This window comes from Falco peregrinus, chromosome 1 (assembly GCF_023634155.1).
Source record: "Falco peregrinus isolate bFalPer1 chromosome 1, bFalPer1.pri, whole genome shotgun sequence".
NCBI classification, from domain to species: domain Eukaryota; kingdom Metazoa; phylum Chordata; class Aves; order Falconiformes; family Falconidae; genus Falco; species Falco peregrinus.
Window position 1 is genome coordinate 57,619,573 of NC_073721.1, and position 72,089 is coordinate 57,691,661.

Below are 72,089 nucleotides of genomic sequence, written 5' to 3' on the forward strand. Positions count from 1 at the left end.
GGGCTGTGGGCAGCCTGTGTTCCTTTGCCCCTGCTAGCTTTGGGACTCCTTCAGTACATTGTTTGTTACTAGACTTGGCTAAAGGCAAAGCAAGATCCCTCATGATGGTGCTTTGACATGTTTCATTAAAGAAAATCCAGTAAGAAACGGTTAATCTGTTTAAGTCAGTGGTCCAGAGCAGTTTCCAAGTACAATTCATAAGTTTGCTTTTCTGGGTTTTATAATCACAGTGATCTTCTTCCCTACATTCAACACATTATCTGTGATATCTGGCAATGCAGAGGATCAAACTATTTTACTTTTACAATGAAACAGTTGTTTGTTGCAAATTGACTTGACTTTAAACAGCTTTTATTTCTCACTCTCATGTTAAATAATGGTAGAAAGTTACTGCAGCTGAGCATGTCTCGACTGGAATAAAGGTTATTTCACTGTATTTAACTGTCAAACATATGTGTTAGATGACCCACCCGAGCCAAAATTTCCAGCTGTACTGGAGAAAGCATGCTCTTAGAATGAAAGGCAGGCATTTAACATGAAATGTAAAATTATCCAAACTGTTTTTCATAATGATGCGGGAGACAACCCAGTGGTGAAGAACCCTTTGCAAAACAATGGGGCCTCAGCCTGCTGCTGTACTGCATGAAAGAGCAGGGAAAGGAGGGGCTGACTCAACGGGCTACCAATGGGATAGGGACTATCACGTGACTTTTCCCAGAGCATGATCTCCTTGTCCATGATGTCTGTGTGCTGAAACCTCATGAGCATTGCCATGTTCTTTACCTCACCCTTGCTTAAGTCTTTATTCAGACACTAATTGCTTCTCAGCTGAGCAGCACCCCAAAGGAATGATTATGCTCAACTCCAACACCTTCAGAAGGTGAAGGGGTTTCCTTTTACTGCCACCATCTTTGGCAGGTTATTTAACTATAAAGCCAATTCCCTATGGTCTGCAGGGATTTTTCTGTCTTCTGTGTGTTTCATACCCGCATCCTAAATGACTCTTTCTAACATTCCAGTGTGACCTCTCGGTCTGCAGTTTTTCACAGGAGATAGTATACTTGGCACTGGGAAGCAGATCTCTTGGGTATTCATTCCAGCTTCACCTCTGACTTACCCTATAGGCTTGTTCAACTCACTTAATCTGTGTCATGGTCATTTCTGGCTGTAAGAAGAACCTCAGGTGGGATTTTGAAGGCTTGACAAAGTAAAATCAAGAGGAGGCTCTAGTGGCAGAAGTTCAGTACGCTGGCACACCAAACAGCTTGAGGTGAGCAGCTCAAGTGAGAAACGCTGGCAAGCCAGGATCACAGCCTTCACTTGGCAATTTTGCCCTTTGCTGCAAGGAGATACGAGGGAGATTGGGATGCACTGGCACACGTGACCGCTTTGTAATGAGTTTGGCTTTCATGCTCTGCTCTGCTGGAAGAGCTGCCTCACCCCCTCGGAGACAGCCGAGCCTCCAAATCCGTTCAACCATGTAACCAAAGAAAAAAACAGCTATCTGATATTAAACTAAATGGTGACTACAGTAAAACAGTGTGCTTTCTGAATGCTTTCAAAAGCATTAGAGAGATTTGAAAATTCTGGTTTAGAACACAGAACCCTATTTGACAGCACCCTCTAACACATCTTTGAAAATCAATGCACTAACAGAAAACAGTAGGTTGTCTGGGACAAACAGCCCAGTTACATGAAGCCTTTCTGCTGCACATTTTACAAACTGCAAATCAGTAACAACTACAAGGCACAGCAATTAAAATAGGTAGAATCCAGCAAGAGCTCTTCAATGCCCTGCCACTGAAGAGCCAAACCAAACCGCACGGTGGCACGCAGGGCAGCAGGCACTCTGGGGCACAGGCTGGGATGCCGTGTGTCTGTCCAACACAGCTGCCTGACCCACATGCCAGTGAGGACCACACTGCAGCCAGCGCCAGGGTACCATTGGTGTTACACAGTACATCTAACACTGGGCAGCTGTACACGAATGACATCAAACTGTCACCATCTCAGTTTGTATTTGCACTCCCATCCCAGGAGTGTTTGTGCAGAGGAGGTATTTACTGCCGCATGCACAAGAGCAAGGGCAAGGGCAGGCAGTGCAGCAGTCTCCTGTTACCGAACGTGCTGCTCTGGGACTCCCAAACAGGCAGTCAGTTAGATCCCTGGCAAAGTTCTCCAGCAAAGCCGACCCTGGTTTGTATCCACCTCAGCTGTACAAGCACGGTGTAAACAGAAGCAGAGCGGCTCTTTACCTCCAGCACTGTATGTCCCTTTCCTTCCCATGTCACCACCACCTGCAAAAGCGCTCATGGAAATGAGCAAACCCCACCCGCCAGAAAGAGGCAGTGCGGCGAATGAGGAGACGGGACGCAGCTTGATGCAAGGAAGTGTCAATTTATTAGTGATTTTCTTACAATTATATATGTTTCTACCTTCTACATATTACACACTGATTGGTTAAATCTTAAGCGTAAAAAACACTAATTGGTTGATTTTTAAGGCACACCGTTAGAACAATAGATACTTACTAGTTTATCTTGACCTAGCAATAATTTTTATTCCAAGGTTAGGGAGTTTCTTTCTACGCGGCTTTCTTAATTACATTTTGGCGCCATCCGTTCCCTTATCTGGCTACTTGTTTCTCTGTCCGTCTGGTTGCCTCCTCAACTGTAAGGGCTCAGGGGTCTGCAGTTAGCTTGTTCCTTTGCTCCCAGGGCTTGTGCCCTACAAGTTCTAACAAGTCTCTATTTATCAGGCTATCAGTACTTGGACTCTTGTCCTTGAGGCCTTGTCCTACATCTCCCCCTTCCTGTTGCACAAAAAGAACCCCTGAAATCGAGCAAAAACAAGGCACAAGTAATAGAACAAATAAAAAACCAACTGAGACATATTAACAATGTCAAAATAACCCAATGTCTTTGTTCCGTACAATTTTACAATTTCCCCTTTTTGTTTTTGAACAGCTAGTACCAGGCTTGCCATGTTCTGCAGGGCCCTTGCAAACATGACTGCAACCAAGGTAATAGCAAACAAACAATACTGCCAATTGAGTGAATGGATGCCAAAAAGGCTGAAATTTTCTCAGATTTTGATAACATGTTGCTGCAATGGGGCACCTAAAATCCACGAAGCACATACCATCAAAATCCTCACAGCCATGTCCTTGAACCAACAACAAAAAGCAGTGGCAATTTTGACTCACATTCTTAACTGCCTACCAAACAAGGTGATTTAACTCTTTAATGCTTTCCCTGCTGTTACTCTGGATAAGAGAAGAACCGCTGCGACACGTTCCCATCACAGCCTCCTACTACATTAGTATCTACAGAAAGACAATTATTGACATTCAAAGCGTAAACAATACCAGCTTCTTTTGGATTAACATTATACATAGGTGGAAGGGCACAGCAAACAAGAACTGGTTCAGTCAAAAAGTTCCAAACATCGAATGCCTTTTCTGAACATACCTCTGGGGTCATTCCCTTCATTCCCTCTCTTTTTTATGCAAAGAGAAACACTTTTACCATAACAGAGAAGCCCCTATTTACACCTCTGAGCCCGGACACAAACCACAGCTGTATGCTCCACCAGGCTCAGGGCAGGAATCATTCATGTAGTTACATAGCTATGTATCACTACAAGCATGCAGACACCTATTAAACACTAGATAACCATGTTTATCTTTCCTAGTCTCCTTCACAATACCCAGCTGTTCTCTCATCTCTTGTTAGGTCAAATAATTCTCCAGTTTCCTCTCCTATCTTTCTCTTCAGACATTCTCTATCCTCCCCTTTTTTGCTTTTAATTGCGAGGAGGCAAAGTGTGTGTGTAGCTGGGTGACCATAACCTGCTTTAAGTTACAATCAACTAAACACTGAATACAGAGAAAAAAAAAAAAAGCATGGGAGACATAAGGCAAACATCAATAAGGTGGTTAAAGATAATTATAATAAATCCTGTAATACTTTTGAGTCATGGCCCAAAGTTTCCCAGCCATGAGAAGAGACCAAAGGCATCCCGCCCCTGGCTCTGTTGCAGATCTTTGTTTTAAGGCTTTTGAGTTTTGTATACTTTTGTAAATTAATTCACAGTGGTCACTCAGATTCACGTAACACATCCTATCAAAGTCTTCACACTTGTGTCCCTGTGCTAATAATAAAAATCAACAGCAACTCGGTTCTCTAGCAACATGTGATGGACAGAATCAACATCTGTTAATAAGCCAGAAAAAAAAAAATAGTATTTGTAGTATTACTTTGTTCAGCAAGCTAGCAGTCTAATTTACTAAGCAAGTTAAAAGCGTGTACTATTCTTACAGAAGAGATTAGAGAAGCAAAAATCTGTTATGCTGCATTCCAGAACTCAGCCTGAGAATTACAGTCTGCTGTGAGTTCTGCATTACAATCATTTGACACATGTTGGGGTTGCGATTGTGAAAGTTGCCCGTTTACAATTTTCATTGACATTATCACAGCTAGTTGTTTTAAAAGCAACCCTTGAGCTTCCTGATGTTCGACTTGTTGCAAAATATTCTGAAGCCAATCAATCAAGTTGGTATTAAAGTTAGTGACTCTCTAGGACCCTGCAAGACTGTGGCAAGACTCCCGCATCCTGACTGCCTTAATAGCCATCTCATTCATTTGCAAACAGTTGTCCCTGGCATACCTTGCCTGAGTCACAGAATCGGCACAGTTAATTGCTCCAGCCAACTGCTCATAGTTAACAGCAATTCCCCGATTAAGGTTTTCAGTCAAGGCCACTACACATAGCTCACAAAAATCAGATAACCTCATCATATACTGTATCAGTTAGTACCATACAAAGCAGTAACTTCCAATCATGCAGTGTGAGTGTATAAGGCTCTGCCATCACTTCAAGAAGGGACATAGCAAATGTATTATGAATCCTCCCTTCCCGCACTGCTTTGCTTAACCCTTTAACAGCCTCGTATTGCACAGGCTGCCACTCTGCAGGTTGATTTGTCTGACAAAATACTGAACATGCCCTAGCGACTCCCAAAACCCATCACTTAAGTGTTTCCCACTTGCATTCCTGCCACCAATCCCTCAGACCCCCTTTCACCCTCCCCAAAAATACAATCAATGCATCAGGAGAGACAAGGGGGTGGGGGAAAGGTCTAGCTCCTTTTCCAGATCTATAGGACCTGCATCAAAAGGTTTATCAGTGTCAATAAAATCATTGTCCAAGTTGTCCTGTTCCCGTGCTTGGTCCTGTGTTGTGAGGGTCGCTGCAGTCAGTGACAGAAGCTTTGGGGGCAGAGGAGGTGTGGACGGAATCGCCATCGCTGACGGTGTCTTGAGAAGAGTCGCGCTGTCGGTGGAATTTACAGCTTCCTCTGGTTTAGCAACATTAGTAGAATTAGTCCACACTTGGCAAAGAGTAGTCAGAATTTGCCACCAAGGTGCTAAATGCATTCCTGACACGGAGTTCCCCTCTGCGGCAGCATCATACAATTGTCTGCTGACCGCTTTAATTTCTTTCAAAGTCTCTAAAGTTTCTTGACTGCTCGCCTGTCTCAATGAGTACAGGTTTCTAAAGCTTCTTAAAATTTCTTCAAATATTTAAAATCTCTAAGGTTTCTTGGCTGCTCACCTGTCTCAATGCATACAGGCGTTATCCTCGGGGTTTAGGTTGTCCGCCTGGTCCAGACAGCAAGATGATCGTTCAGCCAAGCCGTCTCCTCTGGAATGCAGCCCTCTTCCACGAGCTGTCTTTTTTCCGTCCTTATTCTTCCAAGGCTTCGGAACACCACCATAGGGGTCACCATTTGAGGAGATTGAGGCACGGACTCCCTGATCTGACTAGAAGACCCTTTATGAGTCCATATACATCTCTTTCTGGGGACGAAGCCTGATTCCCCGTCACAGATTTCCCACAGCTCACCTCTCAACTCCGGAGGGATTTATGGCTGGCCGGCTCCTGCTTCCTTTCAGCAGATCATTCAAAGTTCTGTGGGATTCGCTGCATGTCGCTCAGATAGGCGATTCGAGAGCCCTTCACGTTAGATCCTTAAACGTATCACGTCGGGGTCACCAATTTGTGGCGAATGAGGAGACGGGACGCAGCTTGATGCAAGCAAGCTGTCGATTTATTAGTGATTTTCTTACAATTATATATGTTTCTACCTTCTACATATTACACACTGATTGGTTAAATCTTAAGCGTAAAAAACACTGATTGGTTGATATTTAAGGCACACTGTTAGAACAATAGAAACTTACTAGTTTATCTTGACATAGCAATAATTTCTATTCCAAGGTTAGGGAGTTTCTTTCTACGCAGCTTTCTTAATTACATTTTGGCGCCATCCGTTCCCTTATCTGGCTACTTGTTTCTCTGTCCGTCTGGTTGCCTCCTCAACTGTAAGGGCTCAGGGGTCTGCAGTTAGCTTGTTCCTTTGCTCCCAGGGCTTGTGCCCTACAAGTTCTAACAAGTCTCTATTCATCAGGCTATCAGTACTTGGACTCTTGTCCTTGAGGCCTTGTCCTACAAGGCAGGGCTTTCAAAGGAAAGGAGGCTATTCAATGGGAAGCTGCAGATGTGCCCTGCCTGAAGAAGGTACCACTGGCAACCCCTCTGTGAGAGCTGTGGAGATGCAGAGGGGGGAGGAAGGCAGGCGTCGGGGAGTAACTAGAAGCCCTGGTTTGCTATTGCTGCAGTATCCCTGGCTGGGGGGACAATAGAGCTCTCCATGAAATGACGATCAACCAAAAAATTCAGAGGGGCACAGCAGGGAGCACAAGCTGCTGGGCGTCAGCCAAGGGCTGTGCTCAGCTTTTCTGCAATAGGTGAGAGCGTAAGGGCACTTTAAATCTGAATGTGTCCTGAATCATGTTAGGAAGAAGACAAAGAACATATCCTGCTGGGAAGATCATTAATGGTTAGGAAAACTAGATTAGGCTACTATAAATTTGTCTCAGGTTAGAAAAGGCCAAGAATCTTTAAAGGACACTACAAAAAAACAACATTTAAGAGAAAAGGCAGTGTAGTAGCAAATGGAATTAAAAGGAGTCCTAGAAAGTAAATCTTTCGGTAATAAGCAAGCAAGGCTAAAAACAATCTAGGGCATAGAAAAGATTAGTTCAGCAGCAGGATGCACAGCAGATAGGAGAGCAAATTAGTTCTGTCTTTCTAAAATGTAAATGGGGAAAAAAAAATAAAATTCAGAGCTTAACGTTTCTCTTTATTTTTCCTGCATCTAATTTTTAACTGTTAAGAGAAATAACACAAAAGCTTTATTTTTGCTAATGCAAGGAAACTGGAATCTGGAATTTAAATTAATCCTTTACACACTGCCATTTGGGGATTATTTCTCCCAGATCCAAGGGAGACACTTTCTGGAAAGTTTTGCTGTGAATGGTGTGATTAACTGAGCTGAGTTGAGATCCTTAGGTGCCTAAGGAGGCCCAGGCGATATTGGAATCTTTCTTATTGTGTTATGAGAAGAAGCCAGGCACGCAAGGCTGGGCTCCTCTAAACTGTCAGCTCTGTACTCTGCTGAGTAATGCACAGGGTGCTGTGTGCCAGGATTGCAGAGTCCCCAGCCCTAACCAGCTGCATTAGGCTCAGAATAAAACGCAGTGGATTGTTTTGTTGCTGCTCGCTGGAATTTTTATTACTATTATTAATTAATAAAAAGTGGTGTGTTTTTTTTTAAAAAAAAGATGTGGATGAATATAGCCTGGTATGTTAAAAAAGACCCTAGCCCTTCACACAGATTCCCAAACCAGCCGTCTTACAGGCACAAGGTTTCCCCTTTTGGGGAATATCACCGCATCTGCCCATGCCGTCTGTTAACTCACTGGAGCAATTTTAAGAAGCATTCTTGACAGACTGCCAGGACTGTGGCCCTTGAAGGTGTCTGCACGGGGAGATATTGGAGATGGGGCTTGCAGAAGGAAAGCACCCACCCAGATCACCAGCTCCTACTACTTGAAACAAAAGCCATCTAAAGCAAGAGAGCTCTGTACAAATCATCACCAGCACCTATGGACCAGCAGAACTTGGTGGGGTTGTTACTGTTCTACTTACATGAAGAAAATGAAAAGCCAGTAAAAAAAATGACAACTAGGAGAAAGAAGTTGTTAAAATGTTGATCCTCCATAAGAAGTATTACAGAATCCTTTTCTTACATTATGTTTTATCTGAGATAAGGTCTGTGCTACCCTTGAGGACAGTTGGTGGCGAGACTCTCTCCAATAGTGGGGAATCACCACAGTGCCAGCTTAAAAATGCTATCCCATAACTCCAACTTCAGCACAGACACCACCCACCAGGACAGTGGGCCTCATGGCTGTCTCCCACCATGCTGGGGCCATGGTTTCCAGAGCAGCCTCTGGGGCTACCTTGAGCAGCTGCTGCTGGCACGGCTCAGGTGGCTTCCCTGTCACTTGCCTGCCCTGCCAAGACTTCTTGCATTGTATTGTATTTTGGTTAAAGCTTTCTGACTGCTCTTCGGGACCTCATATTTATGTTTCCCGGGAGGCCAGATGTGCAAGGCTTGGCCTCAGAGGGTTCTTCTAGGAGAGCAGCAGCACATGAGTCCTGATCTTCCTCTTCTGCAAAAAAGGCAAGGTGTAGTTTTGGCATATCATCATAGCAGCCTTACGGTCTCCTAGATGCACAGCAAACTTACAAATTCCAGACATTTTGTGTTACTGCAACCTGCTTTGTCAGTGTAACAGGTTTGGACTGGCCATGTAAACATGACATTAGTACAAAATGAAAAAGCCCCTCCTTGTTATCATCAGTGTGGCTCTGCAGACAACCAGCACTTCAGTGTCAGTGCAGCCGGGGAAGTGGGAATGCCAGCGTGAGGGAAACCAAACGTTACAGCAGAGCAAAACTGGCTCTGATGTGAGAATGTAAAGCTATCAGGTCCAACGCCGAGATTCACACAGATCCAATGTCAAAACATCAGTTAGAAAATTCAGAAGCACCTGGGGAAAAATCCCCCCAAACAAATCTGTAAAAAACCCAAATTAACAGGATATACCATTGAATTAATCAAGCTTAGTTAATATTTACCTCAACAAAGTATTTGAAAGAGAAGACAGGGTAAGCAGGAACCTTTGCTGCGCCCCCCCAAATTTTGTGTCCAAAAGGCTCAACATATCAAAGGAGCTTAGCAGGTGTCCTTTTCTAGGCCACCAGCTGGAGTGAAGCCATTGAGGGTCAGTGACTAAGGGCCAAATCCAACCAAGGTTTGAAAGGACTCGGCAACTGGACAAGTGACACAGCTGTTGCCAGTGGGTGAAAAGGTCAGAGACATGTACAGATTGTGCAAATATGCAGCATTTCAGTGGGGCAGTTCAGTGGCAAGCAAGAAAAAAAATTGCTTTAATGTAATTTGGAGTTAATTTTTTCTGGCCAAAATGGAACACAAAAAGGTGGATTTTGTACACACTGTTGCATTTATTTTTCAGGTACTTTTAACGAAAGGTATATTTCACTATTGCTTAGAAAACTATATGAAACAGGTCTTCCATTGGCTGCATCCCAAGAAATGACTGTGATACTGAAGGAATTTTCATGATCCTCCAGCGTGGCGACAACAAGGACTCCTGCGCGACGGCACAAGCATGGGCTCCTCCAGTGCAAAGCAACAAATGGCTCCTCCAGGGCGCTGCTACCATCGGCTCCTCCTCGGCAGCGTAACAAAGGGCTGCTCCACTGCGGCATGACGAGGGGCTCCCGAGGCGCTTTGCCACCAATTGCTCCCCTGGGGCACTGCGCTACCGGGGGCTCTCCAGGATGGCTCGATGACAATAAAGCACAATTAATACCATGCTTGAAATACAATACAGAACACAACAGATTTAAAATACCACACAAACAATGCATTACCAACAAGACAACAGAAAATGCAAGTTATACTGCAGCACACACAAGACTATACAGACCAGACCCACTATACACACAATGCGTAAAACAAAAGACAACACAGACAATACAATATACAATACAATACAAAACAAACCACAGCACAACGCACTACCTACCGTGCTCCAACGTGGAACAACACAAGGCTCCTACAGGGACGAGGACAACGGCTCCCAGGGAACGGTGCGACCAACAGCTCCTCCAGAACAAAGCCATCTAGGGCTCCTCTGCAGTGGTGCGATGAAGGGCCCTCCAACACACGGCAATGAAGAGCTCCTCCAGGGGAGCACGATGCAGGGCTCCTCCAACATAATAAGACACAGGTGCCCTAGCAGGCAGCACGAGAAGCGGCTCCTGTGGGACGGTGCAGCTAATGGCTCCTCCGGTGCGGCACAACAAAGGGCTCCTCCGCGATTGAGCCATCAGGGGCTCCTCCAATGCTGCACCACCAAGGGCCCCACCAGCATGGCACCACCAACAGCTGCTCCACTGCAGCAAAGGGGCTCCAAGAAGAGCTGGGCATCAAACAAACTGCTCCTCCGGCGCTCCCTGCTAACCACTGCTCTGCTGCGGCGGCACAAAGCCAACCTCTGGGGAGGCGCCAAGACACGCTCCTCCAATGTGACGACAACAAGGACGCCTGCGTGACGGCACAAGCAAGGCTCCTCCAGGGCGCTGCCACCATCGGCTCCTCCTTGGCAGTGTAACAAAGGGCTGCTCCACTGCGGCATGATGAGGGGCTCCCGAGGCGCTTTGCCACCAATTGCTCCCCTGGGGCGCTGCACTACAGGGCTGCTCCGGGGCGGCGCCACTGGGGGTTCTCCAGGAGCAACACTATCAGCATCTCCTCTGGGGTGGTGTGAGCACAATGCAACACAACTCATACCACGCTGGAAAGAACAGACTTGAAATACAATACGTCATACCGTGTATTACAAACAGCCCAGCAGAAAACACAAGACGTACCATAGGGTACAAAATACAACCCTACGCACACCATACCCACTAGGCAGTAAATACAAGATACAACTCAAGAGACTCTCAGTACAATGAGCACTAAACCACACAAAACCAAAACAATACATACAGCACAAAATACAGTCCAGATCAGATCATGCAATACTCAGTAGACACAGGACTATGCAATACATAAATTATGCAATATGGAACACAAAACCAACTACAGTCCGCTCCACCATGTACCCCCCGCCCTTGCTACAACCCATCCCCGACAAAGGACATTGTACAGACCACTTAAGAGACACAGAAGATGCCGTACAATCAAATACACCAAACCAAATGCCATATAAAAGAGCAAACACAATGATGCAGCGATGACAGGCTCCTCCGGTGACATCTGGCAAAGGGCTCCTCCAGGGTGCCGCCATTCAGGGCTCCTTCAGCGCGGGGCGACGAAAGGCTCCACAGAGACGGCCTGGGCTGTGTGATGAACATGTCCTCTGGGGCTGGCACAATGCAGGGCTCCCCAGGCTAAACAACCCCAGCTCCCTCAGCCTCTCCTCGAGACACACACCACGGAAGAAATCGCAAGAGCCAGTACATTACAAACCATAGCGCATGTCACAAGACACTTCCAGAAACAGCACACAAAACCAGACGCAAAATACAAGACAGGAAACAGAACCTGGGGGGAAAATACCTCAAAAGACAATACGTACCAGAAAATACAGGCGAAACAAGGCAAAACCCAGTAAAAGACACACAACAGAAGGTACTATGCAATACATATAACATACAACAGAAAACAAACACAAATACATACCATCAAAACCATCCTGCACAATAAAAGACAGCACAAAGAATACACAGAATACTGAACAGGCAATAAAAAATACTCTACAGAAAACAAAATCCATTCCATGCAATGTATACCATACAGCACACACTGTACAAGAACTATGACTCCATACACACAATACATATGCTACAACACAAAATACAAGTACCACAGTAGAAAAATACAGGCCAACTACAATGCAACACCATCCCAGACCAGACAGGAGATACCATAGGCAGGGACCAGACCCACAATACCTACCGTAGAGTACGTACCAAATCACCAGCGTCAGGAAGATCTCCCGTGGGGCACTGCAATGCAGGGCTCCTCTGGGGCTGTGACAGCCAGGGCTCCTCCAACATAAGTTGACACAGGTGCCCTAGCAGGCAGCACGAGAAGTGGCTCCTGCGGGGCGGCACAAAGAAAGGCTCCTCCAGGGCTGCGCAACCAAGAACTCCTCCAGAGCGGAAAGACAAAAGGGCTCCTCTGCCGCCAAGCGATCAGGGGCTCCTCCAATGCTGCACCACCAAAGGCCCCACCAGCATGGCACCACCAACAGCTGCTCCACTGCAGCAAAGGGGCTCCAAGAAGAGCTGGGCATCAAACTGCTCCTCCGGCACTCCCTGCTAACCACTGCTCTGCCGTGGCGGCACAAAGCCAACCTCTGGGGAGGCGCCAAGACACGCTCCTCCGATGGGGTGACAACAAGGACTCCTGCGTGACGGCACAAGCATGGGCTCCTCCAGCGCAAAGCAACAAATGGCTCCTCCAGGGCGCTGCCACCATCGGCTCCTCCTCGGCAGCGTAACAAAGGGCTGCTCCACTGCGGCATGATGAGGGGCTCCCGAGGCGCTTTGCCACCAATTGCTCCCCTGGGGCGCTGCACTACAGGGCTGCTCCGGGGCGGCGCCACTGGGGGCTCTCCAGGAGCAACACTATCAGCATCTCCTCTGGGGTGGTGTGAGCGCAATGCAACACAACTCATACCACGCTGGAAAGAACAGACTTGAAATACAATACGTCATACCGTGTATTACAAACAGCCCAGCAGAAAACACAAGACGTACCATAGGGTACAAAATACAACCCTACGCACACCATACCCACTAGGCAGTAAATACAAGATACAACTCAAGAGACTCTCAGTACAATAAGCACTAAACCACACAAAACCAAAACAATACAGCACAATATACAATCCTGACAAGGTCATGGAATACATACCCAAGAACACAACACATTTTGTAGAATACACGCAATACACCATACAAAAACTACACTACACTACATGACATATGATGGAAGATATAATACAGGACATACACTACAGCTTTCAAAATAAAATACTAAATACAGAATGCAATACGAAATACTACACATTGCATAAGACAAGACACTGTTCTAAATCGTTAGGATAGAACACATTATTGCACAGTAAATACCGTATTACACAGAGCATACAATAAAACCCACCCCACACTACAAAGGACACATAGAACAGAGAAAATAAATTGCATAAAAAATTCTCTACAGAAAACACAATCCTTTCCATTTCATGGATACAACATAGTACATGCAGTACAAAAACTACAGTACAATACACATAAGACATCCACTACAATACAAAATATAAATACAATAGAAAATACAATACATACAAAATGCAATACCTTATCATATGATACCATAGATACCAGACTTAGATTACATACCACACAATACATGCTAAATTATACCACACCTGCTAAAAAAGGCATGCACACCATACATTACAATGCATATCATGCAATACATACCAGACCGTTCCCCAAGCACCATCGCCCAAATACCACAGCATACCAGAAATACCCTGTAATAGCATACCATGCCATACTACACCATAAAAAAATATACCTTCCCATACTAAAAAAACACACCACTATACATACCATACTGCAAATACAGGAAAGGCAACACAAAATGCAATATCACGCTTAACGTAAAACAACGCAGACCACACAATACCATACCCAATGCCAAACCACATCCCACACTACAGCCAATGCTTCTGGGGCAGCACAGCGAAGGGCTGCAAGGAGGCCTGGGCGGCATGATGAACAGCTCTGAGAAGGAGGCAAAATATAGGGCTCCTCAGGCATGGGGCAACAACGGGCTCCTCCACGGCAGTGTGATGAAGATCTCCTCTGGGGTGGCGCAAGGAGGGGCTCCTCCCATGCAAAGCTAATAAAGGCCTCCTCAAGGGCACTGCAATGAAGGGCTCTTCTGGCACGCCACCATGAATGGCTCCTCTGGGGGGGTGCAAGAACCAGCTCCTTCGCTACCAAGCGACGAAGGGCTCCTCCAGGGTCACATGAGGAGGGGTTCCACCGAGCTATATAACCCCACTTCCCTCTGCTGCTCCTCAGACAACTTGCAATACACACCCCAGATACAATACAAAACAAAACAAGATACACACCAGACATTCCGTACCATACCCGACATACAAAACATACAGTACAATTCCTAGAATAAACATAATAAATCCCATACAACCTATAGAATACAAGAAAGCCAACAGATCACATACATAAATACCATACAATACAGAAAATACACGCTACAACACAAATAACAGCACACAAGATGGCACAAACTGAAGCACAATACAATATATATGAGACAATGCAAGAGCCCTACATAAAATACAGTACATACAAAACATACCAAACAACACAGGAAATCATACAGCACCACACATACCACACAATTTATGACAAACCACACCATACAAACCACAACACAATACACGTCATCCTAAAAAACACATCACAATACAGAGAGAATACAACACTACACAGAGGAGACGGGAAATACTAAGCGTCAAACACCATGCAGACAGGGCATTACAAACCAATCAACAGAAAATACAGGGCATACCCCAGAATACAAGACAATACTATACATACCATACACACAATACACACAGAAGTGCATGATACACAACACAAAATACAATCTATGCAATACCAAACCGTACAACAGGAAACGCATGCAACACAAAATACAGTCCAATACAAAATACAACCCATACCACGCAATAAAATACAGACCACAAGAAACAATACATACATATTACTGTGCGTGTAATACTATGCCACACAACACAATGCATAGAACTCTGCACAACCCAGGCAATACACAATACAATATACAATCCAAAACAACCTGTAGTACAATATGGTACATACCCTGTGAGACAGACCATACAGTATCTACTACACCGTACATATCATGCAACACAATACACAATACAAGAAAACACAGAATACAAAACACAACACAGAATGGGAAAAGTAGTATACAATAGAACACAAAATACAATAGAACACACAAGAGAGTACAGTACATCTAATAATAAAATTCCCACACAATGCATACAATAAATATACAACACATACAGCAGAAGTACTACACAACACAATGCACTAACACACTAACAGAAAAAATATCATAAAAAGAGTACATACAATCCAATATGATCCTACACATACAATACATACAGATACACACAACACAGTACATAAAACCAAAGCACGGAATACATACAGTGCAATACAAAATATAAATACCATACCATAGAATAGAAAATACAATACATACAATAGAAAATACCATACCGCACTATACCATACCATATAATGGATACCATACATGCAAGACATATAATATATTCCATACAATACATGCCAAACAATACTACACATGCTGTACAATACAATGCATACCATGTAGTACATACCATATAACTAAACACCATACCCTAAACACTATACAATAGCATAACCTACCATAGGCACAATACCATACCACACATACTATACCATACAAAATACACCTTATCATCCAAACCAAAACACCATACATACACTAAAGGCAATACAAAATGCAACACAACGGTCAATCTAAAGTAATGCATAGAACACAGTACCACAGCCAGTTCCATACCATATGCCATACCACACCCAATACCTCTGGCACAGTATGCTGAAGGGCTCCAAGACCACCAAGAAACACAATGGAACTGTCAAAAAACACCAACTGGGGAATCACACCAAAGAAACCAGGAAGAGAACGGCTCCTCCGGGGCCATGCAGCGAAGGCCCTCACCAGCGTTGTGTGGTGATGCACTCTAATAAAAGCTGGATGATGAAGCACTACTAAACAGATACACAGTGAACGAAGCTCCCCAGAAAATCCAGGTGGTGAACTCCCCAGGAAAGCCAGGCAGTGGAGGAACCCAACAAAGCCACTCTGTGAAGGACTAGCTGGGCATTCAAGCATCCTCCAGGGCCTCATGCTGACGCACACCTCACATGCTTCAAAACCCTTGTGAGCGATTCTAGAAAACAGCACTGAAATAGCTATTCTTATCCTCAGTCAGAAATACCCAGCCAACAACCGTACAGAGATAATTCCTAGGAAGCTGCAGGAAAGTTCCTGAATACATCCAAATTCATCACCTCCTAGGCCCTCCTGTGAAATTCCTCATTTCTCACTGGTTTTACTGTGCTAAAGAACTGCACTACACCATTCCCAGAATGGAAATGCTGCCTGTGTTTAGCCAGGCTACACCTCACAGGGACACTAATGCCGCATCTCTTCCCGGACCACTGCTGTTGCACAGGGATCAGTCAACTTTGTGGCCAACAGAGCTGAGAAGAAGCTATCCTCTTCAGTCTTTATGTTAAATATATACTACCTTTACAGGGAACATAGACATTCTCAAGGCTATGGGAGGAAGGGCTTGTCCCTGCATGGCATTTAACAGTCTGTTCCAGAAGAAAAACAAAGTAGCGAGATTAATTTCTGGGCCCAAACACCACAATCCAGCATATCCTGTAAATGCAGACTTAAAGGGAAAGCAGTGAGCAAGCCAGTGCACTTTAGACACGATCCTGCAACACCTTCATGCATACGAGGGCAGGGGGGTCTCCCTGGAAGCGAGTTACCTCCTCCCCCTGCCAGCAGCAGGGACAGAAAAGCGACAAGCACTCACACCATAAGCAAAGACATGTTTCTGACACTGCTTGGAAAAGACCACTCCACACCACCTACTCACACACACGGAGCACCACAAAGCTGGGCAGCACTAAATTCAGCCTGCTCAGGCAGCTCCTGCTTGCCTCGGGGGTGATCCACATACCCTTCTCCCCACAGCCAGCACAGGAAGACTGGAGCTCCCTGAGCACAAAACCCTGGTATCGTTTCTACATGCACCCCAGGGTGTAGCGCAGGGCATGGGCCAGGCTTCATTTATTCCACATGAAGAACTGCCGGAAGAACAGGTTCTGAATGGCTGGCACCCATGAACCATCTTAGCTGCCCCTCACGTCAACAGCACATCCATAACCAGCTCCGTTTAGTTTTCAAATGCCAGGGGGTGTGTGTGTTCAACGGCCTCTTTTGAGGTGGAAACTGGCAGCAACAGAGGTCCTCGGTCCCTATCTCCAGTGCTCAGACTCTGAACCACGGGGCCTGATGCTAAACCACCCGGCGTGACACAGCGCCACAGCCCGGCACACACTCGGGGCCTGTCACCGCACCGGCTCCTCACGGCAGGGCCGGGCACAGGCTCCAGACGCGCAGGCAGGCTGCCCACTCCGGGAGAAAAGTGCCTTTCTCCCCTGCCAGTCCCGCTGGACAAGGTGTTGGCTCACCCGGCTGTCCTCCCCGAAACTGCCACCGCCGCCTCAGGGCGCTGCCACCTCAGGGCGCCGCAGCCGCGTCCAAACGGCAGCTCCTCGCATCGGCCGGTACCGCCCGAAGTTTCCCGAAGCCGCGCGTGCTCCGCACCCACCAATGGGAGGGGAGGGGAGGGGAGGGGAGGGGAGAGGAGAGGAGAGGAGGGGAGGGGAGGGGCGGGGCAGCCCGGGCGGGGAGGGGCGGTGCGGGGCGGTCTGGGCCGGAGCGGAGGGGAGCGGGTGCCGACAGCCCCGGCTGGAGGCCAGAGCAGCCCGCCCGCAGCTCTGGTGGGCCGAGGGAGAGGAGAGACAGCGGCGCCCGCGGCAGAGCCCGCCTGGCAGGGCAGGGCTCACCCGCCCGCTCCTACCCAGCCCCCGTAACCCCACACCTCAGCCCCGGCCCCGGCCGAACCCCACCTGAAGCCAAGCCTGGGGCGAGCCCCAGTCCCAAGCCGCAGACCAGCTCCTGCCTCTCCCGGGGAGGACTCGCTGAGGCGGCTCTGTCCCGACACTGCCCGGCTCCGATGCCTTGCTGCGGCAAGAGCTCTGGCCGCAGCAGTTCCCCCCGGGGGCGGGGGCGGCTTGGCCACAGCGGCGGCGGCAGCGCCCGCCGGCCGCAGCTGCCTGCGGGGAGGCACTGCCCTGGCAACAGGCAGATGTGCTCCGGGGAACCCCTCAGATTCCCTCTCCTATGACAAGGCGCCACCCCATTGTCCGGCGGCCTCAACGCCTCTGGGCCCAGCCAATGGCGAGTGCCCTGGCCCCCCCACCCGCCCTCCCGCCCGCTGGCAGCCCCGGGCCCGGCCAGGCCCAGCACAGGCCCAGCGTGGGGCGCGGCAGGCTCGGGGCTGCGGAGGCCGCGCACAGCTCCGAGCGGAGGGGCCCCCTCAGGGCCCGGTTTGAGTCCCCCTCGACTCCCTCCCCGAGAGGAGCCTGGTCACAAGGGGACGGCCACACGAGCTGGTCAAAGAACACAGCAGGGGTGTTGCAGAGGGCACCGTGTCCACAAAGGCCTCCTCAGGCGGCCACAGGGAGGACAGCGGGCCTTCACCCCATTGCAGGGAGAGGGGACTCGGCCAAGCCCTGTAATGTGCTTCCCTGTCAGCATCAACACCGCTCACGGTGACTCCCTTGAGCAAAACTATTGTTACCGAAATCTCGGAATGAAGAACTTATCGACACCAATGTGATGTAGATAAGCAGACACTTCTTTATTGACGGCCGGGTGTGTGAGCGAGTCCTCTCACGATCAACGCACACCAGGTCCCAAAATCAGATTCCATATATAGAACTTATTCATACATATTCATTAATTATTCATGCATAATCATAACATTTCCCGTAAATCATTTACATACTCTCCTCCTATATCCGATTATGCGCAGTAAAGCTTAGAAAGGTCTAGAAATGGGTCTAGGGTACGATTTGGGTAGGTGGTATATGAGTCGGTGGTCGCGATCTCCCCCTGCCGGAATTACCTTTTACTAAAGTTCACGGTTTCTTGGCAGGCACCTACAAGCTGTTCCAGTCGACTCTCCCCAGTTCCCATTAATCTCATATTCTGACATTTCAATACGCCTCTGCATACAGAAGACTGGTTAAATACAAAGGAACCTTTCAACCCTAGAGTTATTACCTATGTTTTAACAATAGTTCCAGGCCCTTCTTCTAGCCTTGGTACAAGACGTACAGAAGATCTCATAACAACTTTTACTGTGTAGCTATAAGTTTCTTATAATTTTTTTTTCTTATCCTTCTATATTTTAATTTTATTAAATGATTTTATAAAATCAATTAATCAATCAAATAAAGTCAATCAATCTTAACTTATTAACAAATCGATATTACTATTGGGGGACAAACTTGGAAGAAACCTGCAACAAACTTTGTCAGAATCCACGGCTGAGCCTATGGAAAGCTCTTACTCCCTTGCTGTCTGCCAGATGTCACGGCAGGATGGTAAAGAACTAAGAGGCAAGAAAAGCAGAGAAAAATCAAATTCAATTGAAAATAAATTCCTTTAGTTTAAAAATGAAATCACATTAGTTTAACTAAAGAACTCCTTTTCAGGTCCCACTCCAAGATTAAGTCATTATCCAAGAGTTATGTGTATTCAGGCAACCACAACAAAAAACGGCAATAAAGAGAGGACTGTGCGACAGGAGCAGCAGAGCAGCTCCCTCCTCTAAGCCCCTGTCAAAGGCAGGTACCTGGGCACGGACCCCAGACGGCCTCCGTGCCCCCTCACCTGCCGTGCCCATGAACAGGCCAGCAGAGGTTTGTCTCTGCAATCACTGACCATCGGTGGAAAACCCCTCCCAGGATCATGCCTGGGCTGGGGTCTCCTGTCATTCTCACCTGAAACAGTGTCTGTTTCTGAGGATCACTCTTCCAGAAAGACATAAGCCAAGGAGAAAGCAGCCAAGAGGCTATGGTTAAGAAGGATCAGGGCTTCAGGAAACAGGGTCTCACAGGATTAATCATAGGGTGAATGGACTTGTTTAACATCAGCATCTTCTTAACAGAAGAGCTGTCTAAAGGCCTTTAAATATTTAAAAGGATGCTACAAATCAAAAGGTAATTAACTTCTCCCCATGCTCTGGGTTGAGGGCACTCCGTGTTGTCCAGGCTTTCAATGAAGCAAAGGAAATGCATTTGAAGTGTTACAGAAGGAGAATTTGGGGGCAGTTTGAGAGCAGTCTGTAGCACCACAAGATAAAAGGAGGGAGGAGTTACGGTCTGCGCCCCATCACACAAGGAACAGAGGCTTACACATCTTAGCCATATTATTCAAACAGATGGGTACCCTCTCAGGTGGCAGCTGGAGAGAAGCACTTCTTACTCACTTCATTTGAAGTACAGTATTTCAAAATGGATTTTCTGGGGAGGAGGCAGGGGGGTAAAGATTTCACCAGTTGCTTTTTTTCAGAGCAAATAAGAGTGTATTACAGGGTAATGTGATGCAGAGTCTACGTGGTGAAATGTTACCCTCTGCCTTTCTGGGTAACCTGAAAATTTTCAGGGTCTCCTGAGTGCCCGGGTACTCTCATCTGTATCTCCAACAGAGTAGTTTCGATCAGTATTCCAGTATCCTGGAGTTACCACTTCATCCTGCCAGAAGAATAAAAATGCATCCTGCTGTTAAGGAAAGAATACAAGAACAGGGAAATGCACTTCAACAGAGAGAACTTCAACCTACCAGCACAGAGCAGCTCAACGACGGCTTGGACTGTCCCAGTGTGCTGCTTTGGTCATACACAAGTTTTTCAGTCCCGATGTATCGGTAATAAAACTTGATCTATCATGCAACATCAAAATTTACTTCCAAATGTGCTTTTGTGATTACAGATCTGACTGGGAGCCTCCAGCAATAAAAAGCTATTTCTGCTTTCAAAGTAAAGGCTAGTAGCTCCTGTGAGCAGCTTAAATAGCCATTCACAGACTAACGCTGTGATACAGAATGCTTTAGCTTGAGGAAGGTTATGGTCACAGAAATCACTGTACAAAACACCAAATGGATTCTTTCTGTATGGAGTAACTTGAGCAAACAGTAAGCTGTTGGCCAACAGAAGCTGATGTTCTCCAAATTCACAAGAGTTCCCCATCATAAATGTTTGTATTTTTGACATCTACAATTTTTGAGAGAAGCTTCTGACACACAATTGGCAGAAGATGGTCCCCACATCCAAAAGCACCCAATGCCAGCTTGCAGCAACAGCCATTTCATTTTAAGCAGAGCACATTGAGCCACACAGCTGAAAAGCTTGAGTGTATTTGGATGTCTGTCTCCAACTCCCAGGGGAGCCAGAGCCACACAAGAATAATTCCCCTGCAGAATTTCCAGATTGTGTCCAAAAAGGTGCCAAATTCACATGGCTCCAGTCACCTGCACTGAAACACACTAAAACTTTTACTTTCTTGAAAGCTCAGGCGTGCTGCAAACACACAGAAGGCAAGATTCTTCAACAGTCTTTAGAAATCACAGAGACACAGGCAAACGTTTTTCCCGCAGTATGATACAAGTTTAATTGTGCAAAAATACAATCATCAAGACTTAAGCTTTGTTGTAAACTGAATGTAATTCCAGTGAGGTACAGGCATGGAAAGAGGTCCTACTGTAATTAACAGCAAATACACCATAGTCACTGTTTAGACAACCATGCGGTTCGATACACTGATATACTGTTCTCAAGTGATTTACACATTCTGTATTTAACTGTATTAATCTGTATTTAATCTGTATTAATCAGGAGAACCAAAGAAATGACACCAAAGAGGAGAGCCAGTAGCACTGCACTAACTCAAAAGAACGTTAACAAAATTTAGACAGACTCCCCAGTGATGGCCAAGAATTAGTCTGTGATACGGCAGGTGGGCAGTGTAACTCCCCTTCATCCAACACAGTATATACTGTGCTTCAGCAAAAGAAAAGGCTTTCCTAATGCCAGTATTTCTTTCAAGCACAGGAAGATGAAGCATTAACAACCTTTAAAACTGTGTTTCAAACTATGAAATACCAATGGTGTTGCATAAGAACATAAGAAATAGATGGGGGGGGGGGCAGGAAACACGAAAAACTTTCAGAGCTCAGTTCTCTGGCTCCACCACTCAATAAAACATAAAAAACCATATGGAAAAGAAAGACACTGCTGAATCCCCTCGCTGACTAAAATCCTCCTGCAGTGCCTACATCACTGAGGAAAAAATAGCTTTCAAAGCAATTCCCCTCCTTACACATTCATGTTTTAACATAACCAGCTTGGGCATTTGTAATGTTGTCCCCCTATGGCTACTTTTTGGTTCTAACAAATCTAGACACTTCTTGCAAAAGCATTTCAACATCTTTGTTAACCTTGTCTTCTGAACTTGGTTCCCAGTCAAAGTCTTCATCGGTAGGTTCGCACACCTCTTCCTCATCATCTCTAAAGCTGCCATTAAGATCATACTCATGTGGTTCATCTTTCTCCACAGCCCTTTCTCCTGTAGGGACAAAAATGCCATATATTCATGAATAATAAATACAGAACTAAAGAGACCTTGCAGGGGCCATCTAGTTAGCCTCTCTCCTCAGCAGGAGAAAGGCTCAACTAAAGCACTCTATCCAATGCTGACAATTTTGTGTTTGATTTTCAAGACTCTCATGTAAAGCTGTACCATCCCTCTCTGACCACTACTGCAGGGCTTACCAGTCTGATCAATTAAGAAAGCTCTCCTTAGTGGCTTTTCTTCCAGCACTTGGAAAACAGTTGCCAGGCCTCTTTTGATAACATCTTCTGATACCAGAAGAAAATGGTATCAGATAACGTCTTCTGACAACTCTCCTTTCCTGAAGGAGTGGCATACACAATTTTCCTGGTCATCTTCCTGCTACTTCTATACCTAAACAAGGCATCTTTCTTGCCATTTAGCCCCTAGCTCTTGCTAGACAGCTATTCTGACTCTATAAATTTTCTGCCTTCACCCATCCATATTTACTTAGGGCTACTTTATACTCTTGCTCTTTGGAATCTGACATGGCTTTGAATTCCCGTTCACTTCTTTCCTGAGCTTCAGGTGAGCAAAGAAATCTGCTAGATCACTCACCTCCTACGTTCTCAACTTGGATCTGTGCTGTGTAGTCTGTACTTCCTTTCTGAACACAGGTTAAGGAAACAACAAATGCTGAACACTTCTTTCCTGAGCTGGATGCAGCCTACCGCCTTCCCAGTTCAGTCTATTCTATCGCGCTGCTGTCCAATCTGCTGCCTATCCATCTTCTGCACAGCTCACACTTTGTGATTAAATTGCCTTCTGTCTTCCCAGTATGTCACAATACTCTACATTGGCAGGAATCAAAACTTGGAAACCTCTATTCACAAGAAATGGATGCTGCTCGCTGCATGTTCCTAAACTTTTTTAGGCAGCTTGTCTTGCAGTAGTCTTTTAAGTGCTCAGATATGTTGACATATATAAACCAGTTCCCAGAGACAGGGCAAGCCTGATTTTTGAAGAAGCCTTATCTACCTGACTTGGTAGCATCGATGCAAAGCTGCTGCCATAGCAGCATTGCCTTCTCCTTTTACTTATCGGTAGCTGTGAACCTTTAACAAGTTTATTTCCACTGCTTTTGGACTTTGGCAGATGTGCACGACCATTGCTCTACCAGCCTACGCTACCTCCCTTTTTCTTACAGGCCCACAATTCCTAACTAGCCACAGACTGTTAATATTCCAGTCATGGTATGCTGCCCTTAAGTCACACCCCTGAATAAAGCTGTATTTGTTCCTTTTCTTCCCAGCCTCCAGTTTCTGCATTCTTACCTCATCTGGAGATAACCTGTCAATGATCTCATAATGATTTATCTGTTGAGCAGTTCTTATCATCTTATATATGAAACTAGAAATGTGTCTTCTCAGCTACACAACCCAGTCCAAATAATCCATGTTTATATTAACCTCAGGTATTTCTTAGCAGCTTCTTGAAACCTCAGGTCAGAGCTCCAGACACTCAAGCTGTGCGTGCGGTGAACAAGCAAGAACACCAGCACCTGGTGTAGTCAGATCACATCCTCTGTCAGTTACATTTTTCTGCTAGTGGAATGTTACTATTCCAGAATTATCTTATGGTCTGATTAACATTTTATACTCTATAGCAAGGTTTTCAAAAGCACTTACAGCAGCAGTCAATTCCCTCAAAGGTACACAATTTTATGGGTGAGCTGTGCTACAGAGGCACCCAATGACTTCCTAGAATAAAGTCAGCCATGTGTGACGCAGCCAATACTACAACTGAGAAATATCCTATGGCTAGCAACCTATATAGCACCTAGCAGAAAATCCTGAAAATGTCAGCTGTCAATTTCGGCTGTAATCCCATCCCATATGATGCTTGCTAGTTTACTGTTTACCAGACTTTAGAGGAAAGTAATTATGCCCATGTTTACCCATAACAGCAGAATTTTTTCTAAGAATCACAGACTATAGTCGTGCAGAAGGAATTATGTCTTGGAGGGAGAAGTCGAAACAAAGATGCTAAATTAAGAACAAAATCTCTCTTCTCAGCCTAAGCCTGTGAGAATAACAAGCCCAAGACCAGATTAACAAAGAAAAACTGCTTTTCCCTTTCACAGCACTGCAGGTGGTATTTTACAACAGAAACAGGAATTCTGGAAAAATACTGATTACTTCCATATTTTTCCTACAAATGTATGAGGAGCATACGATGTTGGTTTTCATCCACCAGTGTTTTTAGATTTCAGCAGTGAATGATGCACTTCCTTCCATGTCTTCCCACTCCTCTCTTTCTGCTATAGTTTAATACAGCTCCACAGCCCCTGAAGCTGCTCATTAAGCACAATTCTCCCTTTCCCCTAGTACCATATTTATAAATATGACCTTGAAACATTCCCTGAAATTATCTCCTTCACATGGGGAGAAAAAGCTTGCTGACCACCCCTTTACAAAGGGTTATGTTTGGAAGTGAGCCGATCAGCTTGCTAGAAAACATACACAGAAGTGTGCAGGAGAATTCTGCAGACTCCATAGCCACAGCAGGTCATTCATCCAAGTAGCAACAAGGCAGTGAAGCCATTCACTAGTGACAATTTAATGACAACACACACTCCAGCCTTTCTCTTTTTTTTTTTTCCTTCCTCCCTTACAGCTATTTCCCCAGTAATTAGCCTTAGACTGTTTCTCAGAACATAGACCACATTCTCTATTGGCAATTTGTAATCCATCTCGCAGCAATTAGACTATCGATGTTAAAAACTAAACATGGCAAATGTCACGTAGATAGCACCCTTCTTTTCTTGGCTGGTGGAGTTTCAGTGCGCTTGAACAGAAATTAATCCTGCTGTGCTTAACAGTGCAGTTGTGCCAAACAGCACGAAATAAAGGCTAATGGAACCTTGCCTGTGTGATCTTGCATGGCTCGGTACGACCGCCTCAGATGTGAGCTTGCTGAGTGCAACCTTTTACAAGCTTTGCCCTCAAGAGAACTAAGCAAGCCAGTCAACAAGATATTGAGGGGAAAAAAGAAATTTAAACAATCATTAAATATGAACAGAACTTTAATTAATGAATTCCCTTCTTCCCACTGTGCATGGAATATCAATTTTTCCCTGGTTCGTTCTTAGGATGAGGAGTTGAATTTAACAGATTGAATTTCACTTCCATGTCAAAGATTTACACATTTACAAGAGAAGCACTTTTCCATCCATAGCCATGCCTGGTTGACCACCTGCCATGAGTTGCACACACAGGATCTACCATTCTGGTAAGGAAGGTCCTCTTATGAAAGACACAGCTACATTTTAAACGTTCAAGATTAGCTTTAAACTTCAGATATGCACACAGTCCAGCTTGCTTCATTATTAAAATCTTAACCGCTCGCTGCACTTACAACGCTGCTTACAATTCTTGCCACTCTTTAATGCACATCTCTGCAAGGGAGCGGTGATCAAGATGGGGCTCATACTTGCACCATGGGATGTGGCAAAGCGTACAGCTAACAAATATGCCTCAAAATATGCTAGTGCACAGATACACCCATATCAAGCATTCAGTGACAGCAGAAGTACACACATACATGATAAGGAAATGGGATGGGAAAGACATTCCTGAGTGGAAAGTAGGTCGCAGAACAGAATGGAGGCCAAAACACTTTGTCTAGAAAACTACAGCTATTTGCACTTTACTTTCTCTAGAAGGCAGATCTCTGTTTTGAAGATTTCTGTAGGAAATGCCCAGCCACACCTTGGTGATCTCAAAGAAGACAAGTCAGTTCCCACCTCCACTTGAGATGCAGCAGTTCCACATCCTCATGCCTTGTTCAGGCCAGTGAAAGTAAAGATGGCATATCATCAGGCTTTCAGACTCCTCTTCAACGCTCACTTGTAAATTATTTTAGAAATAACAGGAAGCTTCACATTTGGAAGCCAAACTGAGATACAAGAGATGCCTTGAAACAGAGCTAAAGGATATTTAAAACTGGAGCCCATGCACCTGCAACATGTAAGTTAATATTATTGGCAGCAGCAAAGCAAGCTAGGTGTACTACTGGTAAATGGAGGAGATACTCATACATAGTATTACAGGTTACATTATCAAGAGAGACTACAGTTGCCTGTGATACTACATAATCCTCACTGATGTCTAGAAACTAAAGTTCGAAGGATACGTATGTAGTTCATAGCGAACACTGCCCCCAGCTGAAAGGCATTACCCTTCTTCGACACTTCAGTCCTAACAAGCCTGTAACATCAGTACCTCAGAGTAAATATAAGAAAAGCTCATCACCACATCCAGAGATATCTTTTGACATTTATTTAGAGGTCAATGCAATGCAGGAGTATCTCAATGTTTCAAGAGCAATCAGTCTTCATGGGGTAACCTTAACTAGCTGTGGATGAACTATTGGCTCCTTTCATCCTGTTATGAACCCTGTTCAAGGAAGGAAGAATTGGCTTGGTCACACATGTCTCTCAAAACATTTGTTTGTTTCGCTGCCTGCTTCCAGGGAAGGACAGGTGTGCTCAGCACACAGGAATTCAATTCCAGCACTATTACTTGCAAAAAAGGAAGCAGAGTTTTACTAAAATAATGACTACCTTCTTCTCAGGTAAGTATTATCAAGCATCTCCAGCACCACTAAATGCCCCAAAACCCAAAGCAGATCAGTTGCATCCCATGCTGATGGGCCCATTCAAAACATCAGAACATACCATTTTTTGAAGTTTTTGTCGTGTTCTTCTTTCAGTTACTAAAGAAAGAAATTTTATTAGCCAGGACAGAGTACAACCTAGCAATAAGGGTTATTTGGAGAGGTTGCTACAACAGAAGACTGGCTTATTAAAAGAAATGCTGCAATGGTTGTGCTGTATTTACAAGTATAAAAACTACTCTGCTGCCCCCAAAAACCTTTTTTTTTGTATTAAATGATTCTTTAAAGATTACCCAGATGAACTGTTCTTACAATTATGAACTATGCCGTCTGTAGACAAACATCATCAGTACTGGCTGGGGTTTTTACGGCAGACAATTGCAGTATTTCAAAGCACTTAAATATTTTACACCATTGTTTCCATAAATGCAATTTCTCCTTAATAACCATAGAATCATAGAATGGTTTGGGTTGGAAGGGACCTTAAAGGTCATCTAGTTCCACCCCTCCTGCCATGGGCAGGGGTAATGTCATAATCCTGATTTTTTGAAGTAAAATGCATTATCATTACATTTCCCTAACTGTTCTGCTCTAAAGTATTGTCTTTTTGCATTGGGAATTAAATTGGAAAAAAAAAACCCTCCAAGTCCAATAATTAAGAAAAAGCACAAAAAGAATGCAAAGTACATCTTTGAATTCTCTAAGAACAGACAAAATATAAACAGTATATTCCCCTGTGTTTTTCAACAAGTCTAGTTACTGGAATACAAAAAGACTTTTAGAATAGAATCTCAGATTCAGTTTTAATTATATTCCCTCCAAGCCTCAACAGAACATACATGCTATAGGGATACACACATTTTGCTGTGGGGATGGGAAAAAAAGCTACAGAAAAAAATTACTGCAGTATCCATTTGAAATGTTGAGAAATACTTCAGTATATTCCCTGTTTTCACTGTAACACTCCAGCTCCAAATGGAGGAAGCAGAATAGAGAGATCTGGTAAGACCATGCTATACCATGCTTAGTTTTCAATAAAACCTGTTAAACTCATGAAAACAGCCACTTGCCATCTGGCATTTTTGTCAAATCCTAAGATATAAAGCATACAAACTATGTCAGTGGTGTCTGACCCAGACCATCTTGTTTCAGTTGAAAAACATTTGAAAAAGTGAATGTAAGTGTGCAGCGGCCAAGCAGCCTTACCTTCCTTATCACAGACAACGGCAACACCACATGCTCAAGAAGAGCAAGGGTGCAGGGCAATACAGAGCAAGCTGCAAATGCAATATTACTTTCTCACTTAAAGCATTTTATTCCAAGGTGTTGGCATCCATTACTGGGTTTGGGGGTTTTTTCCCCCCACTTTGAGCTATACTGAACAACTTGGCTTACCTGGAGGTGCACTGTGCTTGTATTCTAGTTTATGCTGTGGATTCTTCCTGCAAAGAAAACAGTAAAAGCTTGATTTGCCACCTTGTTCCACACCTAACAAGAACCTAACAAGTTCCCAGAACTCCTTTGTATTTTGTGAATAATTTTCACTTCTTTTTAAAATAAAATTCTGTGACCAGTGCCTTACTGCAGTGTCTCAGCTTACGTAATGTAGGGTGGAAGAAAAAAAGGGTTCCATAAGAGTTCCTTTTGTTTCAGCCTTTTAAAAAAAAATAAAAAAGACAGCTGATCAAAACCAAGGGATGAGATAGTTTCCAAACTTGTAAGATGAGATGCATTTGCTCAGCATAATAAGAACTGATCCAATTATTTACTCTCACTAAAACCAAAACCAGAACATAACCTCTGGTGCATAAAGTGCAATGCACACACAGTGCATCACAAGTCTGAGATACCCAGCCGTAACCTCCATATTCTGCAACATAAGGCTAAAAATCAAATAGTTTGGGAAAATTAAAGAAATTGAAAAGAATTGCCTGTCTCAAAGTATCACAGGGAAAGGCCAAAGAAGGACTGTTAAGAGAGTTTACTAATTTCTGCAATATGCTGCTGCAATCTGGGAAGTTCAATATACAAGTGTGTATGTCTTCTATTAAAAAACAGCATCAATGCAATGAAAATTAAAAATTTAAAGTCAACTTACTCTTTGATCTGCAATAAATGCTCCCCTCATTCAGGCTGCGATCCAGGTCATGAACACACTGATTTATCCCACCCCCCAAAGCAGTTATCCAATGCTGTTCTAATGTTTTAACTTGGTCCCACTTACACCGTGCTGATCTGTTGTCTTAGTGTATTAGAGCCGCACGTTAAAATTGTTTCAGCTCAATTTACTTCTGTGCAGAAAATTAAAATTAAAAAAAATTCTAACTTTGGAAGAAAACTGGTTCAGTTGTCCTAATTTCTCCTTCTGAAAAAGAATCAACAATTAAAGCCCACTATTTAAGAATGGCATACCATTTGACATTGCTTGAAACACAAGATTAATTTCTATAACTGCAGAATTTTTTTGATATTTTACAAAATACCCTTGCTGTGAAGACTGCCTTGTAAAACTACCATTTGACATTGCTTGAAACACAAGATTAATTTCTATAACTGCAGAATTTTTTTGATATTTTACAAAATACCCTTGCTGTGAAGACTGCCTTGTAAAACTAGTTGTTTATGTTTTCTTATTCTTCAAAAATAGAATACTCTTCAGTAAGAAAATCTTATTTTTACATCAAATAAATTGTTACACATTCACATACTTGAAGTTGATTTACAGTTTTATAGCTACTGCTATCCCAAAGTGCATTTCATGTGCATTAGAAGGGATAGTTATCTGAATAAAAACATGCAAGTACAGCTTTCTATTAAATACCGTACTGAAACAGAACAGTTACTTAATCCAGTGTTTTGCAAGTGTTGGTAGCATCAGAGCATTTGATCCCAACTCAAGGCACACCATTTAGATAACTCAATTATGTATTCCAGTAGTAGCCAACAGATAAAGACAACAAAAATAACATCAAAATCCTTCAAATGACACCTGTTGCTTTGTGGAAAGAATTATCATTGCTTTGTGGGTGCCTCCTTTCTTCTACCCCAAAAAGAATGAAACACTGTTTAAGAAATGATCAACCAATAAAGCACAGGAGTTGACTTATCTGCAAAGAGAGACAGTTTTAGTTTTGGACAGTGTCCATTGTACTCCTGAAAAGTATGTTGGCAATTTCAGGAGCAGTATAAACCTAGATTTCTCATCCTGAGGTGAGAAATTCATCTCACAGATGTTTTTTGAGAAAAGAAACACTTCTGCATTAGTTGAACATAAGATGGCTTTTCCTTAAAAGTTACTCCCATTTTGTTACACTTTATAAAGAACACGCTCTTTAGGATCATCACGCTTCCAGGGAGAGAGAAAATGTTTCTGCTCAAGCACAATCTTTAACAGCAGCTGTTAGTTTCAATATGCCCCCACAAAAGGGCTGTTGTCTCAAAATATATCCTTTTGTCCATTGCATCAATTACAAAGCAGTCATTACACTCTGCTAAATACAAGTGTAAAACCTAGATATTGAGAAACAAATGGAACAAAAGGATCTTTTGAAGAAAATCAACAGCTGCTAAAAGAAACAGCAGTCAGCCATAAAGTGGATTTTCTTGCTGGTACCTAAATTATGCTTTCTAACAAATCAAATACTAACTAAAATAGAGGTTTTGTACAAAATCTTAACAAATATTTTGTGAAAATCTGAACTAAAAGTTACATATCAAGAAGAACATGTAACAATAAATTATTGTTTCTATACAAGAACAGTTTACTACAGGTTGAAAAATGAGAAAGTTTTGATCTCTAGGCCACTGAACCGGTTCCAAAAGTCAAGGCTTCATGTTCACCAGCTGAAATCACAAATACTTTGCACAGACCTTGGTGGCATAAAGGTAGCAGTCTGGCGTCAGTAAATTTGGAAAGCCACAGTCAAGATTTAACATCACTATCCTACTGTCAATTTGCAACTCCAGGGGAGAACATTCTTAACCTGTAAAACAAGAAAAGCCATTTTGTACAGTGCTTCTTACCTATAACAAGCCGTTCCATACGTTCCATTCAGGCCGGTTATCATTGTTATCCTGAGTTACGATCTCTGTTTCATGATTGTCATCGTCATTAGGGTGACTAAACTGCTGAAAGTGAATGGGATTCTTCCTGCAAAAGACAAATATAGATCAAGAACTGACTATTCCATTTAAACAGGAGAAGTGGAGGTAAGAAAGGTGTTACTGAATCAGTGACATTTTCAGTGGTTACAGAAAGAGAAGCTTTTAATGTTTAACTTGATGCAGAATGTAAGACCTGCTTTCAGGATAATTGAAGAAAAGTTTTGTTTCAGCAGAGGCTGCAAGAGGTTAAAACATGAATTCTCCTATTTGCCATCATCAGCTTTACGTTTCAGGCCTCCAACACATACACAATCTACTGATGTAGTCCCATAGCATGAATCTCGCTCCGTGGCTTGCTCCGTCATGACTCCCTCTGGAGTTACCAAGTGCTACACAAACCTCTCGCAAAGTCTGAGCTCAAGCTGCGAGGGCCAACCCATGGCAGCTGAGCAACTGCAGTCCTGAAGCCTTCCCACGCTCTTGGGTGATCACCTGTGAGCTTCAGGCAGTATGTCTCAATCATTACTTCTGTTCCGTATGCAAGTTACTACTCACTTGAACACTTCAAATGCCAGCGTATTATTCCAGAGGGATGAAGTGCTGGGGCCTGAGCAGCAGGCCCTGAGCCAAAGCTGACCTCCAAAAGAACCCGCCAACCCAACCTTAAATATATGTATTTAGTATACAATCATTAGCAAAATATGCACGGTCATTAGTGAACCATGTATGGCCATTAGCAAAAGATGCTCCTTGGATAAACTATAATCATGAGAGAAGAGACAGTGCATCCTTCCTTGCTTAGAGGCGGGCGGCCAAAGCCATGAATCCAGCTCTTTGGCCTTGTCTGGAAACCGGTGGTTAAAATCCAGTTGATAACAGGAACTCCCTCGGTTCCTCCCAACCCCTGGCCAGGCTTTGGTGGCATCTGACAGGAGAGTGAAACCAGATGTTTCCACGTTTGGAATTACGTGAGCTTGTTTGTTAATAGTATAAAAGCTGAACCCTCTTGCAGCGACATTGCAGACCTCACCTACCAGGAGATGCCCTGCGCAGGACTTCCCAGCTGCCGGGACAGGCTCTCCAGACCCTCGTGCAACAGGGGCTCCCCAGCGACTGCAGAGCTGGAGGATGGCAACCTGTTAGGGCAACAGGTGATGTATCTTTCTGAACCACTACAGCTAGCTGTGAATAGTAACGATTAGGTGCATTGCCTTGCTTATCTGTTTTATTGTTTGAATCAGGGTATCGTAGGCTAATCCTTCTGTATGTGCATATTGCCTTATTTTCTGCATTAATTTGAAACAAACAGTGCATCAAGGGTATCTTCTGTATTGGTGTCTGTGTGCTATCTATTGACCCCATCAATTGGCAAAACAATGGAGCAGTCTCCTGGACATTACATTGATTATGCTCTCAGGTTTGCCTTGGCTACCGTGGCATTTTATTTGAAATACCAAATCACAACGATGACATGAAGTTGTACCGTAAGACATAACTCTGTGTGTAGCTGAGCCACACCGATGTTAGTGATGAGAGCACCGTACAAGACAAGGCAGCTATAAACAACATCACTTGTGAAGAAGTGATGTTAAAAAGAACACAGAAAAATACATTATGACTTCAGGAGAAATTCATGGGGCAGATCAAAAGACACTACAAAAAATTATGTCATAATGAACATACTGTACTAAAAGCAAATCTACTTTTTCCCTCTGATTTCTTTTAGAGACACTTTTTTTCAAGCATATTTGAAAGCAAGAAAAGTGAGATGTTTTAATAAATGATTTTCCAAAAGATATACACAAAATACTTCAGTGATTTACCACTAATTCCCAGTGTACATAATCAACATCTTTGTGCAAACTGTAAAAGTGAACTGCTTGCCTCAAGCAAGAGCAATGATAACTTGAAACTGCAGAGGGATTACTGCTGTCATTTGCACTTGTTACAGCTGCATTTAGAAACACCAAGCCAGAAGCACGTATGCAGCTAGCGACATACACAGCAGCTTCCTCACTGACCACAACGGGCTCTTAAGAACTTTCTAGGGAACAGTCAGTATTATTTTCAGCATTTCAACCAACACCGTAAGAGAAAAAGCTTTTGTTACAGCTTTTGCAAAATGATTACTTAAGCACCATGAGCCCTACTAACCATTCAGGCCTCCTTTCAGGCACTGAAAACAGATTAGATATTTAGTATTAATACTTTTACATCGCCATCTGCTTGGTATCTTTCACTCGGGAAACTCAGCAAGCAAGCTACAGATAAACTCTTCCAGGAGCTACTTATCAGAGATCCAGTGTCCCTTAGTCCTATTTACACAGGTGACAGACGCCTCGTTCTGGTCTTTTCTGTTGATTTCTGCAGACTGTAGGGTAAGTAAATACTGTTTCGCTAGATATCATTGCAAGGCTGCCTTTACCAGTCTTTTATTCTACAAGTTCTCAGAAAACATCACTTCTAACGCCACATTCAGGCTGGCTGCCTACTTCTTTTGCCATTTAAAAATAAATGGGATGAAACCAAGTCATTTTAGAGGCTACTTGCATTGTTTTCTAAATGCACAGAGCTAACGTACCAGCAATATTAGCCAGAATTTGAGTTCAGTCATTTGAAACACAATTCATCTTCTCAAAGGGACACAGAAGCAGCTAATGCTCTGTGAAATCATTTTAATACTTATGATGTGCGGAATTAGACTCTGTAACTCGAAAGTTATAAAGTAGGTATGTTTATTGCGCGCAGATGCACGGGGGATGGCTCCTCCACAAGCGTGCATACCCAAAGTGACGCTCCTCCACAAGCGTGCATACCCGAAGTGACGAACCATCTCACATTTATACAATAAAACAAATGAATATTCAATTAACGCCTATACATACTCGTTACCTAAACCCCGCTTTGTATGTTAATTAGCTTATCAGTCCGTTTCCTGGAATGTGGTGGTCTTGCAGGTTTGTAGGTGATTGATGTTCTTGTGACCATCCGATCTTCTTCAGCAAGGAAAGGTGATTCATGTCCTTGTGACCATCCGATCTCCTCCAGCAAGGAGACTTAGCACTCCCTCCCTCTAGACAGCATTGGAATATCTCTCATCCTTTTCTCATTCTTTTTTAAATAGCCCCTTTGTTAAAGGAAGAAGGGCAGGTGTCTCCTCAAAACTGTGTGCCTATGTGACCAGACACCGCACCCATGACCAGTCACCATACTCACATTCCCGAGCAGACATATACAATCACAGTCGGTGTCCATTGTCCCCATTTCACACTATTTCTCCATATCACTTATTCCTACAATAAGATACATGCAGCATCATAGTCATGAAGGAAAAAAGGCCTAAGAGCTGCCAGTTAGCTAACCTATTCTGTTTTAGGTGATAGCCAGTTCCTTTCATGAATTTACTTCAAAAGCTATTTGGCCAATACCAAAGAGCCTTTATTGCAGGAGAGAAAAAAGAAAAAAAAATTGTATAGGAGGAAGCAAGAAAAAGGGAAGGGTCTTGATGTACGCACCCTATCACTGGGCCTCAGGATTCTTTGGGCCAGTGGATGATGCTCCTCAAATTATACATCACCTGTGAAGCACCTCAAACATGTCCTATTTCAGATGCTCAGGACTAGTAACATCATAGTTTATCTTACCTTTATGTGGATAATTTATACTTACACCATTTCTAGATGTTGTGCAACGATATCCAGCAAAATAAATAGAAGCAGAGAAATGCACAGCTAATATTAAGTACACATTATCCCTTCTTGCAAAAATCTTCTTCCTTTTATTAAGAGTTTGGTTTGTTTGAGGGTTTGTTCGGGTTTTTATGAATACAAGAGATCTGAGTTGTAAGAGCACAGCACCTTTCATGCTGGAAGCTGCACTCCAAAGTTAGTTTTACAAAAAAACCTTGCTGCACAGGAATACGTTATTAATTTGATCAAAACTAAATCATTAAGCTTTAATCGCACAAAAAATAACCAATTAAAAGCCTATTTTAAGAATAAAGTTTTAGGAGAGTTGCCTTCTCATACACAGAAGCTCTGAATTTCTGACAGAAAATTATGCAAATAAAAATTATGCAAGTAACACTTACAAAGTTCTTCAGAATCAATGCAGTCATCTCCAGCACGAGCTGAGCATTGCTCAGTGAAATATTCAAGACAGTTTTCATCTATGCAGCTCCCAAAAGCATCTTAAAAGCTTTTTCTAAAACAAATTTAAGTGGTAAGGTCAGAATCCCTGGCTCTTCTTAAACACATGCAGGAGACCCCTGCCATCTCAAGGGCTTATTTTCTCAGCCTACTAAAGAAACTGGTAAGTAAAACGTAATGACGTGCGGCGAATGAAGAGACGGGACGGAGCTTGATGCAAGCAAATGTCAATTTATTGTACAGAAGCACGAGTTTTTATACACTTTCAGAAGCTGCACGTTTTAAACAGATTGGTTCTTGAAGCTAAGCATTGCATACTAGGCAATCCCTGATTGGTGGTTAACTACCAGCAATTAACAGCAAGGTGTTACCTTTCCTTGGCGCCATCCTTGGCGCCATCCGTCTCCCACTCCCCTGTGCTCTGCAAACATGCCTCATCACGTTAATTGTTGTCCAGACAAGCCCGAGCACATTCCCCTCAGCTAACTGATTGCCACGCATGGTCCTAGTTTCCAGCCCGCTCCTGCATCTCCCCCTTCCTGTTGCACAAAAAGAACCCCTGAAATCGAGCAAAAACAAGGCACAAGTAATAGAACAAATAAAAAACCAACTAAGACATATTATCAATGTCAAAATAACCCACTGTCTCTGTTCTGTACAATTTTACAATTTCCCCTTTTTGTTTTTGAACAGCTAGTACCAGGTTTGCCATGTTCTGCAGGGCCCTTGCAAACATGACGGCAACCAAGGTAATAGCAAACAAACAATACTGCCAATTGAGTGAATGGATGCCAAAAAGGCTGAAATTTTCTCAGATTTTGTCAACATGTTGCTGCAATGGGGCGCCTAAAATCCACGAAGCACATACCATCAAAATCCTCACAGCCATGTCCTTGAACCAACAACAAAAAAGCAGTGGCAATTTTGACTCACATTCTTAACTGCTTATCAAACAAGGTGATTTAACTCTTTAATGCTTTCCCTGCTGTTACTCTGGATAAGAGAAGAACCGCTGCGACACGTTCCCATCATAGCCTCCTACTACATTAGCATCTACAGAAAGACAATTACTGACATTCAAAGTGTAAACAATACCAGCTTCTTTTGGATTAACATTATACATAGGTGGAAGGGCACGCCAAACAAGAACTGGTTCAGTCAAAAAGTTCCAAACATCGCATGCCTTCTCTGAACATACCTCTGGGGTCATTCCCTTCATTCCCTCTCTTTTTTATGCAAAGAGAAACACTTTTACCATAACAGAGAAGCCCCTATTTACATCTCTGAGCCCGGACACAAACTGCAGCTGTATGCTCCACCAGGCTCAGGGCATAAATCATTCATGTAGTTACATAGCTATATATCTCTACAAGCGTGCAGACACCTATTAAACACTAAACAACCATGTTTATATTTCCTATTCTCCTTCAAAATACCTAGTTGTTTTCTCATCTCCTGTTAGGTCAAATATTCTCCAGCTTCCTCTCCTACATCTCTCTTCAGACATTCTCTGTCCTCCTCTTTTTTGCTTGTTAATTGCGACAATGCAAAGGTTGTGTGTAGCTGGGTGACCATGACCTGATTTATGTTACAATCAACTAAATACAGGAAAAAAAGGTATGGGAGACATAAGGCAAACATCAATAAGGTGGTTAAAGATAATTATAATAAATCCTGTAATACTTTTGAGTCATGGCCCAAAGTTTCCCAGCCATGAGAAGAGACCAAAGGCATCCCGCCCCTGGCTCTGTTGCAGATCTTTGTTTTAAGGCTTTTGAGTTTTGTATACTTTTGTAAATTAATTCACAGTGGTCACTCAGATTCACGTAACACATCCTATCAAAGTCTTCACACTTGTGTCCCTGTGCTAATAATAAAAATCAACAGCAACTCGGTTCTGTAGCAACATGTGATGGACAGAATCAACATCTGTTAATAAGCCAGAAAAAAAAAATAGTATTTGTAGTATTACTTTGTTCAGCAAGCTAGCAGCCTAATTTACAAAGCAAGTTAAAAGCGTGTACTATTCTTACAGAAGAGATTAGAGAAGCAAAAATCTGTTATGCTGCATTCCAGAACTCAGCCTGAGAATTACAGTCTGCTGTGAGTTCTGCGTTACAATCATTTGGCACATGTTGGGGTTGCGATTGTGAAAGTTGCCCGTTTACAATTTTCATTGACATTATCACAGCTAGTTGTTTTAAAAGCAACCCTTGAGCTTCCTGATGTTCGACTTGTTGCAAAATATTCTGAAGCCAATCAATCAAGTTAGTATTAAAGTTAGTGACTCTCTAGGACCCCGCAACACTGTGGCAAGACTCCCGCATCCTGACTGCCTTAATAGCCATCTCATTCATTTGCAAACAGTTGTCCCTGGCATACCTTGCCTGAGTCACAGAATCGGCACAGTTAATTGCTCCAGCCAACTGCTCATAGTTAACAGCAATTCCCCGATTAAGGTTTTCAGTCAAGGCCACTACACATAGCTCACAAAAATCAGATAACCTCATCATATACTGTATCAGTTAGTACCATACAAAGCAGTAACTTCCAATCATGCAGTGTGAGTGTATAAGGCTCTGCCATCACTTCAAGAAGGGACATAGCAAATGTATTATGAATCCTCCCTTCCCGCACTGCTTTGCTTAACCCTTTAACAGCCTCGTATTGCACAGGCTGCCACTCTGCAGGTTGATTTGTCTGACAAAATACTGAACATGCCCTAGCGACTCCCAAAACCCATCACTTAAGTGTTTCCCACTTGCATTCCTGCCACCAATCCCTCAGACCCCCTTTCACCCTCCCCAAAAATACAATCAATGCATCAGGAGAGACAAGGGGGTGGGGGAAAGGTCTAGCTCCTTTTCCAGATCTATAGGACCTGCATCAAAAGGTTTATCAGTGTCAATGGAATCATTGTCCGAGTTGTCCTGTTCCCGTGCTTGATCCTGTGTTGTGAGGGTCGCTGCAGTCAGTGACAGAAGCTTTGGGGGCAGAGGAGGTGTGGACAGAATCACCATCACTGACGGTGTCTTGAGAAGAGTCACGCTGTCGGTGGAATTTACAGCTTCCTCTGGTTTAGCAACATTAGTAGAATTAGTCCACACTTGGCAAAGAGTAGTCAGAATTTGCCACCAAGATGCTAAATGCATTCCTGACACGGAGTTCCCCTCCGCGGCAGCATCATACAATTGGCTGCTGTATGTACACACTTTCATTCTTTCCAAGTCTCTAAAGTTTCTTGGCTGCTCACCTGTCTCGATGCATACAGGCGTTATCCTCGGGGTTTAGGTTGTCCGCCTGGTCCAGACAGCAAGACGATCGTTCAGCCAAGCCGCCTCCTCCGGAACGCAGCCCTCTTCCACGAGCTGTCTTTTTTCCGTCCTTATTCTTCCAAGGCTTCGGAACACCACCATAGGGGTCACCATTTGAGGAGACTGAGGCACGGACTCCCTGATCTGACTAGAAGACCCTTCATGAGTCCATATACGTCTCTTTCTGGGGACGAAGCCTGATTCCCCATTACGGATTTCCCACAGCTCACCTCTCAACTCCGGAGGGATTTCAGGCCGGCTCCTGCTTCCTTTCAGCAGATCATTCAAAGTTCTGTGGGATTCGCTGCATGTCGCTCAGTTAGGCGATTCGAGAGCCCTTCGCGTTAGATCCTTAAACGCATCACGTCGGGGTCACCAATTTGCGGCGAATGAAGAGACGGGACGCAGCTTGATGCAAGCAAATGTCAATTTACTGTACAGAAGCACGAGTTTTTATACACTTTCAGAAGCTGCGCGCATGCCACGCATGGTCCTAGTTTCCAGCCCGCTCCTGCAATGACTCACCAGCACTAGTTATAAAGCCATAGTATTCAAGCCTGAAGTTAACGCCACAAGTGCGTGTAAGATGTTTATAAGTTCTAAACTGTAAGTCTTACTAGAAAACAGGTCTCATAAAAAGACAGATGCAAGTCTGTAGCTGCCAGATTTACAAGCTGAAGGTGAAATGAAAAATACTTCTTTTCATAAACAAAGAGCTCAGTATTTAGAAGAATGCACATACAAATCCAAAGGCTGGTTGAGCATGCCCTGCTTTGACAGTTATAGGAAAGATTCACACACACCCAGTCAGCACAGAACTGTACCACAGGCTAGCCAAAGGATAGAATTGTGGACAAAAATTGTGAAATTACAATTTCAGAGATGAGAGTTCAGCTGTACCACACCCCTACTACGCAACTCGAAATGGGGGTTGGGTTTGGATTTGTTTTTATTTTTAAATCCCTATTCTTTTAACTTCTGAAAAGCGAGCAGCAGACAAGAAAATGAACACAAGACAGTATTCAAAGAGTAAGTTCCTTGACAACAAATATAGTCAGATATAACACAGACAGAGCACTTGCCTCCTAGTGGTAACAGCAGTTTCTTTCGATTTGGAAAAAGCTTCAGACTGCCACAGGAAGAGAATCCCACACTGACGGAGGATAAGAAGAAGAATCTCTGCAGAGAGAAGTGTGAATCAAGCTTGACTCTTTCAAAAAGCAGTGTTTTCAAATTCATAAATGAAGAAACTGAGCTATGGGTTACAAATTTATTTCCTAAACATTTCAGCTATGTGTTAGAGACATCTAATAAAATCAACTAAACTAACATTTCATCTTTTCCATTTGTGCTGTTCAACCACGCACCCACCAAAGGTGCCTGTCATATGCAGAAGACAAGTATCTCTTACTAGGAGTTTATAAAATACGGATTAGAAAACTGAAGAGCATTCAGTTATTGGAAAAATGACATTTTATATGAAACCTCACCTAGAAAGAACACTGTAAGGAAATGTTATGGTTACCAAAGCAGTCCTCATTTAAGACATTGACTCCTACAGCACATTGTGCTAGAAGACACCTTTCATAAGATTAATGGAAGGAGACAAAAACCAGCTACTCATCGTACTCAAAAGAGCACTCAAAGCAGCTCCTCTTCCTTAGCAACTCTAAAAAACAGGTTTTGCTCAAGGAAAACACTACACAATCAAAAACTGAATACGCTATCAATGCGTTCCTTCAAAGCGTCCATTCACATCACACTTATGTACACTTCTGTCAAGAATATGGGTAACTGCAATGGCTTGCTTTACTGCAACATAGCTATCTCATTGATGCAGAATGACTACTTGGTGGTCTTGCATTAAAAGCACATACAGGACAGACGATAAAGCACCTTTCTTTGCAAACAAGCAGGTTTAGTCTCATCACATTTCCTGAAGACCAAAGCTGGTGGTTTTGATACTTCCTATTTACAAATTTCTCCAACAAAGTAAGATTTTGTTACGTGCTATTTCAGAGCATTCTTTTCTTCTTATAAAGCAACACTTCCCAAAAGTACTGCCGCAAATGTTTTAGAATAAAGACCCAAGAAGAAACGTGCACATGCAGACTCCTATTGCATGTTACCTGTAACTAAAACTTGCCTTCCAAAACATTAGGAATCCTTCAGCGTGTCAGAGCATTGAATCAGCTTCACCCCCACAGAGGGGAAAACTTGTCTGAGCAAAATGAAAAGTAGCTGGAGCAAACTAAAGGCTGCATTTGTACTACTGGATCAGCTTGGCTGCCTAATGAACCATGTCCTCCTCATAATCATGAAGGGCAAAACCTGAGATATGCGAAGGAATGCTACATGAAAACTGGAAGTCTGATGTACTCATGAACACAACAGCTTTACGCAGTTATCTGCAGCAACAGGCACACCAAACATACACAAGAACCCATTTACTTGTGCTTGCTTGTTTGCTGAACAACCTAAGTTTTTACTGTCACTCAAGCCCCTTGGGGGAAGAGGTAAAAAATACAAAAGTAGTAACAGTGATAATATTTAAAAAAAAAATTAAAAATCACAGGACCTCCTGTTTCCTGGATTAGCCTTATCTTTTGTGCTTACAATGTACATAGATTTATGTAGTGCTTAAAATCTCCTAAAGGCAGTTCTCAGGTCACTGGTCACTTGCTACCCTCAGGAACACCTCTAGACGCCTATCTTCTCTTCAATATATTAACACATGGCATTACAAATCTTTTCTGGGCAGAAAGAACTAGCAGGAGACCAGGCACTCAGCACTGGGGTTTTTGGCATCTTGCTGGAACATTTGTATCGCACAAAACATTTGTATGACAGATTGTGAATTGAGAGGATATGAGTAGCAGAAAAAAAAATAAAAATCATCCCTCAATTGAAGTATCACCAAAGACACTGACCAGATAAGGGTTCACAAGGAGTTTATAAGTGTGACTTGTTCTGGTTTTAAGAGGGGACTGAATGCTTAAAAAAAAAAAAAATAAAAAAAAAAATGGTGCAGATTGGCCAAGTTACAACAGAAGTAATTCCCCATTATTTAGGGATAACAAATAATAAGCATTTTAAATAGTCAGATCACAAAGCATACAATAACTTCATCTTTCATAAAAGTTTCAGCTGCAAATAAAACAAGCCTACAGAGTCTATGTTGGGCATTTCAGTCATTTACATCTCTTCTCCCTGCCGGTACATGTACTGTACACACAGGGGGGTTTATTTCTTTCCTTTTTAAAGTGGACCTTTGTTTCTTATTTCCTAGAACTCTGCATCGTTTAATCTGCTGAAGTACATCATCCCTTGTTTAGGTTATATTGGAAGTTAGCAAGACATCCTGGCTCCTCCTTTTATACTTTTAAAATTCTTGCTATGCCATTGGTTTCTCATCAGTCCCCATTTACCAAAAGATTTCTTTCAAATCAAAGCTTGTAACGACTTTACTGTTTTCGGTAGCTAATACAGTACTTCTTAATAACAAGCTAGCTTAAGCTGGGTTTATTTTTGCTTCACCTGTAACAGCCTGTTCCATACACGCAAGGTGTCCTCTTACGCTTGTTCTGTTTGGAGCTTTCTGAAGTATCTGCACTTCTGGTTGAATCAGAAATCTGTCTTGTAATCCAGATTTGCATCAGGCTCAAGAGTCCCTTCCTGGGCACCAAAAGATCAGGAAGTCCTGCCCAGTGAGCCTGTTGGCTTGCAGAACCAGTCATCTGCTCTTTGTTTACTGTTTCCTCACTTCTATTTCCTTTACTGGAGATCTGACCTTTTAGACAATTTACTATGCCGCTGCCTATCTTTTCTTCCCAGAGAACTTCCAGGGGATTTTGTTCCAGTCTTGCCATTCCCTGCCATGTTTCTCATGGTATTCTCAAGAGGAAATCCAGAGCATTCTGTGGAACAAGGTTCCATTTTGAAGGACCTGAAAATGTACATTCTTCAGAACTAAAAGCTTTAAGGTCAAACTCTGCCTCATCATTCCTGTTTTCAAAGTGAGAGAATCATAGTAGAGCCCAGGCTGGAAAGGACCTTGATAGAGATTAAAACCAGCCCCGTGGGCACATATTAGCTTGGGGCTCATCGTTAGCCAGCAGATGTGTTACACTTGAACAAAAGGTTAGATGATGGAAGTGTAAAGAACTCTAGTAGGTAACAGAAACTAAACAACAGACTGCTAATGTATGCAAAGGTAAGCAGGAAATTTAGGTAACTGCCCAATAAGATGAAAAGTACATCCTGAAGAGGCGCCAGAGGGAGGAGGTTATGATAATGAATTTTTGGAAACCTTACGTATTTGCATGACTTTGTATAATAAATATCCGTTGGCTTGTTGAAACAGCGTGCAAGTTAGGAGTAGCGATCCCCCTTGCACCCGACGCTGCAATAAACATACCTCTTTGTAACTGCCCTCGAGTTGTACAGTTCGATTCCGCATGTCAGTTTGGCGACCCAGGTGAGACCCTCTCTGTCCGGCTGTAGGACCTGCTGAGGACGGGACTCCTCTGGGTGCCCCCAAGGTTTCTCAGGAGGACTCCCCTACTCACCTAGATGACTGCGAGGACAGACAGGGACCATCATCGGTGGACCAGGTATGTTGCAGTTGGGTTGGGGATACCTGTAAGTTATGAGGAGACGTCCTACGTGAGGTAAAGAGCACTGGTGCTTGCCCCTGGAAAGGCTGGGGGTGGGAATTTGGGTGCTCTCCTCGCTGCAGTAGCGGGAAGGGGCCTCTCGAGGGGTAACAGGTTTTCTCCCTAGTGGTGTGTTTTGGCCAATTTGGGTTCTCTTCAAGAATGTCTTTTGGCCATTTTGTCATCTGTTGTAAAATTCGGTACCGTGTATTAGTTGAGACCTCTTGTTGGTATTTGACGTTCTGGGGTGGCATAACGGTGTTTGAGGTTGGAATGTCCGTCATAAAATGGTATTGTTGCTATCTATCCGAGTAGCAGAGTGAGTGTGTAACAGGCCCTTTTGAGCGAGTGTTTTGTGCAACTGAGACATAGCTCAGCTACAAAGCAAGTGCTGAAACCTGCAACTTGTGATAATTTTTATTATTTACTGTATTGCATAAAGGTGAAATGGGAGGTCAACAGAGTGGGGAAACAGTGAACATGAGCCCTTTGGGTTGTATTTTGGCTCACTGGAAGAATACAGGAGGACCACAGGGTGGGAGTGTGAGGGAAAGGGTTAAAGAAGTTTTAGTAGGTCTAATTGCTTAACGATTACCTAGATTGTTGTTGATAAATAATGCTTTGTTTTACTAACTATTGTGTAAATTAACTGAAGCAAGGAGTCTACAGCTCCTCCTGAAGGACAGTTTGTGATGAGAACTAGCTAAAACCAACTCTATAGTCTGGACAAAGACCAAGGAGCAACTGAGTCTGGCAAAGAGAGAAGGTTCAGAGTGAGGAAGACTACCAAGCCTTCATCCCCATGACCCCCATGACCAGCAAGAGGCACTACGCAAACGCAGTTGGAAGGGACATATGGAAATGACTTCTTGGAACTAATTTTAATATGAAGCAGGGCTAGGTTATGAATATGTATAGGTATATTTGGAAATCTTATGTATATGCAACATTTGATTATATAAATTGAGACAAGTTGTTGCCCCTGGCGCACACGGCTTTGGTGGGACTACCCCTGGTGCTGCCCAGCGCTGAATAAACAAACCTACTTTACAGTCTGTGGAGTCTGATTCCACACATCAAGCAAACATTGATAAAATATTATAATCAATGGTGGCCTTTATATATCTTAGAAGATCAGGAAATTGTAACACCTCGCTACAGTTAATGTTATTTTTAAGATGACAAGGGAAATGGGACGACGCATGCAGATTTGTTTTTCACATTGAGAAGCCATACAGAGTGTGGCAGAAGGAGCGTGGGATTAATATAGCACCACCTGATCCTTTGACTTTGGCTCTAGAAAAGGACAAGGAAAAACTGAGACCTAAACTAGAAAGATGTTCTTGTTGAAGTTTTTTGTGTAATATAGGATTGCTGTGTTTTGCAAAGACAGAGCCTCAGGCTGAGGCTCCTCCTGGGGTGAAGCGTATTGGGAGATAAAAACTTGCACTAATGTAGGACCTGAGGCAGGGGGAGTCAAGGACCCCAGGGAAGGGTTAAAGTCTTGGGGTGAGTTTGCACAAACCCCCACACCGCTGCGAGGTGCGGCTGAGCCAGGCTGGATGCATGGCAGGCTGTTTGCTGGTTGCTGGCAAAGGCACCACAGGTAAGGACACAGACTTAAAGCAGCACGGAGCAGATTTGCGTTCAGGGTTCGAAACGGTTAAAGCAGAGGTGCTGTTGCAGAGGCAGGCACTTGTACCTGCTGCAGAGCGAGGAGCGCTCTCCTGCCCCAAATCCTTCCAGTGCTAGGAGGCGGGGGTCGCTGTTGCTGACACCAGAGCTGAAGGACCTGACAATGTCACCCCAAGGGCCGCAGCATTTGCAGCACGACGGACCCGGGAACTGGCCCCTTCAGGGCACGCAGTGGGGGCGGGGGGGCGGGCGGGAATAAAGGCGAATCTGTGATGGGAGATTTAGATGCTTGGAAGTTGGTTGTGAAAGACTAGCAGGATGACCCAACAGGAGTAGAAAAAGGGTTGAGTTGATTGTTACTGGGTAATCGCCATGTAGAGAAGCTGACAGAAGCAGCACGGACGTGCACAGCAGGTCAGAGAAGAAAAGCTGGGTCGTGCTGTAGTCACAGCTACGGCGGCGGCTTCGGGAAAAGTGAAAACTGGCGAGGGACTAAGGTGAGAAGACGAGGCAGAGGCAGAGGCAGAGGAGGGATGCCTGGCAGAGGTGAAAGAGCGAACCCAGCCCTGCGGGCCCGGATCAGTGGGCACATCGTAGGGAAGTGGGCACAGGCAGCCAGATTGCCCAAAGCTGAAGAACCATCAGGGGGTTCCAGTGACTGCATCAGAACCAGACTGAGAGGCCTGGGGAATCCGCCCTAGCGGATCCACTGGTTAAATTAAAGCTGGGGACTAGAGAAAAAGGAGGTGGGATTTTTAGTGAATACAAAACCAACTTATTTGGTGTTAAACTTCAGCGAGAAAAGAATTTGTTACAGTTGTGGGAGCTACTGGCCGCCAGGAAAAAGCATTGTGAAACCTCTGAAGTACAAATTAAGAAAAAAAAAAAAATCAGAATGCCATTTCACCAAAATCTTTAACCAGGTATATCTGGGAGTAAATTCCAGGTAAGGCGAAAAATGCTTTACCTGTTACAGCAGAAATGAAAAGGGGGGCCTGCCCAGTTTGGGTAAAACAATATCCCTTGGTCAGCAGGGCTGTGGGGGATATTGGCACAAAAACTGAAATAAAACGCACTGTGTAGTAGTTCTACTACCAATGTAAATCTGTGTGTTTTGCCATGGCAGCGACCTGTTATGGGGTGCGCAGATGAAACTCTGCATTGACAACGAAGTACAAGGAATAAGGTTGGTCAGGTGCCTCCTACCGTTAGTCAAGGGCAAGACTGGGTTGGCCTCTGTGTTGGCCACCAAGAAGAATCTTAAATTCTGCTTTCGGCTGCAAGCCAGTAGGTGCCGAGTGGTGGGAACATGTGCCATGCCAGACCTTGATGTGAGGAATGGCCCCCGCTGTTATAAGAGGGTCACCCAGGAAGGAAGAATATCATAAGACCCATTGGGGCACTGACTCATAGTATAAATATTTAGACTGACAAAATTGTAGCGAGAACATGAATCAAATGGGGACAATTGGAGAAGGAAATTATCCAGGGCAACAGTGACAAACTGATTTCTCAGAACTCCCAAGAAAAGGGGGGTCTTGATACCTGCTGGTCATGACGGATGCCTTTTTAGGGTGGCCAGAAACACACCCTTGCTGAACCAATAAAGCTAAAGTAGTAACCAAAGCACTATTATAAGAAATAGTACCATGATTTGGGGTTCCAGCAGTAATCTCATCAGACTGGGGGCATTAGCAAAAAAGGTTGCACTTGCTATCCAATACTCAGCAGTGGGTACAATCCGTAGCCGCAGGAATGTTAAGGGAAGGAACATCAGGAATACTATCTCAAGAAATAAGGGAAATAATAGGCAAAACCAGCCTCACCACTCAGTTTGAAAAACATCACCAGGCTTGGTGACAACTAGTAAACTTCACCTACAACCCACAACAGGAGCAAACTGAAGCATATGTGCTCCCAATTAGTGCAGCAAAAGAACAGGCAATCTTTCCCGTTGCGACACTAGGAGCCATACACGTAGAAAGTCACTGTCAGACCCCTAGGCCATAATGTTTGGGCAAGTTATGGTCAGACCAAAGGCAAGTGGCAGTCAATGAACATGGAAGTATATATCCCCAGGGAACAACTGGGATACATCTGTGAAAACGCAGTAATAGAGAATGAAGATCTGTGTTTAGATATCAAAAAGGCTATGCGTGCTTTTGAAAGGTTTCCACATATTAAAGCCCAGCCACAAGTATGTTATGTAGGAAATGGATGAACATGTGTTACAACTTCTTCTGGTAACAAGAGTATTGATAATTGTCATGAAATGGCAAATGGTACTAAATTTTGTATGTGTAATTTTACTAGAATTGTAGGCTATGACTTTGATTATGTTGTTCCTGTAACTACCAGACAGTTAATTGGAACTGATTATACCCTGTATCATGATATACCTAAATTACAAATAGGCATGAACATTAGCCTCTTCAAAGCAATGCTTAGACACCCCAACATAGAAAGACTGGTCCAAGAAATAAACAGAACGGCCCAACACATGCTTCGACAGGAGAAACGTGACTCTGAAAATATAAAATCCATCTTTAGCCGATGCAGAACAAGTTGGAGAACATCACTGGTGGGACACCTTTGCAGGCCATTCCCCCAAAGCAACACAAGTATTCTACTATTTAATACATCCCATGTTAAGTCATGTTGGAAGGAATGATCCTGTTATCTCTCTTAAACGTCTGTCTGTGGTATAAACTAAGTATCATAGTCAGAAGAACACAAATAATGTGATCAATGATGCATGTCTACCAAAACCCTTTGTCTTCAGAACTTGACAAAAGACTTCCCAAGTCCTAAGAAAAGGGGGGAATGAAACAGAGCAAAGTCTTGAAAGATTATTTGGGATGAGTTTGGTACCATGCTCTGGGGGATGCTCTGTTTATGTTGAGATGTAACAGAGACGGCACGGCCTGTTCTGTTCCGCTGATGCTACTGAAGTAAGAGACAGGAGAAATGTACTCTGAGCAATCTAGCAGTCATAAATAAAGATAAGGTGGGCATTTGAAGGAGATGAGAAGGCCATGAGTCAGGAGGCAAGCTCCAGCCAAAGAACGGAACGACCACCCAAAAGTCTCCCCAAAAGACAATTCTAGAAGACTCCACCTCAAGCTCCGCCTAAACCCCATCTATTATGAATATGATGATTAGATGATGAAATCAAATGAATATGTATGTAAAGATGTTGTAACCTCTCGTGAAAACTGTATAAATTACCTGACCTTTCACTGAAAACTTTGGGGCTAGTTTGTCTGGTGCGAACCAGCTAGCTCCCCAGCATTGCACGAAATAAATACCTTTGCTGCTTAAAGACAAAATTCATCTCTGAGCAGTTACTCTGTGCCGTTTTGGCATCACCCTCCTAGAGAACTGCAGAGCTGTGGACTTTCAGAAACACCGGGGCACAACACTTGGCCAGCCTGAAATGTTCAGGAGGCTCTCAGCAGTAGAAACCGTTCTGACTTTCTAGCAAGGCTGACCACACTTGCGAGTTTTCTTTTGCATGCTCACACCCGCAAGCCAAACCAGAACAGCTGCACACACAGCAGAGCAATTGCTCAGCACATCTACACCAACAGAGCTCTCCTAAAGCACACCTGGAGCCATTCATACCCCAAGTCAACATCTACAGCGGAACCTGGCCACAAGCTTTGACACAATGTCATTTTGGGGTCAAACTGATGCACACCAAAAAATTAGTAAAACACACCTCCTTCTCTGCCACGTCAGGTATCGTGCTCCTTCAGTTGAGCTGTAACTGTTACATTATTTCCCAAATGCAAAGCCAAACAGAGAAAATATAACCAAGCATGCTCCTTAAAAAGCAACTCTGCACAGGCAACTGTTCATTGTGTGTGACCAAGGGATGATGTGACCACAGCCCTTCAAACTTTCGGGATGCCTAGGCAGGACTAAACAGTGCTTGCAAACAAAGAACATGCCTGCTTGTTAAGACAGGCTGGTCAAGTTTACCACCAAACCTCTACATGACCATTTGCCAACCCTGTCCAGCTTTGGGTCGCCAGAGCCACACTCAGTTCACTTGAAAGCATCTCCTAGTAGCAGTATCAAGCTCAGAACTGTACCTCCCTGATGCCTACGTGGAAGAAAACTCAAACTGTGCCCCCTTCTCCTTAAGCTGGGTTACAGCTTGTGACAGGAATTTCATCCCACTGCTTGGAAAAGCTCCAAGGCTGCAGCTGAAGGGAACTGGAGTTCCCTGCGTCTCAGAGTAATTCTAGAGCTAAAGTGGTGACAGACATCAGCTCTAGATCAGACGATACATGCCAGCACTCACCACTGACCCAGGGTGGCAACCTCCTTCTGTCCTACCCAAAGGTTTCAAACCCAACACACTGTCTTCCTATGGCAGGAAGCTTTTAATTTTTTACTTTTTAATTTTTTATGGATTTATAATTCGTAACACCATTAACGCATTCCTTGAGAGGGGACTACAGATACATTATGCAGACCACCAAGCTGCCGTTTGGAAGCGCTGTAGCCTTATGGTGAGAAATTTTTTCTACAACAGAGCGAGCAATGGTGAATAAACAAGACTGAGACAGGGTCCTTTTCGAGGGAAAAGCACGCAACAGATCAGCGATTGTTGAACAGACGGGCAGAATTCTCAGAAAAAGCAACCCCTAACTCTTAACAAGAAAAAGAAGGTTATTCCTCTTAATAAAAGCACAGCTGTGCTGAAACAAGTCAACACAATGTACTCACCTGTCCTCCTCCCAGATGAAGGCGTATAAGCAACATGTTTCTCTGGAAATGACACGCTTAGGGCATCAGGTTTTCTTACCCCATCCTTTCATGGCATCACCTTTAAAAAACACCAAGAAAAGGTCAGTTGTGGTGTTGGCTTGGGAGATTCCCATGCCTGGGGGGAGTCAGGAATTCCACAGTAGTAAGTGCCTCTTTGGACACAGACTTTCCTGAGGTGCTCCCCGCCTCCAGACAACTCCCTGGACCCCGAGTGGCATGTACAGGTGCAAGGAGGAAAAGAACGTCAGGGAAAAGACCAGAGACATTAGGGAAAGGCGGGGGGGGGGGGGGGGGGGGAGGGGGGGGGGCGGGGGGGAAGAGAAGAAGAAAACCTAAAAAGAGACGGATACAGATGAGGACAGAGATGTAAAAGGAAAACCAGCCCTGGGCTGCAGGACAGAGGTGGAGGATGAAGAAAAGGGGAGAAGGAGAGGGAGTGGGACACAAGCAGAGAGAGTAAAAGAGAAGGGAGCAGCAGAATGAGAGAGAAAGACCGAAGGGAAGAGGGAGCAGGACAGAAGAATAGGATGGAGAGCTACAGGGAATCAAAACATGATGGGTTTGTATGGCAAGGTTTGGGGAGGAGGAGGAAAAGGAGGAGAAAGAAGAAGAAACAACGTGTGATCAAACTGACCACAGCTGCCGTTCCCCATCCCCCTGCGGGGAGGACACAGGGAAATCGGGAGTAAAGTTAAGCCCAGTAGAAATGGGGGCTGGAAGGAAGGTGTTCTGAAGATTTGCTTTTCCTGCGCATTCTCCTGCTCTGACTTGACTGCTAATCAATCGCGCTGATTTCCCCAGGTTCAGTCTGTTTCGCCCACGGAGGTAATGGCAGAGTGACCTCCCCATCCTTGTGCCCACTCGTGAGCTTTTTGTTATATTCTGTCCCCCCTGTCCAGCGGAGGAGGGGGAGCGGTAAGAGCAGCTTCGGTCCAGCCCGGGTCACACACCCCCCCACCCCACCCCCCACACAAAATCACAGCGGCACAGGGAAGGGGAGGGGGGGCAGAGGAGGGGCAGGGGGCGCCTGGGGCACACAAGAGGGGAGACAGGGTCCCACGGACCAGGACTCACCACAGCTCTCGCTTTTGGTACCGCTGCGAAAATGTGCCAGTTCAGATGCGCCTTTCCCCCTCTCCCCTCCCTCCCTCCCTCCCGCAGAACGCCGGCCGCTCGGCTCCCCCACCCCCGGTAACCCCCGGGTGTCTCACAGCTCTTCCTCGCAAGACGCGGCCTGCCGGACACCACGCGTCGCTCCCTCGCGCACCGGGGGCCGCCCCAGGCTGTGGGTGACACACGGACCCCGCGGGTGACACACGGACCCCGCTGTGCACGCTGGCACCCGGCTGCTGCGGGACTGGTCCCCCCCCCACCGCAGGGCCAGGCCCTCTGTGCCCGCAGCAGGAGGCAGCTGCTGCCCGCCTGCCATCGGGTTCCTTCTCCTTCGCCTCTCCCCGGCCGGCCCAGCTCCTGCCCACACCGGGCCGTGCCCCCGCTCCCCTCCCGCACCCGCGCCGCGGGGGGCGAGGCCTGGCAGGGACAACCCCCGCCAGCCCGAGGCGGCGCGGCCCCCGGCAGAGGGACAGAAGCGCAAGGGGCCGTGACCGGCGCCGCTCGGCCCCGCCCGGAGCCGCTCCTGCCGCAGGCCCTTCCCGAGCGGCAGCGGGGGGCCGGCTGGCCGCCGCCACGGCAGCGCCGGGGGCACCTGGGGCTGGGGCGCGGCTGCGGGGGAGATGCTGCAGCGGGGGCAGCGGTGCGGGGCGAGCGGGGCCGCGGCAGACTCGGGGGTCTGGCGAGCTGGGGAGGCGCCGGCGCCCGGGGGGCGGCCTCCTGCTTCCCCGCCTCCCCCCCTCAGCCCCCGGACCCTCCGGCGCTCCCGCACCCGGCTCGCGGGCGGCTGGAGTCCCCCGTGCCGCCCCCCGAGGCGGCCAGCGGGCAGGAGACACCCCCACTTCCCCCGCAGGGTCCGCTCCCCTCCCCTGCGCCCCCGGCCCCTCCGCCGGGCTCGCCCCCCGCAGCAAAGCGCCCCCCGCGCCGCGCCGGCAGCCCGGGCCCCGCCGTTCCGGCCCGCAGCGCCGCCAGCCCCCGGCACGGCCCGGGCAGCGCGGCCGCAGCCGAGTGCCGGCAGCCGGCACCGCCCGGCGCTCCCGGCACAGCGCGGCCGCCCCCCGGCAGCGCAGCCCCCGGCCCCCCGCGCAGCCCCGCGCCCCCCAGCGCGGCTCCGGCCCCCCCGGCCCCGCTCCCCGCCCCGGCCCGGGCCCCGCCGCCCCCCCGGCGCTCTCCCCCGCGCCCGCCGCTCGCCGCCCCGGCCGCCGCTCACCTGCCCCGGCGCGGCCGCGGCCCGGCGGCGCTCAGCGGCCGCTCCGCTCCCCGCCCCGGCCCCGCCGCCGGCAGCCGCCCCGCTACAGGGAGGGGCCGCCGCCGCCGGCCCCGCTGCCCGCCCCGGGGTCCCCCGGCCCTCAGCCGGAGCCCCGCGGGGAAAGGGGCCCTGGCCCGACCCGTCCCCCGGGCTCCCTCGCAGCCCCTCGCCCGGCGCCGGGGGGGGGCGGCGGGGGGTTACTCGGGGCACGGGGAGCGAGCCCGCTGCGGGGCTGGGGGCCCCCGCGCCCCCCCCTGCCCCGGGACGCCTCGGCCGGCGTTCCCCGAGCCGCGCTCGCCGTTCCGGGGGGCTCTGCGACGCTCCCCTCCGTGCCCGCGCCGGGACGGGCTCCCCAGGGCACGGACGCCCCCGGCATGTGGGCACATGAAGGAGACCCCAGCGGGGCGCGGAGGGGCTGGGGCGGGTGCGGGGCAGGGGGCAGCTGAGCTGAAGGGGGAGCCGGGAGCCAGGTGAACTCCTGAAATCCCCGTGGGGCCGCGGGACAAGGTGGCACCGTCATCGCAATCCAGGCTCACCGACCCAAAAAGGGGGGTCCTAATACCTGCTGGTCATGCAGGAGGTATTGAGGATGCCTTTTCAGGGTGGCCCGAAGCACGCCCTTGCCGAACCAACAAAGCTAAAGAAGTAACCAAAGTACTATTACAAGAAAGAGTACAGAGATTTGGGGTTCCAGCAGTAATCTTATCCGATTGGGGGCCACACTTCATTGAAAAAGTCATTCTGCAAGTTATTAAATTTTTTGGAATAGACTGGCAGTTACACACCCCATATAATCCACAAGCAAGTGGTCAAGTGGAAAATGAACCACCTAATTAAGCCGCAAATTGTAAAACCTGGACAGGAGGCTGGTTTATCTTGGCCTCAGTCATTGCCTCTGACGCGCCTGAGAATTAGAACCAAGCCCAGAGCTAAAGAAGGGCTAAATTCTTTTGAGATATTGTATAGGAGACCTTTTATTATACAAACAGGAGCAGAGCGTCAGCCCGAGTTGAGAATGAAGTACTTACTGATTATGGAAGAAGCATGCAGAAACAGCTTCGAGACGTAGTTTTAGGAACTGGAGCTCCAGGTCTTGATGGACCTGTGCATAACATGGAGCCAGGAGATTATGTATGTGTCAGACCTCTTTCAGGTTCACCTCTGGAACAGAAGTGGGAAGGTCCTTTCCAAATACTGCTTACATCCCATACCGCAGTCAGAGTTAAGGAACAAGCATCCTGGATCCGCCACACCAGAGCGAAGGCAGCCCCTAAGTCACAATGGAAATCAACACCTACCAGACCTCTGCGGCTTCGGATCCAACAAAAAGACCATTGATTGTTTGTATATTAACAATGTTCTGTACAGTAGGAACTCATTCTTGGGACCAGAATCTGTTTGTACAATTAACCCATAATGTAACGAATGCTTTGAATCTGGCAGATTGCTGGGTATGTTCAGCATTTTCCAGAGGTAGTACAGAATTTCCATTGTATGGTGTAATGGTATCACAGGCAAATTGGAGCTGGCCATTTAATCATAAAGGATTTGGTTGTTACAAATCTCCAGATAGTACAGCAGGACCCTGATATGAAGTACAGAAATCAGGAAATTCTACAATAATTAGAGGGAATGATGGGAATGAATGCTCCACTGACAGGATGGCTCAGTTTAAACTATACTGCTCTGAATTGGAGTGTATGTGGCCCGCCAATTCTAACACCAACTAATACAAAAGGAAAATATAGTATTACCCCGAAATGTGGGAAAGTACATCTAGATATGCTCGCTAATCAGACCTATAGTTGCTTACATCAAGTATTATGGTGGTTATGTGGAGATGGCAGGGCCAGGAAAAGACTACCTAACTGACGGCAAGGTGAATCTGGGGTAGGATACCAGTTCCCCAAGGCAGGATATTTAATCATTCGCATCCTCCACCGGGTGTTTTGAGATCCCCATGGAAATTGGTTAAATGAGGAACTAATAACCCCCTGATGACCCAAAAGCCCCCCAGTATTCCATAGTTTTGCAAGATGGCATCTTCCTTCATTAGGGGTGAGTTAGAAAAAGCAATAATAAATATTTATGCCACAATAGAACAAATGGAAAAACTCACCATAGGCGCTGTACAGGGAGTCCAACAAAGTTTCTTCATTAAGAAATGTAGTACTTCAAAACTGAATGGGTCTGAAGAGACTTTTAGCAAAAGAAAGAGGATTATGTATTGTTATTAATCAAACTTGCTGTGTCTATGTTAACCAAGAAAAACGTATTGAAATGGATTTGCAACAAATTTGGATAACCCCCAAAATACTACATCAAGTATCCCTAGATGACACTTCCTTTGGATTTTCTGACCTCTGGGAAAAGTTTACTTCTTGCCTACCTCATTTTATGTGGCTGAAGCAGCCCTTTGTTGTAGTTATCATAATTATTGTATTAGAATTATTGATTTGTATTACGTTACGATGCTTTCTGTGCATGTGAAAAAAAAATAACAATAGCAGTTATGAAGAATGGAAGAAACAAGGGCTAAGACAAAGGCTAGAAGATGGGAAATATTTTACCAGAATCCATACTAAGAATGGTATTGTTTAAGCAAAAGAATTTCCTAAGGGAAAAGAAAAGGGGGGGACTTGATGCGAGACAGTGCGGTGCCCCCCGAAAGCTGGGCTGCAGGCAGGAGCCGCCCCGGGGCCAGCAGCCGTCGGCAGGCGGGCAGGAGCCTCCCTGCCTGCAGAGAAGGGCTGGGGCTCAGCCCGCTCAGCGCCTCGGGGGGCAGCCAGGGCAGGGGGAGCTGAGCCCCACCGGCGTGAAAATATGGAGCCTGCTGGCAAGGGCTGCTAGCTGCTGAAAGAAAACAGGCTGCTGAAGGGGTAAGGCTCAAGGACACCAGGGTAAAATCACTGTGGTAGGGGGAGATCCCGACCTCCTACTCAAATGGGCCCCCTGAAGAGAGTGAATCCCCCCGCTTGGGGAGCACGGGGAGTAAATTTAAAATTAACTCTACCTTTAAGTTGAAGTGAGAATGCAGCTAACCAATAATTAGCTCGTAGGTGTAGACTTTGGGCAGAACTAACCAACTTCACTGTGTAAATATGTATTGTGAATAAAACTACGTGTGCAAGTCAGGAGGAGCGACCCCCCTTGCACCTGGCACCGCAATAAACACACCTGCTTTATAACTTACCCTGGGTTACGGAGTTTAATTCCGCACGTCAGACGGAATAAGCAGCCTTTTTACTAAGCAATTAGTTCTTCACCTACCATTTCCCCAGCCACTCTCTCACCTGAATACGCTCAAACATCGACCTGCAGTAAAACTCTTCTGCAGAGCCTTTGTGCCTGCTCTGCAGCCTCAGGATTTCAGGCAGGGAGAGCAGTTTGCTGCCGCCCCTCTCCTGCCCCCCCAGATGCCTTTGCTCCTGCTGCTCACTGCCTGCTGCCCGGGGGGGGGGGGGGGGGGGATGGGGGCGGGGGCCGGGGGGTGATGGCTCACTCCCACCCATTGCCCTGCAGGACAGAGAAATCCACCGCATTACAGACAGGGTCGGCCAGGCAAGTGTCTGCCTCCTCTGTGTATTGCTTTCCTGATCCTGCTTCCCACCTCAGCCGTATGGCCACGAGGCACCAGCCTGGAGCAGGGGTACCCAGCCAGGCCTGGGGGAAGGGGTGCATCTCAGAGGCAGAGGGGCTCTAATTGCCCCGTTTGCAGTGAGGAAGTAGCTTGTGCAAGTGAGTCCACATCACAGAGCAAAATCCTGCCACAGGACCTGGGCTACCCAGGAGCCCACAGCTAAAATGTACGGAGAGTGGGATACTGCACTGCCTGGTCCTACTCCCACCTCACACAGTGCCCGCCTCAGGAGCCCTCCGTGGGGAATTCCCCTGTTTTCTCGCAATACCCAGTATCCCCCTCATCACCTCCACTCCAGCCAGTTCACACCCCCATGCCCCTTCGATGGGTGTGCAATTGCATCTGCAGCCCAGCAGCAGCACAGTGAAGCGGTGCAGTACTCAGGTGGGTGGATGCCCCCTCCGTGGGGCAGATCCGTCACACAGCTACAGCACGAGGTAGAGCACAGCACTCCCACTGTGCCCAGTGAACAGGCATGTCAGTACTCATTTCTGAATTTGCTGATCTTTTTAATGCATTCTGTAGCCCAAGGCCTTATTTATCACCCATGCTATCCTCTGCACTGACAGCAGTGCTGATCTTCCTCACAGGCTTGTTTTCTCATCTCACCCCTGACATCAGAGTGCATCAGAAGTAACAATTTTTTTCCTCTGTGGCCTCTTAATGTGAGGGCAGTTCCCTGGCATCCCTGTCTAACAGCTAGGCACTGAGGCACAGGGCAATTACAAACATTCCTTAGATCCTGGGCCAGGTGAGCCGTGGGTTTTGCTGGCAGACCCGAAGTGCACAGTGCAGTGAGTATCTGGCTCTGCAGCCACAGCAGCGGAGCGCTGAGCACCAAGAGGTGCTGTGCCAGTGGAAAATGAGGGACGCACCCTGGCACGGCGGTGGAGAGACTGGATGAAATGATCTTCCTGTAGGCCCTGTGTAGCCTCCGCCAATAACATTACCCAGAGTGATTTAAAGAGTCAGTCACCAATATTCGAGTGAGCGGAGGAGGTTATCTTTATTCGCCAGCGCTGGGTGCATGGGGGATCCCTCTACCAAAGTCATGCACACCGAGGGGATTTTTCAGTCCCCTCTTTATACAAGCAACTCAGACCTATTCATTAACTTTCCAGGAAATCGTTTACATATTCATTACAATGCCAGGGACTCATTTACACATCTCACTAAACTAGTGACCATGATTTAAGTCCTTGTCTTTGCCACCTTTCATAAACATCGGGAACTTAGGACCAGATAGCCCTTTTAAAGATGACAAATCCAAGGACTTCGCAATTAGTACATCCGTCATGTTAGCAATAAGGGTCCTTGCATGTTTCCCAGCTTTTAGATAAACATAAGTACATCATCCTATAGATAAGTGGTGCATCATTCATCATTCAGCACTTCGTTGTCGATGCAGTTTCATCTGCGCATCCCATAACAAGTCTGTGTCGTGGTAAAACACACAGATTTACATTGGTTGTAGAACTACTACACAGTGCGTTTTATTTCAGTTTTTATGCCAATAACCCCCACAGCCCTGCTGACCAAGGGATATTGTTTTACCTGAACTAGGCAGGCCTCCTGCTTATCATTTTTACTGTAACAGGTAAAGCATTTTTTGCCTTACCTGGAATTTACTCCCAGATATACCTGGTTAAAGATTTCTTTTACTTCAGGGATATCCTCTTTTCCACTTTTCTGTTGAATTAAAGATAAGCTCAAGATTTCAATTAATTGATTATTTTTAAATTTTGCGTTCATTTCTCCTTCTTTAAACATCTAGATGTTCTAATAAATCTCATCCCAACAAAGATTTTGGTGAATTTGGCATTCTTATTTGTTTTCTTAGTTTGTACTTTAAAGGTTTCAGGATGTTTTCCTGGTGGCCAGCAGCTCCCACAACTGTAACAAATTCTGTTCACTGAAGTTTAACACCAAGTGATATGGAGAAATAATGTGAAATGGGGATAATGGACATGGATTGTGATTGTATGTGTCTGCTTAAGGAATGTGGGTATGGTGACTAGTCATGGGTGCGGTGACAACTACAGTTTTGAGGAGACGCCGGCCCCTCTTCCTCTAACAAAGGGGAGACGCCTGCCCTTCTTCCTCTAACAAAGGGGCTATTTAAAAGAGAATAAGAAAAGATGAGAGACATTCAAATGCTATCTAGAGGGAGGGAGTGCTAAGTCTCCTTGCTGGAAAAGATTGGGTGGTCACAATCACCTGAAGAAGATCCGGGTGGTCACAAGGACATGAATCACCTGAAGAAGATCGGGTGGTCACAAGGACATGAATCACCTACAAACCTGCAAGACCACCACATTCCAGGAAACGGACTGATAAGCTAATTAACATACGAAGCAGGGTTTAGGTAACGAATATGTATAGGCGTTAATTGAATATTCATTTGTTCATTGTATAAATGTGAGATGGTTCGTCACTTTGGGTATGCACGCTTGTGGAGGAGCGATCCCCCGTGCATCTGCACGCAATAAACATACCTACTTTATAACTTTCGAGTTATAGAGTCTAATTCCGCACGTCAAAGTAAGTTGGTTTTGTATTCACTAAAAATTCCACCTCATTTTTCCTAGTCCCTAGTTCACCAGAACCCCTTGTTGGTTCTTTAGCTCAGGGCAATCTCGCTTCCAGTGTCCACTTTCCCTACAATATGCACAGTGATCCGATCCCATAGGAAAGGGATTCACTTTTCACTTCTGCCTGACATTCCTCCTGTCTCTGCCTCGTCTCCTCTACCAGTTCAGCAGGACCCAGCTCTTCTCTTACCTTCTGTACACGTTCCCTGTTCCTTCTATCGACTTTTCTACATCACAATTACCTAATAACAATCAACTCGAACCTTTATCTAGTCCTATTAGATCATCCTGATAAGTCTTTCACAACCAACTTTCAAACATCTAAATTTCCCCATCAAAGACTCAGGTTTATTCTCCTCAGACACACCGCCTGCCCTAGAGGGGCCGTTACCGGTCCCGTTGTACTGCAAATGCTGCAGCAATTGGGGTGACATTGTCAGGTCCTTCTGCTCAATTGTCAGCAACAGCAACCCCTCCTCCTCACCATCAGAAGGATTCGGGGCAGGAGATGCTCTTCCTGCTCTGCAGGTTACACAAGCCTGCCTCTGCAACAGCACTTCTGTTTTAACTCTTTCTTACCCTGAATGCAAATCTGCTACTTGTTGCTCTGTGTTCTTACATATCATGCCTTCGCAGGCAAACAGCAAACACCCTGCCATGCGTCCAGCATGCACCTTCGAGGGGGTACGGGGGTTTGTACAAACTCACCCCAATACTTTAACACTTTCACAGGGTCTTTGACTCTCCACACCCTGCTTTAGGTCTTACATACGTTAGTGCAAGTTTTTGTCTTACAACGTGCTTCATTCTGGTTGCTCCACAGAAGGAACCACAACCTGAGCTCTTCTCTCTCTTCCCACCCCCCACGCCCCCCCAAAAAAAAATCAACAAGAATATCTTTCTAGTTTAGGTCTCAGTTTTTCCCTTATCCTTTTCTAGAGCCATAATCAAAGATCAGGTGGTGTTAATTCCACTTTTGTTCTCTATGAAGAAACAGCATAAGGTGTAAAATTGTGTTGTAATATAAGACTTCCTTCGAGTGGCCATCTTTCACCATCACCTAATGTATACAAAGGCCACCAATTCTGACAATATTTTAAATATGTCTTTTTGTTCAAATTTCCACTGGGAATTCTGCCAAATTCTTTCCAATGCTTCAAAATACATCCCAGGGGTGTTTTGGTATTTATTTCTTGGATCGGTCTGCCCCCCATCATCCTAATAAGTCTGGCATTTTTCTACAATGTGTTAGTTATTACTGGAGGTACCATACTTATCTCAGAACACACACCACAGTTCCAGACCTCTATTTAGCCTTATTTCTTGGCCTCATTATTTTTCTTTTTATAATTATTATTGGGTTTTTTTTGCGAGGAGATAATGTATCTTAGACACTTGCAACCTTTTGCTCGAGTATACAGACAGCACCTACGACACTAAGGGCAGAGGCTAGTTCGTACTTTTTCCAATGATGTTAATTCTAATGTTTTGTCCACAGTCTCCCGCTCTAATTTCTAATTGTGCATTCCAACAGTTCATAAATTGATTTTGCAATCGCTCCGTCCGTCTCTGGCCGGCCCCTCGCGGGGAACACAGACACACAGATCGGGACTCCCCACTCGCTTTGCAGTGACACCGCATCTCTCACACATGCCACACTCTCTGGGCAGCCCTCAGTCACACAGGCAGTATGTTACACGGTACCGTGCACTTACATACAACTCTAGGAACGCTGACAGTTCACGTTATCACACAAAGTACGCATTTCAATGAACAATTGCCAAAAAACAGATTCTCATTTTTTTCTGGCCTTAAGCAGAGTGTTAAGTTTTCAGCTATTTGCCTAGAATTACCAGAATATTTTTTTTTTTCAACATACATTTCGTAACTCCAATTTTGAACATGTAACAAGACAATACATAGAACAAACAAGACACAGAGCGCTATTTCAGTTGTTATATTCTAGGAATTCCTCAAATCTTAAGACAACCTAAAGGAAGTTTTTAGCTTCCCAAATCTTAAGATAATCAAATAGGGCTATTACCCTTTTCAGAAGGCGTCCCTTCTTCTCAACCCTGCAAGACGGCACCCCGTCTTTTGTCTTATGGGGTAAAAACAAATCTTAAGACAATCAAATATTCAAAACAAAGAATAAATATAAATACCTTTTATGTCGTGCAGAAGTCCTTGTCCACCTGTGTGAGAAGCCGAGAGGCAGGGGAGTCTTGCCGACAGAAGATGCAGTCGGGGGCCCTGAGGGTCCCCAGGCCCCTGGATTCCAGCACTGGTGGAGAGTTCTCCTGGCTGGCTCGCCAAATCGATGCCAAAACAGCACAGAGTAACTGCTCAGAGACAAATTTTGTCTTTAAGCAGCAACTCCCACCATATACTCACTAATTCTTTACACTATATGCGCTTTAAAACATATAGAGGTTTACACTCACCCCTCAGATGTTCAAGACAATAACCACATGTCAACATTCATAATATACCTAATACAGAAATGTTCTCACATTTCCAGCATAAAATGAGTATAACAATTATTATTAGTAACCCTATAATTATTAATCCTATATACACAGATTGACTTCAAATCATCAAACGTGTCAGTCTTCAGAATCAGAGTTCCGATATTACCTTAATACCGGAACAAATACCAGAACAGAATCAGAGTTCCGATATTACCTTAATACCGGAACAAATACCAGAACAGAATCAGATGTATACCTGCGGTGCTAGCTACCCGGCATACGCCATGCTGCATAAGCATACAATGATCTTATGTCTTACGGACAGCTTTACAGATGGACCAGTCCCAGAACAGAAATATCTGAAACAGTACTGTTCAAAATATAATATTAATATAGTATTTACAATTAATATAATATTTGAATAAAGATAGTACCTTTGCTTCGCAAGATGGAGTCCTTGTCTGCTCCTGCGGTGATCCAGATGAGACGAGGAGCCCCTCCGGGAAAATCCCCGGGGGTACCCTAGGGAGTCCCCGCTCGCTCTCAGTGGGTCCCGCAGCCGAGCAGAGGAGGTCCCATCTGGGTCGCCAAATTGATTTAAAGAATCAGTCACCAATATTCGAGTGAGCAGAGGAGGTTATCATTATTCACCAGCGCTGGGTGCATGGGGGATCGCTCTACCAAAGTCATGCACACCGAGGGGATTTTTCAGTCCCCTCTTTATACAAGCAACTCAGACCTATTCATTAACTTTCCAGGAAATCGTTTACATATTCATTACAATGCCAGGGACTCATTTACACATCTCACTAAACTAGTGACCATGATTTAAGTCCTTGTCTTTGCCACCTTTCATAAACAGCAGGAACTTAGGACCAGATAGCCCTTTTAAAGATGACAAATCCAAGGACTTCGCAATTGGTACATCCGTCATGTTAGCAATAAGGGTCCTTGCATGTTTCCCAGCTTTTAGATAAACATAAGTACATCTTCCTATAGATAAGCAGTACATCATTCATCATTCAAGAGCATGAGGAGGGGAAAGATATTCAGCTGCTTTAAGGTTTCTATTCTACAGCACCTTATCTTCTCACTGCCTGTCATCTAGCACCCACAGCAAATAAGCAGGGGACCCGCAGAAGGCACCTTCCTTCAGTTTACAAACCCTGAGCCATTCCTTGGGCAGATGGAGCATGAACGAGTGTCCCTGAGTCCCAGAGCAGCTGCATTATAGAGCCTTCACTGCAATGCTTGCAAGGAAAGGAGCACCTCTCAATTCTTACTGCACTGTTTTACCATAACTAGTTGTCCCCAGCACCAAATCTTGTGCGTTTCTACTTGAAACGCAGTTTAGAAAGCCCTAAATGATGACAAAGTTTCTTTCTAATTTTTTGCTCCCAAGTAAACAAAGTGTTTTGTTTGTCTTGCAATAAAATGTTTTTGATTCATATCCCAAAACTGTCAGGGCTTGGTGAATCCAAAATGGATTTCTTCCAGGATACAGAATGAAAAGATTGAGTTGTTCTCACTGCTCTGGTCTCCAGGAGGAGCAAAGAAAAGACCGAACTTGCTCCATACAGGAAATCGGGCCCAGCTGTAATAATGATGAGGGAGAAGTGGAGCGGCACTTTCCTAAGAGCTATTCTTGGGCTAAATTCTAATATATTTTGCAAATGCTGGGAAAGTAGTACCCCTGAAAGCCAGAAGGTCAGTCTTTCTGATGAGTGCTGGCTTCTTACCACTGTGCCACCACCAGGCACAAACAATACATATATTTCTCCTAAACTAACTCTCAGAAGCAGCTGTGGAAATAAACCATTGTCAGCCCAGCCTGAGATGAGCACTTGAAATGTTATCCCAAATTACTGTTTCGGAGGCAATGGTGGGAAGCGCCAAGTGACTTGGAACTAGTGCAACCAGTTCTGCCTCTTACACAAGAGGTCATTAGCATTTGAACAAGGTAGTGACATGACACTTCACAGGCAGAAACATTGCTTTGAAGAATACACAAAAGCACACACATATCTCAGTTATTTGAATGGGGGAAAAGGTTTCTCTTGTCCATCCCAGATTTTCCAGGACACCGCTATGTGTGTTTACTTGTCTGGAAGATGTGCCTTGTATACCCACCCAAAAGTAACTCACACTCCGGTGTGGAGACAAACACACACACGGGTTACTGGTGACAGGCCTTTCCCAGTGTTGGTAGACACAAACTGTTGGGTTGCTGTCAGGTACTGCAGTGCTGTCCCTGCTTGCCGCAACTGAGAGACGGGACGCAGCTTGATGCAAGCAAACATCACTTTAATTAGCCGAATATCATGATTATATACACACAAGCAATTGTTACATCTAATTCTGATCGGTTCAAAAACTTGCTTATTCAATAACTATGTGGCAACTCCTGCGAGGATCTCACACTAGCTATTTAGCAATTCAGCAATAAAGACAACAATGTCTGCAGCTCTTGCACCACGTCTTTGAGCAAGCTGACAAACCGACCGCCTTATTCCTTGTATAGTCTCAACTTGATGATTAGTCCCTGTTTCTATACCCTTCAGAAATTTCTCATGTGCCTTTCACCAGGGCTTGTGACCCACAAGCTCGAGCACATTCCTTTCAACTAACTGATCGTTACTTGTGGTCCTGCTTCCCAGGCCCCCTCCTGCACCTGCTCTCGCCCAGCACATCTGTGTGGTTCCTCCATTCCCAGCTGATCTGCTTGCGCCCACATGCCAGGACCTGTCCAGAGCAGTTTTTCCCCTGTGATGGAAAGTGCAGCACAAGGCTGTGCCGCAAGTCTGGAAACCCCTCCATGCCCCAGCAGAGTATGGGACAGACTACCACAGCACAGCACCTTCCCTTACCTCCTCCCACCCTTGGGGTCTGCAGCTCAGAAACGATCCCTTCCCCTCACGTGCCCTGCAGCTCTGGAGTCCTCATTTGAAATTTCAGGGGCAGAACTTATGAAGGGGGCTCCAACAGTCCAGCTGCTTGGGCATGCTGGACTGGCAGAAAGGCATCAGTCCAGTGTCCAGGGCCTTGGTGCAGTTTGGTGCCTCACAGCACAAGGGTTGTATCGACATGATGAACATCCGACGTTAGGGGCAAACTCCATCTGCTCCTCTTCAGGAGAAGTTTAAAGTGGTTCCCAAAGTCAATAGGAGTCATGTGTGCATATCTGAGGGTCTTCACTAATCCATCTGCTAATTAAATAATAATTAAAAGCCATGCTGTCCACATGCACTGCAATCATTACTTCTCATAATTAGCTAAACGTGTAAGTCAGAACCACTGCTTCAATTTTTTTTTTGTCCGCTGCCTCAGCCATCGCTTGCTTTGACTGCCTAGGCTCTTCACCAAGGCAGAAAATTGGTTTAGCTGCATTTAATGGGTCTGTGCTAAGTACCACTACATGCTGTGAACTCCTTGATGCCTATTTAATGACTCTTGCCTATTACAACTGAGAAAAAGAGATGATTTCAGGATGACGTTCAGCAGTGGTCTGGAACAGCAATTGAACAAATCCAATGAAACCCAAAGAAAATGGTCATGCCGCCTTAAGGTTGCTACAGCAGGTGCTTACAATTAGAAAGCACTCAAAGAAACCCTGGGTGTGGGCCAACACTGTTTACTATGTATTGACACGCTCTTTCTTCAGCTAAACACGTCTGTTGGACCACTTGCATTGGTGTTTTCCCCAGCTTTGGAGAGAGAACAGAAACGGTGTGAGCAAGACAAGAGAGCCACGGGCACAGGGAGGCTCCCACCTGTGTGCAAAACACTGGCCCTTGGGTTGCTTTTAAGACTCAGCCCAGTCCTCACTGCCTGGAGCACATTTTCCAACAGAATTCTACTCCAGTTCAGATAAAAGCCTGTGTTTTGGGCATTATTTTGATGTGGTGTAAGGAGAGAGAGACACACAGAGTAAAATTAGGCTATGGCTGGTTATCAGCCCAAAGAGGCTCCCTAGCACCAAAGTAGGGTTGGGTCCTCTGCTAAGCAGAGCAGAACTGCCAGTTGGACAACTCAAGCTCAAACTTCTCTGGAATAAGGCCCCACCTTTTTCCTGAATGAGTATTATTCCCTTGCCAAACTGCAGTTCTACTCAGACCTCAACATTCTGCCTGCAGGCTTCTCGGGAACAAACATAAGTATTATTTTTATAATGGGGAATGTTTCTTTTTTCATGCTGCCCTAACTCAAAGCCAGCCAATGCAATTTTGCTCAAGCTTTCAAACAATAATGCCATCTCAGAAAATGTCTACAGATTGTATTTTTGAATGACTCCAAAACTTGGAAGGCTGTGTCTACGTTGCAGGAGAACAGACTACCCAGTTACACGATTGCTTGAATACTCCCAGATCATCCCATCACATGTAGGCTCTCAACTTCAGCATTGAATTTAAAAGTGCAGCAGCTTTAGGCATCCCTGAAGGCCACAGTACAGGCAAGTACCTCAAGCAGAAATTCAGATCTTTGGTGCTGAAAACGGTCTCCTGGAAGTGCTCACCTGCCTCCATTCCCTAAAAATGGAGCCTAAAGCAACCATACTCCTAATGTAGGTACCACACCTAAGTGACTAATGGGTAACTGTTGGGCTCACGCTGACTGTGCAGCTCACCACCCGGGGAAGCCGGGGGTCTCTTTGCCTGGGAGGGGTCTGTGTTACGTGGCTCCCAGCAGCGAGCGGCAAGATACAGGTGTCTGGCACTGCACTGAATGATGATGTGCACATATATATCTCCAGGGTGACCAGGCAAGCCCAGAAGAAACTGACGCTCAGGCTGAACACAGGTAAATGAGCCCAGCGGTGGATCTGGAAAAAATCTACACCTAATCCTGCCCAAGCCTGAAGGTGCTTAAATTCCAGAAGTACATTCTTTTTTCACCTGCAAGAGCCCCGGGCATTCAGAGGAGTATCACTGCAAACCCCCAGCCGGCCTGATGGTGCAGGGCAGCTGGAAACACGAGGCACAGCTACGCCCGGCAGGACTTGGAGAGGACTCTGTTAAATAAAGTCCCCTGAGGTGTTCAGTTCAGTAGGCATTCTCAGGACAGATCTAACATGCGCCAACTGGATGAGAGTCATCTGAAAGCTCAGCTGCAGCAGCCGTTCTCACTGAAAACGTATCCAGAGGAGACACAGGAAGTATGCCCAAGCTTCCAGAATTCCTTCAGCAAGTTGTGAATGAGGCATGAGATGAAAAATCTCTCCCCAGTGGACAACACACAGACAAAGCTCAGCATACACTGCCCTTCCCTTTTTTGTTTCCCTCTGCTTTAATCAAGGACACTCCGCAGTCAGCTCGAATGAAACAAAAAAAAACCAAAAGGAAAAAAAAAAAGCCCTTTACAAATGCCCATCAAGCCCAAAAGTGTCAAGACTATAGAAAAATGGATGGGGAAAACCCCTTGAGAAGGTATTTAAAATACTCAGTACGTATTAAAAATTTCCCTTTTTTTAAGTTCACTGAAACTCCCCCTAGCAAGATCAGCTCCTGCTTAGGGAAAAGTGTGAACTGTGGTTATTTGTTCAAAGGTAACTTTTCCCACTAATATAAAAAAAAATAACTGAACCAAGTATTTCAGAAGTTGTAAAGCCTGTTTGAATCTGTGCTTTGGGTTTTGTTGGTTTCTTTCATCCTACTTAACACTGAAAGTTTACTCTTGCCTCTTCCAGAAGTAGCCAAACAGGCAATCAGGGATATTCTCCAGACCTTGGGTCCCACTGCTGGTGACTGTCTGCCTGTTTTACAAAGGACTTGGAACACCAGGTTAACCCGGGACGGTACAAAATACATGGGCATCAGGTGAACCAGGTCTGGACCTCAGAGCCCAGCTAGATTTCCCAGATCAGTAAATGGCTTTTGAAACAAGCACTACCTACAAGTCCTTCAGGGTTGTCTTAAAATCTGCTCATTTTTTTCTCAGGTTTAGTGAATAAATAAGCTTCCCTAATTAGTGGCAACATTTCCTTTAATGTTTTCTATACCTGCTGAATGTAATCTAAATGCTGAGATAATGTTATTCTAACGTCTTCAGGAACTGGCACCTCTGTAACAGGGACACTGACTGATCTGTGGTGAACAGCAGGAGTAGGTAAGCACTGTGAGAAAGCAAATCTCTTCCTTCATCCAACACCTTTGGTTGACTAAATGCATGGATTGTTTTTGCATTTGGTCACAAGTATCAAGATCTCAGCTATACTTTCCATTCCAGCTGTAGCAGTCAGGGACTTGTACTTCTAAGTTTGTGCATCTGCTTTACTCCTAAAACCATCCTGAAACCCCTCTATGAGAAATACTTCAGTCACAATTCTTCCTCTTCCAAGCTCCTGAACCTTGATTTTCAAATACAAGGCATCAAATTACGATCCCCTCATCATAATAACTGTTGCAAAGAAATTACATGCTTTTCTCCCAAGAGCAAAGTTTCAACAGCTGTGGAATAAATCTGGGCAAGTGGCTGGTGTAAAGGCAAAGTATCTTTCCAATGGTAGAAAATACTCATCGCACCTACCTGCCTGAAAAAGTGCTGTGTGTTGTTATAGCAAAGGCATCAAAGCCACAGCTGGCCCTTTTAAGGTCACCTTGAATATTGCTTAATTGCTGGGACTGCTCATCACACTCTTCCTTCAGTCTCTGAATGAACTGCTTTTCAGCATCTCGACTCTATCCCGGTTTGGGGAAGAATCCCCTCTTGGGGTGGTTGGCCTTTGCTTGGGATGTCCTACAAAGGAGAGACCATCAGGGTCCCTTTATATGTATGGATATGACCTTCCTGTGTTTCTAAGGCCCTTGGGACTCAGCCCTATAAAAGAAAAAAAGGTCTGTAGCATTCACACAGATCTGTAATGACTTTCAAAAAAAGCAAGAGCACAGCGCAATATGTTTCTGTAGGGGCCAAAGCTCAAACCTTTGTAACAGTCATCTCACCGCAGGCTCTGAGCCTGAAGGTCTGCTATGAGCCGGGGAGAGCTCTCCTAAGAACGTCTTACTGAGAACTGAGGTTGTTAGAGGAAGGTTCCCTCTCACCTATGTTAGACATCGACAACAACAGAGGTCTGCATCTTGATGCGTGATGCTGGACTCCCTTGGATAACAGTGAGAGAAATGGGCACGTCCGGACTGAGATTCAGCTTATCCTGTTGTGGATGTGGGAAACAGTAGGATGATGTCTACACTCTACACATGATTTCTTTGGCCACCTCAACCCCAAGTCTGGTGACTTGACAGAGGTCCCAGATGGCCTTTGTAGATTTCCTTTTGCCTCCAAATAGGACAATGTGGGACTGGAGTTGTCCTTCCCTGAATGCAAACACAGCATGGGTTGCTTGCTATTGGGATTCGCGACTTCTTTTTCTCAGCAATACTGCAGTCTACCTTGCCAGTCCCCCTTGCTCTCCCCTTTGTAACACTTCTAAAGTTGCAGCACAAAACAGATCTGTACAGAAATGCCACCAGGTGCCACACGGTGCTGACTGTTACACCACTGACCCTGCATGGCTGCTCTCTCTGCACCGTCGGTCACAGCAGCAGCACTGTACGGTTTGCCCGCATGAATGGGCCCCGACCGACTCTGGCTCCTCTGATGTGCTCCAGGTTGGCTTGAAGCAAGTCTGATCCTGTATAAAGATGTGGAACCACTGGTGTAGCTTGTGTTCAGGATATCAGCTCAAACACGGTGTCATATTCACGTGAATGGCTCAGGAACTAAAGCTCGCTCATGATAAGCCACTTCGGGGAAGTGAGGCTTTTATCCTAATTTAAGTTCATATCCTGCCTGGGTCAGCTACTCCTTTCTCTGGAGATACTCGGGAGGATGAAGCAAGAAAGGGCAGTGTTCTGGTAGTGCCAGGTTGCTCAAGCCACTGCTTGGACCATCTGTTTTGTCTTTATCTTCTTAGCTTCCTGAGAACTCTCTGCAAACATCAGGCTGGGGCAACACCTTTGATTTAATGATTCTTGTTGCTACCCTTGTGTCTCCTCAGTTGTTGCTTTCTAGCTCATTCCTGAATACTGGCCAGGAATTCCTGGTTCACTTCTTGAGCTCCTCCCACTAGTATCAAGCTTTTAGCCGAGGAGCTGGAGTCAGTAAGAAAGAGGCAGAAAACAGCCAGACACCTTGTTCCCATGCGTTACTAGAAATGGAGGACATTGGTCTGGATAGATGAAAAACGAACACTGCTGTGCTGGCAGCAAGGGTTGGGTACGGAAGAATCTGGGAAAAAAGAAAAGGAAGAAAAAAAAAAAAAGAGTATCTTGTGGTCTTACAGTCTTGTAGCACGCAGTTCCTGCAAAACAACACAGGAACAATGTCTCCAACTCGTTGTCAGCAATGAAGGTAACAGGGGACAGTCTTCCACTGTGGATACTACCTACCCCTTTCCCAAAACCCAGAAGAATCTTTCCACAGAGATGCATCTAATGGTATGAGTTAGAACCAATTTACAAAGCCGAGCATTGCTCCAGAGGTAATTTTGTTAGATGTGCTTTAGATATTTTAGATTTTTAAGACGGTGGCCTGGGTGGGCAAACAGACCCTTAGGGCAATTTTACTACATCAGGCAGGGAAGCAGCATAGCTTTTCCAGAACAATACACCAGGAGCATATTCCTACTTTTTTAGATCCCTGACTTGCGTGGAGCCACTGGGAGCATGTCTTCCAATTTGCTGGACTGTGTCCTGGCTCCAGGCTAAGCTTACAGGGAACTAGCTCCAGAGATGCTCCCTCATGACCCCAAGTATCTCGTGCTGCAACCGCAGAGAGCCACGAGTGCAAAACAGCCTTTGACACAATTTGTGCCCATGACTGGCATTTGTAGGGAGGAATACCAGGTTTCCCAACATGTCAAAACTAACTTTACGATGTTGCAAGCCCTAAATACTACAATACCGGATGAGAGAGAGAGAGGACTTTCTGTCATTAAGAGAGTTCAACCAGCACAGCCATCGCCCTCTATCCATTTTCGTGTCAGTTAAAGCCTGTACGCCTTTTTGTTCAGGAATGCTATTTTCTTACAGATTCTTCCAGTCATGTAAAGGGGCTCTTAGCTGGGCAGTAGGCAGTAGGTATTATCACAAAATAAGAGATTCATAGGAGCAACGGCCACAAATATCTGTCTTTCTAGTGTAAAAATCTTGGGTTGTTGAGGCAGCGTGGTGATGTTACAACAAAAGGCATAGGGAGAAGTGTAAAGGGAAGCTCTTGAAATCAGTCCAGTTTTAATGAAAACAGAAACCCATCAGGTTGCTTTGTCTTATATCTTTCTAGCTTTCCTGTTCACTGGAACACTTGAAGCACACATCTCTGTGTTGTCCTCGTCAGTGTTATAAGCTGTCCTTGCAAATGAAATAGTGCTATTCTCCTCAGGGGTGAATCTGAACTTCTCAGTTCATTTGGGTCTGAAAAGCAGCTTACTAAGCTTACTCTGCCATTCGTGTCTCCCTTCTGTTGCTCTGCACAAAACAGGGTATGTATTAATGATGCTGGCCCTGACCCTGAATGTCCTTTTTGCTGATGGTGGGACCAGGGGGGAGACCTCGTGTATGCTGAAATAATCACTGAACCCCTTTGATCCACTTCAAAACTCCCAGGTCTTTTTTATCTACTTGTGTTTGAACTAGGAGACATGACAAGTATATACTCACAATTAACACAGTCCATGAGGATTTGGATGGGGAATGCAATTTATTTGCCCTTTAACTGTCCAATTTTGGACATTTTCATAAGGAAAATGAGAAAATTACTTTCAGAGGACTGATAACAAGCAATCTGTAGAGTGACAGATGTCAGAAACAGACAGCACAATCCTAAAATGGAGTGGATGCAGAGCACCTGCATCTATGTACACCTGTTCCTATACACATATTTCAGGAATGGGATTGCATCAATAGATAAAATAGACATTGCTATGAGACTCTGCATCTCAAAACTCCTTGCAAGTCTGCAGGAGGACTGACCCAAAGTCTAAAGATCAGATTCAAGGCTAAAAAAAATTTCCATGACAGTCAAAGACCAACACTGATTTAAAAGAATTGTACGTGAGGAGGCCAGTAACAGAGGGAACACAACCTAGAGACAGCACTCAAAGTTTTACAGCCTGTTTCATGGCCACATGTAGGTGTGGCAGTTACCTGGAGGACACGTGCTCTCCTATCACAAAGAGTAAATGCCTCACAAGTTTGTGATCCTGATGGAGGAAAGGCTGTGCTACTGCCCCTTAGCCCCAGCTACACTCACGCCTTGTCCTGTTTAATGGCTGCTTTGATTGTTTTTTGGAATTGTTAAATAGGTGAAAACATTGTCTGTTTGTTATTTCTGTTATTGCTGTTGTCATTTCATAGAATGCTAAAGGCTACTCTCAAAAAATAAAGATGAGGTTTACCTTCCTATTTGAACCTTACAGTGATAAACAATTTTAGGTTGCCATAATTTCAGACAGCCAAGCTTAAGAAATCCTAAATCAGTCTGTGCAGTGGGAAAGAGGGCACTTACTCAACCTGTCATGACAATGAAGCAACATTTGAGGACTTACGAATAGGATATGCCAAAAATTTCAGCCTTGAAAACCATTAAGTGACCTGTGGAAATGCAGGCCTCCTTAGGACAACAGAAATACGCAGTACAAATACGCCTATGTTTCATTTTGCTTTCCAGTTCTAGTGGAAGCAAATCAGCTGTTGTGTAACATGCTGCTACCACCACAGTCAGTTCTGGTGCTTAAACTGGAGTCCCACTGTTATAAATGCTGGTGAGCTGCTGGTCAGGCACTCGGCACAACAAATTTTTCTTTGGATCTCTCTTGGTGATCTCACCAGTTGCAAAACAGCCTAAAAATTGTATGATTCAGAAGACAGTGGTAAGTTCATGTTTTTACCCTAGTAGCTTCGTGAGGAGAATTCTGAATCCTGTCGGTGCCTGGGAAGATTAAATTTAACCTCTCATTTTCTGGATTTTGTTGGGCGTGAAGGAGGAAGAAGAGTTTGAGTTTAGTAAACATGAAGAGACTCTTGATGAATGTTCTAGAAGCCAAAGAGCTGTTCTACATTTTTTTTACTTTACCATCAAATGAAGAAACATGGGGTTCTGCCCCCCATAATAATAACAACTCAAGCTTCATATAGCTGTAGAGATGACATTTGAAGTATTTAAGAAGAGTCTAAAAAATGAGGCAACAGAACAGGAGATAAACTGCAAGCACAAAGAAATCATTGGGACCGTGCCCACGCATTTCAGAAGCGTTATCAGCCAAAGGCCAGCCTTAGAAAAGCCTTTAGGTACCTTATACATCTGTTGATGTACACTTAGGAAACATAAAT

The 72,089-nt window shown here is 45.2% G+C and overlaps 1 non-coding gene and 1 pseudogene across 1 annotated transcript; both read right to left on the reverse strand.

Annotated features, from left to right (window-relative positions):
* Positions 1–21,450: 21,450 nt before the first annotated feature.
* On the reverse strand, positions 21,451–42,571 carry LOC129783654 (aprataxin and PNK-like factor; annotated as a pseudogene).
* Positions 42,572–49,157: 6,586 nt separating this feature from the next.
* On the reverse strand, positions 49,158–49,242 carry LOC129783697 (small nucleolar RNA SNORD45). The gene has a single exon (XR_008745518.1). It is a non-coding gene; the product is annotated as a small nucleolar RNA SNORD45 (small nucleolar RNA).
* Positions 49,243–72,089: the final 22,847 nt, after the last annotated feature.